Genomic DNA, 72,089 nt, shown 5'->3' on the forward strand with positions numbered 1-72,089 from the left:
GTTTTCAGGAGAAAAAAAAATAACTTAAAAAAAAAAWATATATATATATATATAGATATAGATATATCCTGCTTCCAGGGCCCCCGGGGCCCCGCAGCCCGGTGAAGGGGCTGCCCGGGACAACATGAAGTCCCGGCTCAGCCCACGCCACGCGGGTTTGCTTGGAGCTCCCTGGAAAGGGCATCCTTCAGCTGGGACGGAGCACGGATAACTTCCCAGAAAGTGGCGAAACATCTCGCCGGTGTCCTGAAATCTCTGCGTCAGCACCTGCAGAAAGCAAGCCACTCGGTCCTGTTTCATAAAATGTGGCGAGTACCTAGGGTGAAGGTAGACAATGTCTTCCCTCCTAGGTCTGCGCAGCACAGGAAATCCCGCTCAGGGAAGCAGCTCCCACTGCTGCACAGGGGGCAGCTGCAGCCCGCTCTGGCGCTGGGCGAGGCCGTCTGTGTTGCAAATGGCCATGAAGCTACCCAAAAATCAGGCTTTGCCTACACCCACACCCACCAGCTACACTAAATGCAGGAGGCCAAAGATGCAAGGTAAATGCAGTTTATTCATTAACCTGCCTACATACCCCTATGTCAGTGTATATAAAATATTTACAGCCATGACTACATGTGGTATAGAAGTGCAAAGTATTGTTTGCATATTTATGGCATGTGGTTTATGTGAGAAAATCTTGCATTAAGTGGTTAAAGTTCCTTAGCTTTCTCTGGCTGTAAGCAGCCTAACACCAACACGTGGTTAAGTCTAACCACATACCTTTAACTGATGTTATTGACTATACAATATTGAGATTCAAAAATCTGTGGGTGATATCAGAAGGCAGTATTCCTCCCAAATGATTACTATTTTAGTAGAATGATTGCTATTTTTAAATAATTCACTAGATAGGGATCCATTGTTTTAAAGAGCCTTAACTGTACATCCATTCAGTTTACGTTAAAAGCACAGTAACCTGGAGGAGTCTTTCTTACGTCCCCTGAACAAAGTCAAAATACTCTCTTTTAAGCACTTCAAAGAAAAAATACATGTTATTAGTAAAAACTTGAGATTTCAGCAGAACTATGACCACCAGGACTACCAAAAAAAGTAAACCACATGGAGTTAGGATACTTAAAACATCTGTAATTCTAAGAAGGTATTAATAAAACTGATGTTCAGCCGCCTGAAGGCTCACCATACCAAACCAAGAAAGATTCACACCATTGTCGTCAGATTTCCAACATAAGGAAACAGGCAAAGCTGGCAAGATTATTTTGTGTTGAAAGCACTAGGTGAGGGTTGAGCAACTTTGATTTCCGAGTAACCTCAGATGAATCACTTCATTTCTCTGCAGTTCAGTTCTTCCTCAATCAAAAGAGAAAGGTAACCCTCCCTTTCTCTTAGCCCTGTATGGCCAGCGTACATCAACTGCCTGCTTTTCAGGGCTAAGATCCTCCTCCTATGAGGAAGTACAGTAATAAAATGAGTCGGAATCGTAGCTGAGGCCTTTCAACACCGACACAAATGCTAATAGCTAGAAAAGGATTTAACAGTAGAAAAAAAAAGAAAAAACACCAAAAAGCGGTGGTTGGTTAGTTGTGAAAATAAGATGGGCTAGAAAGGGATGGTAGAGATTAAAGTCATTCAGTTATAAATTCAGCTATTTTTCTCTGCACTGAACATGTCTGACCTGTTTTTGAACCCTTCTCAGAAGAGTGACTCATGCATTGCTTACTTGAGCAGTGGTGTTCAAGTGAAACTCTTCACTCTATAAGCTTCACTCTGGGATTTCCCCAATGCCAGGCCTGTGCTAAGATACAGATCCTTTAACGTTCATGTCTGAAGCCAGTGAGGGAATTTTGGTCACGCCATGTTAGCGTGCCTTGGGGCGCATTCAGGCCACATGTAGCCAAGCGGGTAGCTGGGAAAGTCGTTGACAGTTTAGAACAGTGAAATTTAAACAGCAAAACTGCTGGGCAGAGCATGTCCAGAAGGCAGGTTAATCTTGGTGACATCTCTAGTTCATGCATTAATGAGATTTTGATGCATGGAAGAAATTTATGTATATTAAAGAGCAGCTGAAAACATGAATTCTGAAGGGGGCTTTCCCTCTACTCTTGCACTGAAAGACATGCATTTACTGTAATTGTTAGAGAAATCCCACAACTAATCATGTGTGTTTTCCCTTCATCAAATCAGACAGGAAACTTTGCAGCCTTCTGGTTTTGTTCCAGCTGATCTTTTTCTTTCCTTGAATTCCCTATTAATTCAAAGCCCAGGAAATTATTCTCTTACAGGCTAAAAGGCTGCTAGGAAGAAAGTCAAAATGACTGGGTGTGTCTTCATGAATAAGGTTAAAGAAATATATGTTTTTCACCATCAGTGGAGAAGGGGTGAATCTTAAAGCTGGTATCTTAAGGAGAGCTGAACAGAGAGAGGAGTGAATTGAAAATAAATAGTGATTTAATTAAGATAAAGGGAGAGAAGAGAGAATTGGAGTTAGTACATCTGATCCTTTCTGTGAGCCCCAAAAGCAAAAAATGATTAATTAACTCAGTAAACCTTTAGAACTTACAAGAGTTTAGAGACAAATATGTATATTGATTTCTTTTCTTAGAGTTTACAGAGCAAAACCCAAAGTTAATGTCAATCAGAACATAAAGGATAAATCATCTTTTCTTGCTGGTTCCCTTCCCTCACTAAAAGCTATCGGCATGAGAAAGTGAAGAGTAGCAAATGAAGATAGAAGGAAACACATTTCAGAGGAGAAATAGCTCCATCCATCACTGCAAATTACAGGCTCTTAAAAGAAAAATTACTGAGAAGTCTTACATGTAGAAAAAAAAAGAAGTCATTATGGCTTATAACAGCAATAGATTGACATATTAAGTAACTTTGGGCATATTTCATCCATGCAAACAATTTTCTACTCTAAGGTCCCAGCTTTGCAAGTTATTCTGTGTGGATGCCTGGGTCCACCCTTGTAAAACTGAAAGCACTCACCAGTAAAAAGATATTTAATCAAAATCAAGGCAGTCATTGTCCTGCAGCCAAATTTCCAGCACAGAATCTTGACCAAAAAAAAAAAGTCCACAAAAGATAAGGAATCTTTCCAAAAATAACACATTTCACTTTTACATTTGAGATACAGAGGTGAAATGCATCAATTATAAAACTCGGGGATGGCTCATGTATCAAGTAGTGAGCGGTAGGTGAACAATTTGGGGACCACAGGGGGGTAAGAGGGAAATCACACACCTTTCCCTTATTCCTTCATTAACATTCTTCTAGGGATCTAATGTAAAGAACCAGGGTTAACTCAATTAAGAAATCAAAGAAAAGAAGATAAAAAAAGAAGATACCCTCTCCCCCTGCAATGTATAAATGACTGAAAATTATTAACAAGCATTGGAATTCAGCTACAGTATTTCCTTTGCCATTGTTTAGAGTAATATGAACTTACAGCTGTTTCCAAAATATGTCATTAATGTACAAGAAACAACACAAATGTACAAGAACAGGAGACTGGAGTAAAATAGAAATAAGTAAATCCACTCCTATTCAACAATACTTCAGCAAGCCTTAAGCAAATTAATGACTTTTTGACAAATCTATCTCTTCGAACTCTTACTTCTTTCCCTATTTCTCTCACTTTCTCTTGTAAAAGGTGGGCGAGAGCAGAAGCAAAAGGTATCCAATACTGGGAAGGAGGAGCCTGGAAAGCAATGGGGAGAAAAGCATATCTAAACTGCTGCACAGACACCAGGAATCATGGGCCACTGGCAGTTAGGCTGCAGCGATCTCTGCATTCAGAAGGAAATTCAAGATAAAACAGTCTTCACCCTGCAAGGAGCTAAGAGTGCCTGTACCCTGCCCTGACCTCAGGAAGCATTAGAAATACTTAATTTTGCATGTTGCCATGCAAACTCAGTATTTATTCTGGTGACTCTAGCAATGGGGGCCTGAGAAGGACCATGCTGAGACTATGCACATGGACAGAGGTTTTCAAGGCCAGCCTCTTGTGGACCCTGAGTTCCCACCAACTCTCTCATGAGCTCAGACTCTTCAGCATCTCCCAGAAATTAGACCTTCTGTCAGTAAGATAGATGCACACTAGTTCTGGAAAATACAGTTTGGGAACTCATTAGTTTAATACCATCATTGAGAAAGAATCTGACTGAAGGGAATTCCCACAGTGTTACACAATCAGAAACATCTGAGTCTCATGTTGTGGGGTTTTAAAGATCAGCCTTCCCCTCAGAGAAAAAACATTATTATAGTCTGTTCAATACATTTCTCTAAGCTGTTCTGAGGTAAATTTAAGTGAAAGAGTGAGTTAAGGCAGTTGTGTCACACCAGTAAAGACAGAGATTTGCTTTATGACTTAGCTAGTTTCTGAGTTCTAGTTGGAAAGCTGGTTCTGTCATGCTTTGAGTTTTGATTTTATAACCACTGGCATGTGGAAGTGTTGTTTTTCCTTATAAGAGGTATCAATTAGTAGTTATCATCAGGCAAAAGGGGGGGAATCCTTTTATTTGTTTAGTATTTAAAAAAAGGGGTTACAGCAGGAGCTTGGTCTTGCTGAACTCTGCAGGTTGCCTTCTCCCCCTCGTAGGCACAGCAGCAAGCTGTACTCACATGAGGCTCAGATTGTACTGTTTGTGCCTGTGAATTACTGTCTGATGAAATAAAGCCTCCTGGAAACAGCGAGGAAGTATAATCACTTAGTTGTGACGTGCTTACCTAGAGCAGCTTTCATAAACAGCAAAAACAGGCATGTGAGGAAGTAGATAGAAAAACATGCTGTGTGTGCTATAGATAAACTTGTCTTCTAGCTATTTCTGAGACAAGATGTGAAACGAATGCCTTGATATCTGAACTGTGATCATTAATTTGTGTGGGCATATTGTTGATAGTAAATGGTTGTATTAAAAAAAAAAGATTATAGTGTCAGAAAAAGTCTTGTTCAAATCTAGATGCAGAATTGTTTGGAAGGTAGGGTTCTCAGTGTGGGAGTTTTCAAGGTGGCAGGCGCGGGAGGTTAAAACTGATGAATTCTGTAAGTCATTCTTCATTAAAGAGCCCACCCTAAAGTGGATTAGCTAATCAAATTAAATTAATTATTTCTGGGAATGGCAGGCTTGCTGGACATCTGCTTTTGCCCCTGGGAAAACAATGCCTGCAGGTGATCTTACAGAAATGGGTACATGCTTTGTTTCCTTGGGTAAAAAAAATTAAAGGAGGGAGGTTTGCAAGCCGCTGCCACTGCCACCCCCATCTTTTAAACATATCAGTCCTTAGGTGGGTCAGAGAGCAACTGAGGGAGCACATGCAATGAAAAATGTTAGCCAGCAAACCCAGCATTTTTAGTAGGAAAAAGCTTTTGGAAAAAGGAAAGCCTCCATCCCAGAGGGGCCTTTCCATTCAGGAAGGAAAGAGAGACAGCGGAACAGCCTTTGCTGCACAGAGCCCTGAGTAAGAGCCTTTCCTATGTAAAGGAAATAAAATTTCTGTGACAATGAGTTCTGTCTCACATTATATGCTAAAATGTATTGTATAGCTAAATACAAACTTGAAAAGGAAAACATAACTTTTTTTCAATATCCTAACAGCGTGAATCAGTGACTTTTCTTTTTTTGGAGAGTGCTGTAATCACTTGTATAAAATACACACTCTGATCATAACTTACAACCAACTTAAACATGTTCATCATGATCAACAGATTAAAAATTAAAGAAATTTCTTTCTTCCATAGTATCTCAAATTAAAATAAGGCACTTCATTGTCCCCATAGCCATGGGTCATAAAACCAGAAGCTTCCCATGTCCCAAATTCTGGACAGTGCTATCCCTGATGATATAGTTAAAGAAGGTATGGTTTATAGCGAAGAAAGAGCTCATTGCTGGGCCATGGCTGAGGGATCTGCAAAGAATCCTAGCTATTCTGCCACAAGTCAACATAAAGCAATACATACAATACTGAATGTAAAAAAAAAAAAATCCTTACTAAAAGTCAAAATTAAGTATAATGAGAAATTGATTGGTTAGGACTTCTCTATTACACAGATGGATTCGTTATCCGTGACTCATTTTCTTTGTAATGTAGTATATATGTAGTATGTACACTGACACTGTAGGGTTCCTACTCACAGCTGCAGGTAGCTGAAGACCTCTTTGTGTGAGTAGTACCTGTAGGAGGTTGCTCCAGGTCCCTAATAAAGTCCCAGCAGTGCAGAAGGTGCCCTTACAGTTGTCTCACCTGAGCTAGAGGAGTCTAAGAATTAGCAAACTGGGAGATGATTTACAGCAGCATTTCTAAACAACATCAAGGTCCCAAAATGGTTGCATGTAAATAACTCATCTTTCTCCTCTGAGTTCTTGTCTAACATATTGTGGGCAAATACAGAGAGTGACTACATTCAAAGCACTAGGTGAGAACCCCCAGGTTACTACCTGAATAAAAGCCTGGCTGACTGCAGTTAGTTGCACACTAAAGGGGTGGCTGAGTCCCCTCTCCCACTCCTTGCATGGCTCCGGCCCACTGACCTGGCTGATTTGGCACAACTCTTTTTTTTCAGGGTTAGTCTTCTGTCAGTTGAACCAATGCACCCTGGACCCATGTAACAATGCAAGGGCCTGGGAGATGAAACTTTGTGGCTGGGGTAGAAGAGAAGCAAGACTCACCCAGGCCAACAGCAATTAGCTGTTAAATGAACTTTTCTAGAAGGTCAAATCTCAACCCGCAGGACTGCCTTTCCCTGAGCAACATCACTGTTCGATGCCGAAACTAGACCATAATGCCTACTAAAAGCACAAGTGGAGCTCCATGATATAACCTTCTCAATCTCACCTATTGCTGCAAATTTGAATGGCTGTTGCCAGCACCCCTCGAGCTCTCAGTGAACAAAATCCTAATCAGAGCACGGGGCTCTTCTTAGCTCCCTCATAGCTTTTCATTTAACCAGCTCTCCAGGGATAAGTCCTTCCTTTTTAAATTGCTAGAGCTCTGAGCACAGAAAGGGACAGTTAAATGACCTTGTTTTGACACTATGACAAAGCATGCCTACAATAAGAGTAGGGTCAAAAATAACCTTTCATTTTTGTGAGTTTTCAGAAAAAAATACATGGACTCACTCAAATCAGATGATTAAATTCTGGCACCACCTTAGGATCCATTCAAAATTTGATCTTAAATGGTTAGTTCTTTAAACAAACAAACAAGGGCAAACAGGGGCCTAAATCCGTCCCACCCATCTAACGGAAATAACTGCTATCAAGAAGGCAGTCTTCATAAATAAAGATGGAAACAAACTGTTCATAGCTCAAAGTGTTTTCTCTTGCAGGATGTCTAAGGCCATCTGACTGCTGGTATTGTTTCTCTTACCTTTATTGTACTCTCATGATTTTGATCCTTTTTGGCCTTGTATTAAGCAACTGGAAACTGCTCACTTTTGTCAGGTTATTTTTCTTTCAGTTTGCTGAGCTGTAAGGACTGTGATGAAACTAGCGCTGGCACAAGAGAAAGGGTGGAACTGCATTTAGGGGAACCGTCACAGCCAGCACGTAGATTGGCTTAGGGTGTTGCAAAACCACAACCTATGTTTAAATCCTTTTGAGAAACTGGGTCCTTCACAGAAAAGGTCTAGTTAGGCCTTACACAAGCAGCTTATAATGGAATAAAGCAGAACAGAATGGGGAATGAAAGATCAAAGAAGCCGTCAGCTGGGCTTCTGGGCTTTACTTGATACAGAAAAATCAGAGTTTTCCAGATTCAAAAGAGCAACCCAAAGTTTGGGAAGAGAAACAAGCTTTGGAGATAGGGATATAACTGAACATTGGGCTGTGTATGTCAATGATTTTGCTGTCTGTAATACACTGATATTATGTGACATTCCCTGAATATGATGTCCTGTGATGTGGGGAAGAAATTGCTGACAAGCTTTAACTGCAGGCACACTGGTAGGAACATGATAGTCTTCCAAGATGCAGAGAGTTGAAGCACAGTCTCACAAAGTATCTTCCCAGGGAACTAGGGCAGCTATAACTGACACACTAAGGAGTGGAAGGGGATTGAAACAGAGTCCAGAACTTTCAGGATAAAGTTGAGTTTATCATCTTCTGAGGTGAGTAATCTTTTTGTGAGCCAATCTTTTTCAGCTATTCCCCTTTTGCCTGACCTGAGAAGTTACTGTGATTCCAGCTTTCTCAGAGATTTTGTGTATTGTGGAAAGACAAAGAGAGGGACATGAGTCTAAATTAGACATGGTTTGGGATCACCATGAAGCAAAGATACTTCTGATACAAGACTTGGATGAGATGTTGAAATACGCTGGAGATTTTTTTTCTAAAAACAGTAAGTCTCTAGCACTTAGAAAACAAAAACAAGAATTTGTGGCCACGGATGCCTTTGATGGACAACTAAAATTGCAATTGATCTAGCAAGCAAGTTGAAGGCACTGAGACACGTGAAAAATATTAGAACCCAACTCTCTGCCAAAGACACATCCAAGTGTTTGTCAAAAGTTTTTTGGGAAAAGTCCAGCAAGAGATGAAATCTTTTATCTGAGTAGCTTATGAATGTATCTTGCCAGCAATATGATATAGTTTGATGACAAATTGCAATGTGACTGATGAATTGGTTGTTTCAGCAAAGACATTAATGTGCTGAAATTTTGGCTTATGTCTTTTATTAGCTGCTGATAGTATCAAGGAGGAGGGAATTGACTATGTAAACTACATCTTCCAAAAACCACTCATCATCTCCAGAGACACAATATTCTGACTCTGCTACAACAGAATCGATTAATGAGTGCCATATTTTTTAGTAAATATTAGTAATAATTTTGTAAATGATTTGTAACCTTTAAGGCTGGTTCATAATGCCAAAATACCAATAACAAATGGACAGTTCAGAAGATCTCTCTAAAGAAACATTCAAAGAGATGGCCAAGTTTTTACCATTCTGGATATAATCTGCAGCAAGCAGGGAGCTGAGCATGAGACTGTAGAGGATCTGGTGGCACTGAGGGCAGATTCTTGCCTCCAGGTCTCTAGTATCTAATTTAGACTTTGTAGAGTTTCTCTGCAGTCTAAACAGGTTGATTAGTAGAAAAGCAAGAGACACTGCTCATGCATAAACAAACAGGGCATTCTTTTATGGCCTTTGACATGTAGCGACAGGGAGCATTACTTGAGCCATTTGCCCTTGCCCTTGATAAAGCATGAGGAGAGAGGAAATAACTGCTGTAGATATGACACAAAAGGACTCAGAGTTCTGAGGACCCTCTCCTGTAGTCACTGTAGGCAGAGAGACAATGGAGTAAACATGAGGAAACTATCAGAGATCTCACACTTCTGGAAAAGGTGAGATCTGTTTTTCTGATGAAGAATAATTTCTGAGGCCACCCCAGAGAATGAAGATAGTCTTCTCGCTCTTTTCTGGAGAGAGCACTATAGAAACCTATAGTCTCCACTGTTAATCTTTACCATCATCACTTACACTCTCAGCCTTTAGTTAAAAAGCAAGGCAAGTAGTACCAACAGATGCTGTATGTTCTTTGTCGAAACAATAAAGGTAACAGCAGTGACTGAGACCCTCCCACTACAAGAAGCACTTTTATAGGTAGCCAGAGATACAGAACAATCAATATACAGAATTGGTGCAGAAAAATCAGTATGAAGAGAAGCTAGGGGATGAGGAAAAACTGACCCTACCAGAGAAATAAGCTTTTAGGAGGGTAACAAAGACTCTACCAAAAAAAACCAAACCAAAACAAAAAGAACCTCCCCAATGACACAGTTTGCTAAGGCRGCAATGAATGGAATGAATGGAAGTTTGCAATGACTCAGCCAAGAAATTCAGACGAATTGAGAGGGAGTGGCATGTTGCTCTTTATACAAACACGTAAGGCACATACAGACGGGAAGGACTGTGAGGCAGCTAGGGTAAAGAATAATGTAGCCAGTAGTGCATGTATATATAGGCTGCTCAGTGTGAATGCAAATACAGATATGTATTTGAAGAATTTAGATTGTACCCCATCTGTATATTTACAACCTTAGTGCCAGGGCAGGTTAAAAAAAAAATAATAATAATAAAAACAGTCTGGAATCCTGAAGACTGAACTGAAGTGACAAAATATAGAAGCTTTCTGGAACTTCATTTGCAGGAGTAGGGCCTGCAAAGTCAAAGGACATACAGAAGTAGCAATTAACTCCTAATAACTTTTAGCAGAAGACATGCTGAAGGTTAATACAGGTACAACAAGTTTGTGTATGTATGTGCATACACTTCTATAGTTTATGAAGCTGATGGAAATATTTAAAAGTTTTGCAGTATCATCATTTTCGGGGGGGAAAGAGGCAAAACTGCTAACATCTTTTAGATTTTGCAGCTTTCCAACTATGAAGCTTCTTCTGTGCATGTTTTCTTCAACCCAAAGAGACAAGACTATACTGTGTGTTCACTGTGATCTTTATCACGTGGGGGAAGGAAGAGACGCACTACCATACAGAGCTATAAGTCCCCCTTATTTTTGCCTTCTGTCCTTTCCAAAACCTAGAAAGTTGCAGATGAACACAAGACTGGGGACACAGATTTGACAGTGGGAACGACTAGAGGGTACCACCTTAGATCCTACCAGAGCACAAATAAAAATAGTTCATCTACCATGAATCTTTCTGGCAAGTTCATGCATATGTTTTATGCATGTTCTAAAAGACCTTTTGGCACAAGATGCCAACAGGCACATTTACTTGTAATATCAAGCAGGATCAAATGGCTAAATCTTTTTCAAGATTGCTCATGTGACAACCCTTCTCAAATGTTCAGGTGTTTGGGAGCTTAATATATGTTTCCTTTGTATAACATGACATGAGTTATCTTCTCAACTGCACTGTTTTAAGAATGACTGGCTGTTGGGCTCAGGTTGAATGCCAAGATCAAAAGTTACGATATATAGCTTTTGACAGTTCTCATTTTCCGACTAATATATATATCTCAAAGATTCCATGCAACTGGATTGAAAAATCTGCTTACTAAAATTATTACAAATCCCCCTGGCCCCTGGGCCCAATCAAACAAAATGAAACCAAACTTCTGACTGCATATGATAAAAGGCATTTTCAAGGATGGGTGCTTTCTAAGCAACGCTGAAGACCAGAAAAATCTAAGCAGGTAATGGATTTAAGAAAAAAAAGAAAAACAAAAAAAACCCACCCTAGCTTCTGTGTCCAAAGTGACAACACACATTTATTTAATAAAGTATGTCATTTTTCAGAAGTTCTCAGTGTTCATTGACTTCTACCAGTGCTCAGTAGAAGAATGAGATCCATTTTCTTTTAAATATCTACCTTGACAGGTTTAAGTGGCTTATACTTCAGGAACACAGCTTCATTAACCTAATATTTTATACCAGTGTCTCACTTCACTATTATGTAACTTTACAATTACAGTTTTAAGCACCTAAAGCCACTCCATTCACTTGAAGGTGACATCAAACAATATGGAATTAAAGCCTAACAAAACCTTTATGGAGTATCTTGACTTAAGAGAGCACAGATACAGTTTTGCAGGCAGGAAAACACACACAGTTATCAAGGTGAAGTAATTTCCCCAAACAAGTCAGGAAGAACTTCAGCTGAACTTCCCCTTTCCATGCTCTAAATCCGGTAGATCTTATTACCTCCTAGCTGCAGGCTAAACAATTGTAGAACAGCACGCTTGACTCCTGTAACCATATTAACTTTTGTTTAACCAGATATTAACTGCATTTAAGCAGCATTAACTATATTTAAGCAGCATTAACTGTATTTAAGAATCATATTAAAGAATTGTAACTGTGTCATTTTCTTCTTTGGGGTGAAAGGTAAAAAAGAGACAGAAACTGGCAAAGCTAATGGTGAACTACACACATGAAAATTTTTGCGTTATTAATGAATACAGAAATTTAATCTCCCTTTGTCATACTCCTTGATGCACACTGCAAATCATTTCACAAACAATAATGGAAAGCCTTTTTGGAACTGGACCTCTTTCTGAAGTTTCTTACTGCATTACTAGAACACAATTCTTTTATCCTGGGTTTTCTGTGGAAATGCTGATTAGAAGAAAAAAAAGGAGGGGTTTTAAAACAATGACAGAAAAATACTGATAGGTTGTTTTTCTTTCCAAGACTTCTTAGAAATCTATAAATAAAATACAAATAAAGCTGGAACACACTGAAAAAGTTCACTCTCTTTGTAGATCTTAGAAGGGTCTTTTTATGACAAAGAAATTACTTCCAAATGTCAATGGCTTAGTCATTGAATGCTTTTCTTCCACCTTTTCCTGCTCCCAAAAACTAATTCCAGAATTCCTCCAATACACGTAAATAGTCTGAAAACTATCTGGATTACTGACATCAAAAAATAGATACCCTTCAGGAAAAAATTACATTTTCAGTTAGACAGTCGTTCCTGCTAAAATAGAAAGCAGCAGTCCTCCCCTAACATTGAGGACATACTGTCCTACTTCACAGGCCCAAGAAAATGGGACAAATACAACAACAATTAAATTCCCCATTAAGATGGTGGTCAGAAATTACATTGGAAGGAGGTTGGAATCCCTCTAAATGCCAAATAATATATAGGAAAAACAATATTCTTGGTGGAAGTAATAGTTGTAAGAAGTGTTGCCTTCAAAGAGATGCAACCCCAGACTGGTCACTAGGAGTTCATGAAGTGAACTTGTGAGGGTTCTCAGCACTACACCAAAATTTCAGTGTAGCACAGGGTCCTTGGAGGGGGGAACACTTTAAGCGGTCCTTTGAGGATTAAAAGCTGTGGGAAGAGAGAGGACCATTCAGCTCTAGGTGGATGCACCAGTGTTAATAACCTGCCCCAGCCAGAGACAAAGACCCAGACTCCTTTGGCTTCCCCATGCAACATGTGGGAAAGGCAACACCCCTGTTCCCCAAGAATCTGGCTCTCCCAGCTAGATTCTTAATACTGAGGGGTCCTAATAGGGGAGCAGGACAGCATTAACAAGAGTCTGTTAGCTTGTAGTCTACAGGATGGCTGGGACCATGGAAGGTCTGATCCAGATAAATGAAACCCTCTGGTAAGATCTAAGCATGTGTCTCTTGAGAGCTGATAAGATAGCTGATAAGATAAAATAGGAAATACCTGTGAAGAGACATGAGAAATTATGCCTAGGGACAAATGAGCTGAGAAAAATAATTTTTTCGGTGAAGGAAAGAATTTAAAGATCTAGTCATGAGGTAGGATATGCTACAAGGTTTTGGTTGGTTCTGAAATTACTAGCTTGATGGGGAAAAAAAAACAAAACAAAACAACCCACCCCTCCCCCCCCGCCCCAGAAAGGAACTCCACATGCATTTCAAACAGGTATCGTGATAGGAGGGTCTTCCCATATAAGTCTTAACGTATGGATTATTCAGAGCTAGAAGATACATTTCACAGAAGCCAGTGGTGGTGGGGATAATAAAGGAAATCACAATGCTGAGACAAGAGGGTAAGAAGTCTTTATAAATATAAAATATATAAATATAATATCATATAATATGGATACACACATATACTAGAGTCCTAAGTGGATATCCTCAAATAAACAATGCTGAAAGAACTGTTAATGAGTCAAAAGTCTTCATTTTCAGTATGTAAACTGGCAATACAGGCCTAAGGAGCCACAAAAATCTTCAAATAATAGATAAACAGCCATGGCTGTCTCTCCATTTGTTATTATAAATTAAAGAATATCCTTTACATTATTGCTAATTATATGCAGAGCACAGAGACAAATAGTGCAGGCTTCTTTTGGAAGCTGTTAGCTCAAAAGTGTTTATAATGTAATTACACATGTAGACACTGACCATAAATCTCAATTGAAAATAGAAAAGATTCAGAAAAAAAAAATCAGTATTTTAATATACTTTAAAATCACAAGCTTTGCATTATTATACAATAATCACAGAATAACCATTGGTTGTCAGCCTGAGGTTGGAAGGGACCTCTGGAGATCATCTAGTCCAACCACCCTGCTCAAGCAGGGTCACCTAGAGCATGTTACACAGGACCCTATCCAGATGGCTTTTGAACATCACTAAGGATGGAGACTCCACAACCTCTCTGGACAACCTGTGCCAGTGCTTGGTCACCCTCACAGTAAAGAAGTTTTTCCTCATGTTCAGACAGAACTTCCTGTGTTTCAGTTTGTGCCTGTTGCCTCTCATCCTATTGCTGGGTACCGCTGAAAAGTCTGGCGCCGTGCTCTTTACACCCTCCCCTCAGATACTTATACACATTGACCAGATCCCCCCTCAGCCTTCTCTTCTCCAGGATGAACAGGCCCACCTCTCTCAGCCTTTCCTCATAGGAAAGATGCTCCAGTCCCTTCATCATCTTAGCAGCCCTTCGCTGGACTCGCTTTTGTATGTCCATGTCTCTCTTGTACTGGGGAGCCCAGAACTGGACACAGCACTCCAGGCATGGCCTCACCAGGGCTGAGTAGAGGGGGAGGATCACCTCCCTCGACCTGCTGGCAAAGCTCTTTCTAATGCAGCCACCCCAGGATACCACTGGCCTTCTTGGCCACAAGGGCCACATATTGCTGGCTCGTGGTTAATTTGGTGTTCACCAGCACTCCCAGGTCCTCCTCTGCAGTGGTGCTCTCCAGCAGGTCAGCCCCCAACCTGTGCTGGTGCCGGGGGTTATTCCTCCCCAGGTGCAGGGCCCTGCACTTGCTTTTGTTGAACTTCATGAGGTTCCTCTCCGCCCACCTCTCCAGCCTGTCCAGGTCTCTCTGAATGGCAGCACAGCCCTCTGGCGTATCTGCCACTCCTCCCAGTTTTGTATCGTCAGCAAACTTGCTGAGGGTGCACTCTGTCCCTTCATCCAGGTCATTGATGAAGAAGTTGAACAAGACTGGACCCAGTCCTGACCCCTGGGGGACACCGCTAGCTAGCTACAGGCCTCCAACTAGACTTTACACCACTGAGCACAAACCTCTGAGCTCTGCCATTCAGCCAGTTCTCAATACACTTCACTGTCCACTCATCTATCCCGCACTTCCTGAGCTTCCCTATGAGGATGTTATGGGAGACAGTGTTGAAAGCCTTGCTGAAGTCAAGGTAGACAACATCCACTGCTCTCCCCTCATCTACCCAGCCAGTCATTCCATCAGAGAAGGCTATCAGATTGGTTAAGCATGATTTCCCCTTGGTGAAGCCATGCTGACTACTCCTGATCACTTTCTTGTCCTCCACATGCTTGGAGATGGCCTCCAGGATGAGCTGCTCCATCACCTTTCCAGGGATGCAGGTGAGGCTGACTGGCCTGTAGTTCCCTGGGTCCTCCTTCTTGCCCTTTTTGCAGACTGGGGTGACATTGGCTTTCTTCCAGTCTTCAGGCACCTCTCCTGTCCTCCATGTCCTTTCAAAGATGATCGAGAATGGCCTAGCAATGATCACATTTTCCCTAGTCTTCCTTTTGTTACTGTTGTATTTAAAGAAGCCTTTCTTGCTGTCCTTGATATCCCTTGCCAAGTTCAATTCCAAATGGGCCTTGGCCTTCCTAGTCACATACCTGCATACTTGGACAGCATTCCTATATTCCTTCCAGGTTATCTGTCCCTGCTTCCGCCTTCTTTAGTACACATACTTCCTCTGTTTGAGTTTTGCCAGGAGCTCCTTGTTCATCCATGCAGGTCTCCTGTCCCCTTTGCTCAAATTCTTGCTCATTGGGATGCACTGTTCTTGAGCTTGGAGGACGTGATCCTTGAATATTAACCAGCTCTCTTGGACCCCTCTTCTTTCTAGGGTCCCATCCCATGGGATTCTTTCAAGAAGGTCCCTGAAGAGGCCAAAGTTTGCTCTCCTGAAGTCTGGGTTGTGATCATACCTTTTGCCCTGCTTCCTCTTTGCAGGATCCTGTACTCCACCATCTCATGGTCACTGCAGCCAAGGCTGTTCCCAGCCTTCACATATCCAACCAGTCCTTCCTTGTTTGTTAGTACAAGGTCCAGCAACACACCTATCCTCGCTGGCTCCTCCATCACCTGTGTCAGAAAGTTATCAGTGCTCTCCAGGAACCTCCTGGATTGCTTGTGCCTTACTGTGTTGTTCCTCCAGCAGGTATCAGGGTGGTTGAAGTCCCCCATGAGAACCAGGGCCTGGSATYRTGAGGCTACTTCCAGMTGTCTGTAGAAGGCCTCATCGACTTCCTCTTCCTGATCAGGTGGCCTGTAGTAAACACCCACAACAGTGTCACCCATGTTAGCCTGCCCTTTAATGCTTACCCATAAGATCTTGACCTACTCATCATCCAGCCCTAGGCAGAGCTCGATACATTCTAGTTGCTCCTTCACATAAAGGGCAACTCCCCCTCCTCGCCTTCCTGGCTTGTCCTTCCTAAAGAGCCTGTAGCCATTCATGACAGCATTCCAGTCATGCGAGCTATCCCACCATGTCTCTGTAACTGCAATGAGATCATGGCCCTGCGACTGCACACAGAGCTCTAGTTCTTCCTGTTTATTCCCCATGCTGCGTGCATTTGTGTACAGGTATTTCGGAGAGGTGATTGAGCATGCTCATTTCCCAGAAGGGGTGCAAGAGGATTCCCCACAGTCTTGTCTTGTAGGTACTTCCTTGGCTGCATGCAGTTGCTGGAGGTATCCTCACTTAAGCCCTGTTTTGCTGACTGCATGGTCTCTATAACTCTCCCCTTCCCTCCTCTTTCCCAGTTTAAGCCAATAATGAGCCATATTAAAAATATATAGAGATTATGGTATGGATCTAAGGATAAGGTTCTTGCAGGAAAAAAAGGCTAAATATTGTAGAATATTTTGATTTGAGATTTTGACCATTAAGAGCCTATTTAATTAATCTGGAAAAATAAATGTATTTTGGTCAGACTGTTTGAATTTTGCACCTGCCCTTGTCTCACCTTTTGGGTGAGGATTTTTAATTTGCTGTTACAAGACCGGCAGAGGGTGCTCAAAACACTGTGTCCCAGCACTGCTTATAAACACTATGCCCCCCCCCCCAAAAAAAAAAAAAAAAAAAATCTGCTGTGTGGCTGAATGCTAAAAGCTCTCAGGTCTAATTGAAGGACACTGATAAAAGAAAGGCAATATAGTTATATAGTTACTGGAAGCTGAGAAAAGCTGCCACTGACATCATTTTCTTTTTGAAAATGCTTTGCCTTTGCTGTCCTAGGGATATGCAAGAAAGGATCAGCAAGGAGACAGATTATTTGTCTCCAAGACAGAAACTTTTGTGCCAGAAACTACACCCCCCAAAAAGTTAAAAGCATTGTCTTTTTTCCCCAGGTTTTGAGTCTCCATGACAAAATGTTGGTAGATGGTCAAGCAGAAATTTGATTCTATGCAATTCCCTGTCAGATTACATCAAATGTGACTTTATAGGGTGATAACTTTCACTAGTACAATTTTCCAATTACTAACTGATGTTTAGATAGCCATTTTGGCACCATTAATTCAGCATCACTGAATAAATTCTCACAGTCTGTACATAATAGGCATAGAGTACATGTATAATAAACGATTTCCTAGTATTACAGATGCTGTTCCCTCTACAAAGAAAAGAGGAAGACAGTTGCTGTTCAGTGATTCATGATCTTTTGGATTCTGTTGTGAAATCAAGATACTTTAGCAATATGAGTTTTGTCAAAATATTTTCTAAGAAGCTAAATAAAAGCGAGTATCCTGACTGCACTCAATGTTGTTGATTTTTTTTCCTTTAACAACATGTTATTTCAAACACAATGACAGTTTTGATTTTTTTTTTTTTTTGCTTCAGTAGGAAAGAAGATACCTAGGAAATATAATCTGTGATGAAAACATGAATTTTCTAAGACCACCATTGCCCCAGTTTAATTTGTTAATTAGTTAATTTGGATACCTAACTCACTGAGATCCACGTGAACTTTCCAGCTGGCCACAGTATTAGACATGCAGGCAATGTCAAAAGGAAAAAACTCTATGAAGTCTAACTATGATTACTATTGGTTTGCTCTGTATTTATTATATGCCACATGCATATCCTCAACTTTTCAATCCAAATACCTTGGATACCTTGGAGTTAATAAAGGGTTGATGCCCTAGGCAAAGATCTGTTAGAAAATGAGCAAACTATCTTATATTTATAGAAAGTTACTTATGTGAAAACATTGAGTACATGAACAACCATTAAAACAAATCTTTAAAAGTTACAGTTACCTGACGCAGACAATGGCAAATAATCTATTGTCAAAAAACAGCACTTCTGATGCTTTGTGATTTTAAAGCCTATCGCTGCACTTCAAGTTGGATCCTAGGGATATGGAAATTTGGGGGAAGAACAGATGGATGGTTAACAAATGCAAGTTAGGCGTCATAGGATTTTCATTTTATTCTGATGACTGTCAATGTGCAAGCATAAATACCTTTTTTTCTTAAAATTTTAGTCAAGCTATCTGTCTCTCAGTGTCACGAGCTTAAGAGAGAAATTTTCCAGACTTACCCAAAACACTAGCAGACTGTGCTTTTCGGGAAGACTACACCAAATCTGGCATCCCTCCTATTTAAAGGGTAACTGGTCAGCACTGAGGCTGATTATTTTCATGTGATTGTTTACAAACAACATTATGGTTTGAAATGCACCTGCGCTTTTAATGAGGCCTTGACAAGAGCCACTGGGAAAACAGAACAGGACAAAAAAAGTCTTAGTTCACTTCTTCAGTATTTTACAATATTATACAAGACCACAGAGGGATCGATCATTAAAGTGATCAATTCCAAAGAAAGGCATATGTGTCCCAAAACTTACCTACATTTCTTCAGACACATCAAAYGGTCCAATAACAGGTACTACTTTACCTACAAACCTCATCTTACCTGAAAATCATCACTAGCCTGTATTCAAAAATAAACAAACAAAAACACATCAAACCCTCCCCCCCAAAACCCCCAAGTTCCACTGAAGTGAACAATGTAACGTAGACATCTACAGCAACTCCTCCTCTGCAGATCTCCTCTGCTTCTCCCTCCCAAAAAGCAACTGAAATTCCCAATAGTGTGAGGGATAATTCTACACTGTCCTGCATCTTCTGATTTTTTTCTTTGAAATAAAGTCCCAAGGTGAAATAGCAGTACATGACATATTTATAAATATGTGAAGTACTCCAGTACAAAGGACAGTCAAGTGCTAATGGCACYGCACAGGAAACAATTATCATTCAGTAAAGCATTCATGACAAAGATGATCCAATAAAGATTTACCACTAAAGGGGTAAATGACCCCTCTGACCATATCTATATACCTACATACTTACCTGGGTTTCAACATCAAACATATGATTGTGAAATTAAAACCAAATTAAAACAACAACCACCACCACCACCCAAGAGGAAACTCCATTCCACAAGCAGAAAGCATGGGAAAGTCGTAGAATATGTGATACAATATGCAAAGTCATAACCAGATGCTAGCTTCCTTTCAACTAACAGTCTCATGACAGGAAACACCTGCCTCATCACTCCTCCCCACACCATGCCTTAAAAGTAGATTATATTCCAAGTATTCCACAGTATCAACACTGACAAATCCAACCCTATGTTGCCCAGTTGAAAATACTCAATTATTAATAGGGCTGTGTCTGATCCCACTGAGATTAATGCGAGTGTCAAATATAGTTCCTCCTCAGACTTCTTCCATACGAAATAAAGATTTTCTATTGTTAAAAATATTTTGGGCAAGGAAAAAAGAAAAACATTTTCAGGGTCTTAATCTTTGGAAAGACTTTAGAAACTGAAAAACAAACAAACAAACAAACCCACCCCACAGCATTTAAACAAAGTTCCTTTATGCATTGTAATGACCAGATCTTAGAAGGTGAACTGTGAAAGTTTTGTCAAATTATTTTTCTAATATCATGTCTGGATACATCTGTAGCATACATCAGAATGAGATGGCAGGAAGTATTTAGGAACTTATTTTTCTTGCTTAAGTGGTAGACATTATACACACAGAATGATTATTTGCATCTTAAGATCCTGTTTTGGCTTCTTCTGGCAAACCTAAAAACAGCTGATACAAGGTTTGCTGTAACCCATCTTACAAGCAAGCTTTTAAAAAAATATTTATTTGCTCAAACCCTGTTGCAGAAGTAGGTCACAACTAAGAAAAATAATCTGAAATTGAAGTTGTCAGGAAAAAAAATCCCAGAAGTCCAGCTACCACATAAAGCAGTAAGAGGAACAGTTGCATAAACAGATCTCATTGCTCCAGTGGAACAGAGAACATGGATTATATTGACGAGACCACATAAATGCAGTAGACTTCGTACTGTCTTTCCTAAGTATCTTGCAACAGTTCATGAACTATTTACCAAAGACCACAACGACTGGAATGCTCACATTCAGTATTCTCATTGTAAGGCCTAGTTCAGAATATGAATCAACGCTTCTTTCCGATTTCTAAATCATGCAACAATCCCATGTAAACCCTAATTAAATTTATATGCGATATTCTTCACAGTGCTTTTCCAGAAGGACAATAACTGAAGACACATGGAGACTTCCTAAATACCTGTAACATAGCTTTGGTGTCGCTTTATCAAAAAAATATGGAATCAAGAAAGGGATAAAGAAGTAAATGTGCAAAATTTATTATGTTCTCCAATGAACACAAGGATATTAAATTTATAAAATTATATCACGTCTTTGAAAGTAAAAAAAATTTAAACATCAACAAAAATTAACAGTTGCTTGTTACAATTAAGAAAACCATATGAAGCTCAAAAAACCCAGCTTACTCTAAATCAATTTCTTAATAAAAAATAAACCAGTTTTTAAAATTAGGATAAAAAAGAAAGTGATATGCAAATTGAAAAAAGTCATTGCAGCATATCCTTGTATTTTGTATAAAGAAGAGTCTGTTAACAAAATGAGACTAAGTTGAGAAAGTTTTGAATGACAAACGTCCTCACCACTGTTAAGAAAATGTCTTTTAATGCAACCTGAGTCCTTCTTCTAATTACAGAAATAAGTTCCTTCTTTGTTAAGAGATTCACATTTCTAAATACAACTCATTTAGAAGTAAATATTTTACACTTCTGGTTATTTAACCACAAAACAAAAAAGAAACAAAATCAAGAATATGCCTCTTAACATGCTTTGTCATTAAACTAATAATACGTGTTTTCTTCTTGCAGCGTACACCTGGCTTGGACATTCATTGTTTGTTGTCCTGCATGTGGTGCAAAACAATTTGACCAAATCTCTCTTTACAAAGAGCTTCCACTGTTAAATTTTTCTTCGTAGTTAAGCAGAGTGAACCTCCTTCCTCCCACTCCCACACTCGCCCAGATCACTAAGTGCTGTGGGAGAAGAGCACCCTGATGCAGGGACACAGCTGTATGAACTGGAGAGCAGGCACCAGGAGCACCCCGCAGCAATGGCCACAAGGAGTTCCACAAGGAGGCTCGGAGGAGGAACCTCGCTGAGGCTATTGCTGTCTTTGCATCCTTTGCTCTGGACCTGCCAAGCCAAAAAACACTGCCCCAAGGGGGCTGGGAGAGGATGTCAGAGGAGTTCCTAAAATTGTATCAGGCATCAATTTCCTCCTGCCTGTGTAAATACACAAAGATTCAACACTGGATTTTAAGGCTTCTGTCACAGTACACACTGGCATTCAAAACAAATCTCCTAAATAGCGAGAAACTCTTTTTGCAGAACATCAGTAGACTTTCACTGATGTTATCAAGTTCAAGTATATGAAGTGTACAGATCTACTCCTCTTTGTTCAGATGGCATTCTTTTTTCATAAGCAGAAAATTCAGTCAAAATGGCACAAGTTAGTAGAAGTCAATTGTGTTTTGACTTGAGTTCACTTGCAGCAGAGAAGGAATGTATCTTTCCACTAGCAAATTTCATGTTTGGGAGCTTCAGCACTCAGAACCCAAAGTCATCCTGTCTTCATTAGGTTGAGACTTTCATAATAAAAAAGTTTAAGTGCTTGTTATGCTGCTAGTCCCATATTTGAGTTTTATTTTCTTAAGTTATACTATTTCCTTTTCTAGCACTTCTTCTGAAACTTTGCTCCCTGAAGTATCATCATCATTAGAATAATTTCCTGAATCTCGACAGCTCTGTTTAGAATGTTTGTAGTCTTTAAAATCAATTTGATTTGTTTCTTCTGTGATGATACTTTCAATTATACAAAAGTTTTCTGTTGGCTCTTCTGCAGTTAACAGATAGGGACTGCTGAAAGGCTGTCCTCCAAGATCCTGCAAAAAGAGAAGCAGAGGAGAAAAAGAGAGGAATAATCACATATTATACCTAAATAATGGCTCCATTCTACACAGCAGCTGTGCAAATCTGGTTTCTTGTATTCTGTAGCATTACTGGGTTTCCTACCTATAATACACAATTTGTTTCCCTAACAAACTGAAAGTTAGGATGAAGTTTAGTTGCATTAATATAGTCAAGAACTAAAAAATGACTAAAATGACTAAAATTTTAACATTTTTGCTATGTTTGTAGTTGTCAATCATCTATATAATTACAATATTTCATTTATTCTAGCCTTAAGAAGCTAGACTCAAGAACTGAAGAAAAATCCCAATTTAGAGCATTCTCAAAGAACACGGGGTAGCAAGTGGGTGACGGGTGCATGTTTGCGAAGTCTACAAATGATGAGTTGAAAAGCAAAGTTTGAAGGAAGCAAGAGGAAGTGAGCTGCTGGGTGCAGCAGGATACCAAGCCTTTTAAGACTCTCTAATTTATTCAGAAAGCACTGTATCTTATACATCCTAAGAGCTTCAGTGAGAAGGAGATACATGTTAGGAAGGCCGTACACTGCTCAAGTCAATATTCAGAGAGACAACAAAGAAAGCACAGGGAAGAGCAGCTCTTGCTACATTTCAAAATATACCACACTTGTGTGTTGCCCTGTTCATTCCAGAATGGGATCACTAGTGAGTAGTACACTGTGCCAAGCAGAGCTGGAAACAGAACATCTGCCCTTCTCAACAGATTTGAACCATCCAGACCACTAGTTCAGGTAACAGTGGATGCATTTGCTGCCTGCTACAGCAAAACTTCCTCTAAAGATTGGGCTTGCATTTTTGCCTCCCCTGAGCTTTAAAGGACAGGCAACAAAAACATTTCTTGGAACATGTGGCCCCTCAGACAATGCAATACATGGAAGGAGGGTCAGAGATACAATATAAACTTCACAGATAACACAAGGATGGAAGTACACTCCCAGCTTCCAATTCTTCAGCTTCCTGAGTCAAATGCAGATTCTTTTTAATCAGTGACCCTTCATGGGATTCTCTTCCATGAACATGCCATTGACCCAAATAACTTTTTGCACTCACACCTTTTTTTGGCTAAGAGATCCACTGGTCCCACTGTCTGAAGAGGCTCTTGTTTTGAATCTAGCGCCTAATAAACCGATTTGATGCTCTCTAATTCTAATAATGGAAGAGTCAGAAAACAACATATCAATCCCTATATACCTCTCCACACTATTCATGACTTCCCTTTAAGGAAGCCTTCAAAGAAACACTGAGATCTAATTGACTCATAGCGTGACACTAATGCAGCAAGTGAAAAAACAAAACAGAAAGGAAAAAAAAAAAATCAAGTGCTAAGTGGCAAGAAAAAATTATCAAGCTGGCAGTCCAGAAGAAATGAGTAGGACACAGCTCCCCTTTAGTGCCATGCACTAAGAGGGAAAAGGCAAATGGCTGGAGCCTGCTCTCCCAGATAACACACCAGGAAAACATTTCTGGTCTGATATAGCCGGGCAGAAGTACATTCTCACATTGGGTAAATGCATGTACTCTCTGGAATGAAGTATCTTTAGCAATAGTTTTGCATAGACAAAAGAAAAAAAAACAAAAATAAAGTCTTTGCTTATCATAGAATTTCAGAAGTTAATACCATCCGTTTTTTTTTTTTTTTTATAGGAAATCCTGCACTTTATTGTTAAAACCTGTAAAGTTAATCTTGGTAAATATCCATAATGTCACAGGATATACAGAGAAACACCTTTTCATAATATTTTCAGTTTATTTTTCTAAAAATACATCTGCTCAATGAATGAGAAAAACAAATCTCATCTTACCTCTATGTTTGAAGGAGGATGGCACGATGGAAAGAACACATACTTGATCTGATTATACGCTTGGTACAGGACAAAAATGATGAGCATTGCCACAACCAAGACAGCAATCAGGGCACTTACGAATGTTGCCAAAATGATCAAAGGTAACATTTTATCTAAAAAAAAAAAAAAGAATTAGAAATATTAAATTTAGGCATTCATAAACTGGAAAGATTAAAGAATAGATGATCTCCAAATCTGTTAAAGTATTTATCATAAAATTTCATGTTTCTATAGTGCTATACCCAGGCATGCTAATCATTACCAACATGATACTGTTCTAATACCTTAGATCATTGTATTAAAAACACAGGAAAAGATACTTATCAGATATAAGAACACAGGCATTCGTATATTGGAGCAGAACCAAGATCCATCTGTTTGACAGCAGGACAAAATGGCTGCACCTACATAGTTACCATGGAGCACCTGATGTATGGAAATCTATTACCATACTGCTTGCGTACAGGTTCTTATCCTAAGGAATGTAATGTGTAATTTGAGGGTGCTTGCTCCTTTGAAAAGGCAGAGATAGAGGAGTAAGAATTCCTATGGGCTATGGAACAAGAATAAGCAATGAACCCACAGTGAAGCTAGCCCATGGTTATTTGGCGGGGAAATGATGAGACTGCCCAGACTTGCAGGGTCTTCAGGAGCACAAAGGCACTCAAACAGTTTCTCGGAGAGGTGAGGAACTCCAGTTGCAAACTTTAGATGACTACAGCACAGCCAGTGGTGAGAAAAAAGAACCTTCTAGTGAGCAACTCATCTACCCTTTTTAGATGCTTATCAAGGATAAAATCAATCCTACAGATATTCCACCTATTCTCTATATTGGTGGTCTACCTCAGCACAAGTTTTTGCATTGAAGGTGCACAAAGGTGAGAGACATTTCCCTTTAGTGCTCAGATAGGGTCCTGCCCTCCTGAATTAACCCAGGAGCTGTGGAAAGCCTTCTAATAGGCTTGGTTCAATTCCAGGACTTAAGTCTGAGACCTTGTGGTAGACTGAGTATACGTAACAGAATCCAGCTTTTGACAGCAAAATATTTTAGTAATCAAAGAAAACTTTCATTTGAACAGTCCTAAGTTGTTCAGTGCTTAAGCTACAGAATCTTGCAAGTTTTTCTCCCCTCCCCTATTCTACTTTGCAACATATTCTCTGGCATTATCTTTAAAAAATTACTACACCCATAATGAGTCTGATTTGTCTTCTCACATTTCAGCACAGGATTTTTTTAAAACTCAATTCATTCACAGAAAAATTAAGACAACAAAATAATCTTGAAAACATAGCATTTAGTGATTCCTTGCACCCTCCTAAAAATATCATAAAAACAATGAAATTAAAGCTTGCCCGTTAAAAACTCCCTGTACAGAACTAGGTTTAATTCATAGTCATTACTTTGAACTTTTTAACTACATGGAGCACATCTTTCTGATATCTGTGCGTTTATAGTTATTAATCTGAGATAACAGATTCTAAACTAAGGTGTAACAGGTCCCAAATTCTTCCTACCTCCTGGTGTTCTGATGCATTCGTCCTTGCTGAAATGACTGCTTTTGTTGTAAGCTTCTGAGAATGCCTGTACTTTTAAGCAATACAACGTCGAGCGTGTAAGATCGGAAACTGTTCCTATCGTCTGTTTTATCACTTTCATTTTCATTTCCTCCTGAAAAAGAAAGCAAGCAAAAAAGAAGGAAAAAAAGATGCACATAAATAATACAAGAAGCACTCAGCTAGATTCGAGTTCTGGCCTCTGCTGAACTGAAGAAGTAATTCTGTAAGAAGTTAGACACCATTCCGCACTTGGATTAAATAAGAGAAACCACACAACCCTCTCCAAAGCAAGCGCATTCAGAAAATATTTATCAGCAAGAACGAACTGCTTACACCATACTGAAATTTCAGCTTTGAAACTTCTTCCTGTTTCACATAGTCTGTGTTCTTATTTTCTCAGATACGTTTACGTATACACGTGCTTACCGATTACTATAAAAATATTTTGCTACAAGAAGAGTTTAAAGGATAAGGAAAGATGCATTAAAATGTGAACTAAAGCATGCAAGACTTCATTAATGCATCTCTCTGAACACATATAGTTATAAAACTGCAAATATAAAAAGAAAAGAATTAGCTGGGCCTGAAACCACAGTAATTAAGACAGCATACACAATCATACCCTAAGACAGACAGCACCACAAGAACCCTACAGCCACTACTCAAAAGCGAGCCATCTGTATGCTTGTCCACAGGACTCAGAGTGCAATTCTGCAAAATCATTACATATAGTCACAGCAACAGAAAAAGATTAAAATCTCCGACTACTTTGTGATAAGTCTTCTTGACCAGATTTTAAAAAAAAACTTTTAGAAAAATACCCAGATGAATTGCACGATTGATACACCATGTATCTGCCTCTTTTGAAAGTAAACATCTTAAGGAGAACTTAAATGCAGTATTTAAATCATAACAAATTTCATACATGTTTTTAAGTATTTAGACAGTTCATACCTCATTATTTGACGAATTCTTCCAATACAGAACCCGGTAAGATAAGTCATAATGGTCCCTCAAGGCTTTATTCTCAGATCCTCCCGGAGGAGAAATCTGGATATGGAGCAAAACATCACTGATGTCCACTTTTACAATGGGAGGGCCGATTTCATCTTAAGACATTTTTTAAAAAGGTAAAAAATTAGACTGAAAGAATACAAGCAAAAAGGTCTTCCACCATCACATAAAATACTGCAATTTAAATTTACAACAATTTTTAAAAGGTTGTAGCCTGACTTTACTAATAGCTTTATTTAGAATGCCAAGTGCTGAGAAAATAATGGTTTTAATTCTTTTCTTTTTCCACATTCATATTTTGCTTGCGCAGGTTTCAGTAATGTGAAATACACTTAATGGTTGGATTGTATCTGTGCAAGTCAAACTGAAACTACTGAATACTTCACCTAACACTGTACTATTTTGTTGATATTCTAATTTAAGAGAACCAACAAAAAAAAGAAAAATAGAATTGATATTTTCAAGATATAATTTATATTATGGTAATAATCACTCAGTAGTGCCATTAAACAGCTTTCTTCATTAATGAAAATGCACTCTCCATTCTCTGAAGAAACATTATGTGTTTGTATCGCCTGTTTTGCAAGAGTTGCAAACAGGATGTTGCTCTCTGTTATTCTCTGTAATTGAAGGTAAGCCTTAGGGAGGTGGTGCTTCCTTAGAAGCAGGCATTGATTTTTAAGCTACATTTCTTGAAAGGGGACTTGCCTGCTTGATGTTTGCAATTGTTTTTGTTTAATCTTAATGTCTCAAGTAATTCATATTCCATTTCACTGAGTTCTTCCCCCAATACAAACTTGCAGTACATGCTTGGGCCTTACAACTCAATGCAGAGGGGGTGGAGATAAGAGACAAATTACAAGGGTTAAGATAGTCTCACACAGTTATAATTAAAGTGAGAATCATTAAGGTTTTTGCTCTCATTTCCAAAATTGCTTACCTAGGTCACTGTTCATCTTACTAAAGGATTATCTAGTTTTCAAGAGCTTCGATGACAAGGGAAAACTGACATAGAAAATAGCTATTGATTCAGTCCTCAATGTAGAAGGAAACGGAATACCACTCTACACATTAGATAAATGTTTCTCAACCTTTGCAAATTGGTAACTCATTTGAGGTCAAACATTTTAGTAAGCTTTTACATTTCTCACAAAATTAAAAGTGCAGCAGTGATAAAAATGACTAATTTCACTTTGGAGGGTGTGATGTTTTTGACTTAGAAGATAGATGTCTAAGACACTGCTTTTTCACGAAGGTCTTCAGGGTTGCAACTCAGTGTTTGTATAATACTGATTCAGCACAAACATCAGGGTTACCCTGGGGCAGGACAGAGAGAAAGGAGGAGACAAGGGTAGAAGCAAGGAAAATGGAGGCAGTAATTTCCAACATTATTTGATTTTTGCATTGTTCTTCTGAGATATCAAGAGCTGCTCCCTGTTAAYGGCAAAAGTCAAATTAGGTTTACTTACAGTACAGTCTCACAAGATGATTAATGCAGTAGACAGATTATAAAATGCCATATAGTGCTTTGTCTTAATTTAGTAAAGCAAATGATATATTTCTAAATAGTGAAATATTGCTTGTGCTGAATTAGAAAAAAACACTGAAAAACTCCCACTGATCTTGATGAGGCCATGATTCCCACCAGAGTTTCTGTACTGGAATTATGTATTCAATTTCATTAATCTGACAAGTTTATTTTTGCAAATACTAGCATTACCAACAAGTTGGTTGAGAAACAAAAATATTTAAGAAAACACATCTGCTTACTTGTTATCAGAGGATCTACTTTCACTTCATCAGACAAGCATGATCTATTATAGTCACTCATTGCCTGTACACGGAGATAATAAAATCCAATAGTAGTAGTGATAATAGATGAGAAGTTGCATTTTGTATTAGTGATGTTTTCACATCCAGGTACACGGAGCCACTTTGCTGAATAATCGCCATGAAGTTTCTTTAAATACCCCCTAGAAGAGATACGTTTTAACATTTTTTGATATGAGGTCCATGGACTCTAGAGAAAACAAGCTGACACGTGCCTCATACTTTTCTTCCTTTTTGGAAGAATGGCCTTAAAAAATTTACTTATATAGATAAATAAAAAATAGTATCATTTAATAGTTATAATTGAAACAATGAAGCTATCTAGAGCAGGATATCGAAATTAGTGCTTTAGTTGCCTCTTAATAGAAAAATTATATGTTGGTTTTAAATATTATGAAAGTCCAAATTAAGATTTTTCATACAGTTCTACTAAGTTGATTATTTGTCTGACATGCCCTAGAAATTCCAAAAGGATTCTACATTTTGAGGTATCTCTCCTCTATTAGTATAAAGCACAGAAAAACTACATGCAAGTCAAGAAATTAGAAAACATCCAGATGATGGCCACAATATTTGTGCTACAACTAGACATTAAGATACAGGTTTGCAGACATATTTATTTTATTATTTTTTTAAACTATCTGAGCAGAAGTAATCAAATAGGTTGACATTTGAAACCTTTAACACTTGTATTTTGTTCACAACTTCTAGTTGTCTAATTTCTTCATATCTAAAAAAAAAATCTAAGCAATGCAAACTTTACATCTTACAGAAATGCTATTTAGTATATATTTAGAAGTCCATTCCATCAAACATTTAACACTCTCAAAAGAAACCAAGTATCCTGAAACTCTAGGTTATTTGCAATCCCTTTAGGGGTCACACCGTGCCCAGATGAGGTATCAAATGGTTCAATTAATGTGTTAAGCCACTTTTGCAAGTATTGCACTTTAATTTCTAGTAACAGTTTCTAAAATACAATAAACTGTTTAAAACAACAGAACTTGTTTACACAAACATATAGAAACTGTTTAACTCACAGGAGATACTGTACAGTATAGCTCACACGTTGTTTGTACTGACTATTCCAGTGAAGATGAAATATCATGTTCAAAGCAAGAACTCTCACGTTCGTTGGACAAAGTAGGTCTTTTGCTGCACAAAACGACAAGAAAGCCCACAGTCACTAAAAAGCTTTCCATTATGTACACCAGTTTCTCACTGTATTAAATAAATGGGCATGGTATATTTTCAATAACTAAGAAATTTATGATAGTCTTTTCATTATTAAGATGGCAAATTCAAGTCCATGATATATGAAGCTTATTAAATCATTGCTAAAAAAGGTATCGGTTAAAAATCAGTACTGGAAAAAAATAAGCACGGACATATTAAAATGAGTAGAAATAAAGAACTGGCATTAGCAATGACTTGACTGAAAAAACATGTAAAATATACTTGTCAACATAAAGTTATTTTCCTGATGATCGTATTTATTAGTCATAAGAATACCACAATAAATTTAAGTTCTCTCCCTAGCTTTATCTCCAGTTTATTTAGGATTTCGCAACATTTAAAGCTTGAACTGCAGCATCTCTCTGACAATATACAAAATAAATATTGAAAACAAGGTCAGCAATAAAAATACACATTTGACATTTGAGAAGAGTAAGTTTATGAATTTCTTAACTATCACATGTCATAACCCATCACACAAGTACACTTTAAATGATCAAAATTTTAATTGCCACACAGATTGCCTACACTAGCAACTTGGCTTAGACAAATAAGAATTTTTTGAATGCAGTCATCTCCAATTGCCTTATACCATTTCAGATCCTTATGTGGTTTTGGCATACATGAACTGATTTCTCTCAGAGGAAAGTGACCTGAAAGCCTGTGGAGACATATGGATCTTCAATCTATCTGCATACAGGGTCTACCACAACAGATTATTCCATCAGGTCTCTGGTGTCATGCCACACCCTCAGAGGCTCTAGAACAACCAAGAGCTGCTGGGACCCTTCAAACGGCTTGCATGCTACATAAGGCCCAAGTAGCAGCCTTGTCTTTTTATGTCTTTGACTGCTAGCCTCCCACAAGCCTTTTTTATTTTTAAGCTTATCTCCTGCCCTTACATATGCTTGTCCTCTGTCCGCTCCTGCTTATCCTACCTTCTTTACTCTAGATCCTCCAAAGCCTTCCTTCTTTTCCTTATTTCCTTTCTTCCTCAACATCTGTGAGCCCCATTTTTCCTTGTGGTTTTGGACAGCATCAAGCTCCATCTCAGAAATACCAGGGATGCACACCCTGGGGCCCCAAAGAAACAGCCAAACTGACATACTCCTGGAGTCAAAATCACTCTATTTTCCATCAAAGCCAGTGTCCATATCCTTATCTGTTCCACCATTCGTTAGCACTCCTAATTTCAGTGCATGAAAGGACACTGCTTGCAAGGTATGGCTCCAGGCAGAGACAGGCAAGTACTTCTGGCACAGAAACAGAGCAGAACCCCTAATTTTGGGGAACTGATGTATAATAGAACCTCTACTTGGAGGTTCTGAAAGTCAAGACAGCACAGAACCACCTGCCACGTCCCCAGCCTTTTAGAGTACCTAGCTCAGGCTCGGCTGTTAAGAGAGCCAGTCCACGCTCACGAGGCCCCCTTCCTGCCACTCCTCAGCGCGGATGGGCAGCAGCACAGCATGCAGCTTATTTGCAGCAAACACTGATGAAACTCCTGCACTCAGAGGCCTTGTACAGTAGCCATAGAGTATCTGAAGCAACAAGATGTTCTTGACCCACCCTCTGCTCAGTGCAGGCACATAGTAAGGGATCTAAGGCAAAAGATACAAGTAAACATTTTACTTGAAAATTCCGAATCAGTGAAAAATGTTTTAAAAACTAAAACCCACTTGTTACTGGAGGTAGGAGGAAAGTCTCCTTAGGAGCAAGTAACCTCTTACTGCCCCATAAGAGGAGAGAGCAGAAGCTTTCTTAAGTACTGCATACTGATGGAGGAAAAAAAACACTAGAGTTGATGTACCACCTGTTCAAACTAATGCCTGACTTTCTACATTCCCACTGTATAWTTTTTTCCTAAAATAAACATTTAAAATTCTTTATGCACTGCTCAGGCTTAATAACTTTTCATGTACACATGCAAAACAAGCCATTAGTTGCAAGCAAACTTCCACTAAGCCATTCTTCAGAATCTGCAAGAATAAAGAGTCAAGGCCCATAAAAAAACAATTTTTAAAGCTTGGCTCAACTTTATATGCATTCATATTTTAAATAGGAAATCTAAATAAGTATTAAGATTGCTGTTATATTAAAATGAGTAAGAATTTGGTACTTCTGCACATTTCTATTGTTTTAGAACAATTCACCTTCCAATAGTTCCAGCCTGAGTAACCATATTTTAAAATAAAACAATCTTTCTCTGTACCTTTACGGGTAGTTTTTATGCAATGAATGGGACTGAATAAGCCCTCTTGAGAATCCAAAGGACGGGTTGCTTGAACTTTCAAACAATAGGTAGTCTCTGGTGCAAGATCATTTATTGTGTCAGTAGGAAATACACTTTGTTTTCTGAACTGCAAGAAACAATTGTGAGCAGCATATGAAGATAATTGTTCTTCCAGATTAGCTTGTTTTAAAAAAAATTTTTTTTTTTCAGATTTCAGCTCATTTATATAATATACCCTCAAAAATGCTAAAATAGGTCATGAAGCATAATAGATGAGCTGAAGGCAATTTTCCAGCTTAGCCACGTGAACGAGTGGGAGGAAGATGCCACACACTTTTACACATGTAAGTGGAAAGGGCCTGCAGCACCCCTCTATATGAAGCTTAACTCACAGCACATATTCAGACACATACTTAGAGGAGCAATAGTGCACTTGCATCCCTCAGTTCATTCAATAAACATTCTCTCCCCTCCCCACTGCTCCCACCCCACTCGGCTGACCAGACGTCTCAGTGACCAGTACACACAGCTTGCACTTAGCTTCACGCTTTTTTCCCTTTAATATCTGAGACTAGGTCTTCCAAATGAACGTAGGTATCTCTTCAATTGCTACCCTAATCTAACCATCAAGTCCCCTAACATGGAAAAGAAGACAGAGACTTTCTACCTTGATCTCTAGAGAACAGTTACACTCTGTTGCATGAGACATACATGAAGGCTAGAAAACTAATTTACTGCTCTGTTCTACGACCTTTAAAGAATCCCTAAAAACACCCCAACTTACAGTATAAAAACAAAGTATTTGCTTAATGACACAGGATAGAGTATTGAGAGCTGCAGTCAAGCTATATGGACTCATCAAGAGCAAGTAAGCATCTTATCTCCCCCCTCCCTATGCCTTATTATAAATGTTTCTTCCTACTGCCTTGACCTCTTACCCCCTTGCCGTTCCTACTGGCCAAGTCTGGCTCCTGTCCCAATTTATCTGAAATGGCTTTACCTCCTTCCTCATGCATTGGCACCTGGTTCCAGTATTTCTATTTACAGAAATAAAAAGCTCACTCATAAAATATCTAATAAAATTCTCTAATTAAAAAAAAAATTTCAAGTGCAGATCAACAGTTATACACAGTTACATAACAAAACAATTATATTTTAGAGCATTAAGTAATTGAAGTATATTTCTGGCAGTTATTTTAAGATTAAAAAATAAAAACCAAAGCATGATCATACCTCTGCATTTGATGAGTTTTCCCAGATAACTAAGTTATATTTAAAACTCAGATCATCTATCCACATTTTTTGGACCTGATTTGCTTCTGGAGGAGAAACCTTAATTTTTATTACTCCATTTGTGGACTGCAACTCTATTTCTGGGGGACCAATCTGAGCTGTAAATATTAAAAGAAAAAAAAAAGGCAGTCAAGCAAAACTCTTTAAAGAAAAATCACCCAAAAGTCATTCACATTAATAAAATGGTAATTGCATATAGTATATTATTTTTAATTCTTCTCTGGCAGTAACTAATAGAAACCTAACCTAATAAACTACCGGTGTTATGTGGTTCTGAAAAGAGTGAAGTTAAAATGCAGTATTACTAATTAATGTTCTCCAAACTCTGTAATGAAAATCAGTATAAATTTCTTTTAAAATGAGTAAGGAAGGAAGACTGGCCCAAACAAACCAAAGGAATATTGAGGGAAGGCTTCAGTATTATACAAATTCTAGCTAACAAGAAGTTGCAAGGTCAGAAGAAGACTTCCAGAAGAGTCCATTTTCAGGAAGATTTTCCCCAATTCCAGAGAAATACAGAGTGACAGAAAATCCTGTCTGAAAAACAGAATTATTTTTAATACTTTCCCCTCACCAGAAGAAAGAGGAAATTGTAGCATTCCGTGACCTGAAAATACCTTATACTACTTCAAGGTTGGGAAAGTCACTAGCTCATGTTATTATGAGCTATGGAAATCACGCAACTTTTCCACAATAATGTGCTGAAGGACATTTAACTAAAAACATTACACTATATATGGAGCTCATACCTATATAATATGGAATCATTTCAAAAATACTGGACCATGGAGACCTGTCTTTCCTTGTTTCAGCCCTTAAACGCACATCATGTTTAACATAATATTCAGTTATTGCTGAGGAAAAGTCACATTCAGTGCGAGTGACATTTTGACACCCAGGCAACTCTTTCCATTCTGTTTCATTTGTCTCAAAGTCTTCAAACCTGTAAGAAAGAAAAACAAAACAAACAAACAGAAAAAAGAACACCACATCTAAGTTTTTATTTTCTTTTTACTTTTCTTCTTAATGCTAATAAAACAAATACTAAGCAATTTCTGGCATTTATCGCCAGCACCAGTGTAAGCCATGTTATCTATTTAGTTAGCCTGGAATTCATAGATCAACTATTTAATTTATATTACTTTATTAGCCAAAGTTAACCATAATCTACAAAGTCTGATACCAATTAGCTTTATTCACCATGTAAACACAAAATGTCAGAAAAGAGCACCGAAGAACTGTCAAAATCCAGAATTAAATCCTGAGTGCACGATCCCAGTCTGGCATTTATTTTATAATCCCTTGGAAGAAATTTAAAAATATTGATTGCAAGAAACACTTAGAGAGCATACACAAAATAAAGAAAACAACGTTAGCAAGGGATGTAGACTAGGGGAACACAAAAACACAAAGGTGAAAACTGGAGTTCACCAATAAGAGAAAACATTGGAATAGAGTAATTAGCTTCCCAGAAGCTGTTTCCTGTGAGTTAACAGACAACCATACCTGACTTCAAAAAAACATCTCAGACATTATAAAGTGATGATCTGACCAAAAAGAGGCACAGACCTGAAGAAGTAATTTTATCTTCCATTCCTATCTTTATCTTTTCTTTGACAGACCAGTATTATGTTTTTGAAATAAGCCTGTATTTTCAGGGCAACAGTTTGTCATCTACACATTAAGGAAGTAGCCCAGCTTTTTTTTAATCCAAAAATCATAAACTAAGAAATCATAAAATAAAGAACTCCTTAAGTGATTTTATCTCAGAAATGTTTTTGTACATTTACTTGTCAGGAAAGTTCTACAAAATGCCAGATGTCCTGGTATACATATGTATTGGTATATAAAACAGTTGAAGAAAAACAATTAAACATTTAAGAACAAAAATTACATTCTTTCATCTGGTGACTACAATTTGCAGATCAGAAATCTGGGTCCACAAACACTGACAAAATTTTCAAAATCTACACTGCAAATTCTCTCAAACTCTTTATGTACTCGTTGGGGGAGGGGTTGACAAAACACAGCTCAATTAAAAAAATTAAAAAAAAGACACACACACACGAATACAGGAATCTAAACACTAGTTTCAAGTGTAGCAGTGTGTCTTCTCCAAGAACCATTTCAATATTGAGCATTACTACTAAACGTGCTCTGCATTTATAACATATCACTATCAGCAAACAATCCAATTTCACATATAAATTAGACAGGTGATCCCTGCAGGATCYTACCTCAGTTCAAGATTTGATTTTCTGGCCTCTACTTCCTGGATTTCAGAAAGCCTACACGGTAGCACCAAGAACCGTAGTAATTAATCAATCAATTTGCTCTTCTAACACAAATAAGTGGAAGACTTATCTGGCTCAGCAGAAAGCCGCTACTTACCAGCGGTATTGAGCTGAAAACATCACGTGGCTATCATCCTCAGTGTAGTTCCACCTTAGAGTGAAGTTTGTATTTACAACGTAGACCTGAATATCTTGAGGACTCTTCAGATTAGTTTGACCTACAAGAAAGTTATGCTAAGTTATGTAAAAATTGGGATAAGTGATATGTAAACAATTTAAGGGTAACCTACTTCTTTGGAAAAGAAGTAGAGGGTTAGAGTGAAACTAAATAACAATAAACATAAGAGTTAACTCTCCCCCCCCCACGCTATTCAAATGGCACTTCAATGTATAGTCTAAGGAGATGTGCATCAGGTACTCCTTTGCCTGTCTTGACTAGGCAGCTCTCTCCTCAGTACACAAAATCCTCCTTTAAAATATAAGCAGTTGTAAGATTCAATGCCTGTAGTTCACCAGTACAGACAGATTATAAGCAGTCTGAATGCATTTAAGCCAGTATGTTTCTTCCTGAATCCAACATCTGTATCTCAGCAACAAACTCCTAGAGACCGACCTAATGCTGTTATTTCACAGTTGCAGAACAGATCTGGCATATCAGACTTGTTTCATGTCACATGCTACTGCCATAAATTCAATGTATAGCCTAGAACATAATACAAATCCCTTTCAACAAGGCCTCCCCATACAGTAGGTTCTTGTAACTCACTTATGGTAAACACATGTTTTCTTTTACACAAAGAACAGTGCATAAAATGACTTATGGAAGGCAAGGGTTAAGTCTCAGGACATGTATAAGAATGACCAAAATATCAAAGGAAAGACCAGACCAGGAAGAATGCATGCTAGACTCATCTGCTGGATAGCTCTCTCCCCTCTTTTTATTTTCCACCTTTGAAAAATAATTATTAAAAAAAACAAACTGCATCATAGATGATCTTATATTCTGTTTTCTGAAGAATATGTATTTACCATCAAACTTGATTTGAGACATGCAGAATTCTAGGTGTTCAATTTGGTATACAATTTAGCTACTATAGGACCAAGGGGAGTAACAATGCTACGGGAAAAGGAATTACTTTCTGATACTTACAATAACTGAAATTTATCTGGCTACCTGTAAGGTACCTTTTGCTTTGAATTGTTTGACACCACTCTATGGCAATGCTTGAAGGCAGTAAGGCTACATAATTACAATAGCAATAACACTTGGTCTGAAAGTTTTCTGGTAATATAAACTAAAAAAACAAAACAAAAACCCCTGCAGCTCACAGAGTAAATGGAAAAAAAAAAAAAGGTGAAGAGACAGGGCGTACATGTAAACCAAGGAAAGCTGAGGGGGGGGTCACTAAAACCATAATAAAGATGCCAGTTAAGCAGTTATAACAGATTTACAGAGCTTAAATTTCACCTAAGGCATTCTGCCTAGTACCTCATATTGGACATCCTTGAAAACCCAGGATATGTAGAACTTAGACAGTGGATACCTGTGCCCCCCTCACTAAAAATAAAACTTCATAGACCTTACTGTGGAATTTCCACCAGGCATGAATTTGTTATTCCTATCAACTGACAGACTAAGATATGCCCAAAGAATTAAAACTACATTGAATCATCAGAAAGCAAGCAAAGGAAATAACCTGCTTTGTTAGATATTCATCTAACAGATGGCTGCATTATCAGCCACAGAGCAGTTATAATAATGACAAAGAAAGCCAGAAAGCATGGAATATTCTAAAGGACAGAAAGGAAAGGTTTGAAAAAGAAACGTATTGCAGATTTTAGTAAAAAACAGTAATTTTGAATATTTCTGTCCCTTCACAAAGAAAATACTTGTTTCATGGGAAGATGTCATTTCCCCTTTATTTGACTGAGAATGTTTTTATTAGTTTAAAAAACCAAAACATCTGTATATAAACTGTACTATTTTAAAGCAGATCACAAGACGATTTAGAAAAAAATTCAACATTCCAACAGTATTCTAAATCCTAAAGCATCTAAATTTTAATATATATTGTCTTTAAAAATGTTTTTATATGATGCTGTTTGTAAAAAACACTTTAAAGAGTTTCTTTTGTTAATATTCATGAGACTTTCTTTGTGAGGTTGAATAAAACTTCAAACAAAAAATCCTCTGTATACACATACTAGTTTTATTCATACATTTTAGTTGTGCTAGAATGTATACAAGTAGTCCTACTGACTATTTCTGAAAAGAAATAGGTATATATCATGCTGTCAAATAAACTGATACATTTATTGGTGAGGGGAAAAGTTCTATTAGCTTTTATTAAAGAAAAGAATTCTGTTATTATTATAGAGAGTACAAACTTGTCAGAGATGCACACTTGGAAAAAAGCAAGAGTAACAGTTTATTGGAAGGATACTACTACTCACTATATGATGGAGGGAGAGAGCACGAGTGAGAGGGAGGGAGGGAAAGAGAAAGTGCAAGCAAAGAGGGAGGGAGGGAGAGCGTGCAAGCGAGACGGAAGGAGGAAGAAGAAAGAAAGAAAGTGTGCGAGCAAGACAGGAGGAGGGAGAATGTATGGGAGAGGGAGCCTGTGCGTTAGAGAGTGAGAACACACGTGCACAGAAATAACCAAATCAGGCTCTTAAATTCATAGAGTATTCCCCAGAATAATTTCATGGTAAGTATTACAAGGTCTCCTTACTGGAAAATATTACAGCCACATTAACATCATGAAAAAGACACTGCAGACAACTGAATTATGTTTTGTTTAGGATATGACAACAGTTTTCATATGCTTGCTTTACATCTCCCCTCCAAGTTCACAGCCAATTATCCTAGGGGAAAAAAAAAAAAAAGCATCTTCTTCATAAAAGAAAATACAAAGCATAACATGTCTGATATGCGTGTGCCACTAAATTCAGAGAGAATTCCTTCTCATAAGCCCTCTCGGTGTATGATGATGTATGTATGCTACTTCATAAATGCCTACCCTTTCAATAATCCCGAGAGAACTTCCATTTCCTTTCTTCTCAGTGACATAGCAATACATCTAAGTAGTAGTCCTATTCTCATATTAAAAAAAAAAAAAAAGAAAAGAAAAAAGCTAATACATATTTAAGTAGATTGTCAGGAATTGCTTCTCAACTCAAGAAGGTACTTTATTATCTTGCTTAGTAATGTTCATTGCTCTATGATCCAGTGGAAGACTATTTTAATGTCGTAATTCAGAATAATATTTTTTCAATGTTAGCCCTACTGAAACATTAACAGATTGACGTCTTTCACATCAAATGCAGGGTAGTGCTTTTCCCTGTAAATATATGTATTCATGTATTTGCAGAGATTAAAAAAAAAATTCATGCACTCAATCTCTGTTCAAATATTTATTTGTAATAAAGATCTTATTAGACAGCATTACTGAAAACCTGTTTCAAACCATCTCTTTTTGGAACATAATTCAACTACTGTCTTTTAAAATGCTTCCTAAGGCAGACAGAAAACTGACAGAGTTTCCTATGTTCTCTAGCAGCATGCATACATACCAGGTTTAGAAACCTGATGTTGCAGTACTGAAGAGAAGTCTTTATAACAGGAGAGTCCTGAGGTAGACTCTTTACACTGAACAACATCAAATCTTGAAGTAAACTGTAAGAAGATAGGATTAGTTACTGTGATATTAGCTGAGACCCACACTGCACCTACAGAGCTCTAAAACTAATAAAAAAGAAAAAGCTACTTTCTGTTAAGACTATTGGTTTTGTTTGCCTTAGGTATAAAAAAATATTTCCATAGTACTTCCATAGTATCTTTCCCATGCTTTCAAATCCTTATCTCATACATAGTATCAAGCTCTACAGTAAGAATTATTAGACCATTTTCCATTAGAGGATAGATAGGGAAGGGCAAGTCTGGAAACAGAATTGTTTCAAGATTTATATTTAACTAGTAAATACACTCTCCCCAAGTCACACACACACAAAAAAATACTGATGTCAGACTTCCAAGTAATGTTTTAAGCTAGGCCAGCTTTTTCAAAAGCTGGCAAATATCACAGCGAATGATCATATCCTGTCTTTGAATACAAACAATATTGTAAAGACATAGCTCTGGATTCTGACGTTTTCTCTTGCTTTTCTAAATGAATTTGTAACACCTTGGGGTATTTAAGTAGGAATTAAAGTGCTCAAATTAAAATCAGGAAACTTCATGGAATATGGATTTCAAATCAATCATTAAAGCCAATGTTTCAAAGGTATTGGTGGGCAGGGGTAGGGGGGAAAAAAAAAAATCACCTCCCACCCACTAATCCTACTTTGAAAGGCTTCAGACAGATGATGTTTATAATGAAATTGAGTTTTCTGTCCAAGCATACCTGAGAAAAGAAGCCAACACAGATACCTCTGAAAACCACACAAAACATTACAGCCACCAAGATACTTCTTAAATACTCTTATAAAACAACCAGTCAAAACTCGTATACTTATTTCTCCTCAATTTATTTATAAAATGAAAACCTTTAAATTTGACTACTACTGGGGGGGGAGGCACAAATGAGTGAGGAAGGAAACAGCTGTAAACTTGATATTTACAATTTAATAGGCACTATGCCTACACCCATGTACACCATCTTTATATTAATCTACTGAGTAGTATATTTTTACTCTATCTAAACATTAAATATAAGAGCACTGAACATATTCAGCAGTTCTGTAAGACATCAGAATTTATTTTCGCTCTCAGCTAGACAAAAGGGTATCAAAAGTATCTCTTTCACCAGCAGCAAAGAGAAGAAGGAAACCACTAGCAATCTCACCAGAATGAAGACAAAAGGTTGCTTATGAAGATAGATTTTTCCGTAGGTTTTATTGTAAAGGAAATGAAGTTCATCCAACACTATTCCAGCCATAACACAGACTATTTTTGCAATGAAGTCTAATGCTAGTTGCCATGGGAAAGCATGAAACTTTTCAGGAAATTAACTGAAGACTATTACAGGAGATGTCAGGACATTAGTAATAGTTCCATACTATTTGTGGGAATGTACACTTCAAGGGTTTTCTGGATAACAATTTAGTTAGCAGTAGAGTAATACAAAAATAAGAGCCATTCTTGTATAAATCCTCTAAATCCAGATTAGAAGTACCTTACAATGAATTTTACCACAACCATTTTGGATGAAGAGGTAGTATTTCAGTGCTGGAATAAAAACACTCACAGCAAATTAGGAGGCATTTATTTCAGAACAGCTTTAATAATAGGACCAAAAGATGACTATCAAAAGTTTCAGATACGACTACTTCTTTCTCTGACTACTTCCTCAGGCAAGTTTAAATGAGTTTGGACACCAGCTTGACATTTACACATTTTTAATCCTCCTTACAAATTGTTAGAACCAAGCATTAACAGCTGTTTTTGGTGGCACAAGATAGCCTTTACAGAATACTGATAAACAGAAATATGCTAGTCAGAGATACCACCTGTTAAGTTATCTCAAAATCCATTACAGGGTTAAAAGTAACTTGTACCAACCATTCAAGGAAGACCTTATAGCTTTAATAGAATTTTCAGAAAGTACAATTTCCATGCTTAGCAGCAATTAAAAAAAGCAGGAAAAAAAAAGAAAGAAATTGATATGGAATTAAGAGGGAAAAGAAACATGGAAAGATTAATGTCATTACATAAATTTATGATGCGCTTTTACCTTCAACACTGTGTGCAGCTTTAGAGCCCCCACCTCCCATAAAAAGACAGATGATAGAATGGGAAAAGGCAGAGAAGGGTGACAAGGACAATCCAAGGTACAGAACAGCTTCTGTCCCAGGAACAATCACACTATGATTCTCCAGCCTGAAAAGCAAACTAAAGAAAGGATAGGACAGCCTACAGACACCTAATGAGTGGCCTCAGAAAGGCAAACGGGAAAAGATTGTTTGCGGTCTCTTTAACATAAAGCAGGAAGCATCAGAACAAGCATCACTAACTCTCAAACAAATGAACTGCTACTTCATTCAATGCATAGTTAAGCTGTGGAACTCTTTCCCTTAGGACTCTGAGAGTGCTAAATGCTCTACCTGACTTTGCTCAGAAGAAAAATCCAGAGTGCTATTAAACACAGTCTCGAAGCTGTAGATCCTGTAACAGAACGCTGTGAAGTGCCACTTTATGTTTGCTTGTGTATTCCTTCTCACTCCACTACTAGCCACTGTAGACCACACACTGGACAAGATAGTCTTTTGGCTCGATCAGGTATAAAACATTAAATAAAACAAATAAGTAAATAAATAAAAACACTGAAAAACCACAACACACTCTTTACAGATCTGTCCTGAACTTGAGTAGGTACTTTCCTCCTTGCCTTGTCAGGAAAACAGATGATTACTTCAAAAAGATCTCCCAGTCCTGACTGACAATCCTGATAACTCAAACAGCTACCTTCACTAGGAAATCAAATTTCTTCTCCAAATCCAAATAACTATTTATTGAAGGTTCCAGGTCCCAGTTATGCTGCTTTCACCTGTTCACTCCACCTCCTGTTGCAGGTGAGGATGACGGATATGATCAGAGAGCTAACTATAAATTTATATTCTGAGGAATCTCTTTGGCTAACTTCTATTAAAAGGTAACAATTAACAATTCACATTTTAACAGTTTCTAATAGTCTATTCATATAGTGGAGGCACAGAAACTGGACTGAAAGAAACCTTGAAAGATCACTTACATTTCACATTGGAGAAAGTAGTTGGCCAATTCTACCCACATCATCAGATGTTTATGTAGAGAAGTTTTGCGGTCTCTATCACTGCATCATGTATTTTTACAGGCCTCCAATCTACTGAACATATTTCACTATCCTCATCATTAGAGATTAGGAAAAGCTTTCTGCAAATAAAAAAGCAAAGCGCTCCCAAATCAGATTTCACAGTATTGTCTATTGGAGGTCTGGATCTCTGCAGAACAGATATAAGTTTCCTTACGAGGATGCTTGCTTAGTTATCTTTCATGGTCCATGGACAACAAAGGGTCTACAGACTGGTAAACCAGAAGCCTAACCTAGATCTCCTCTAGACACATTAAGTCCATGTATTTTTTGTCTATGACAATAAAACATATGTATTTGAAGACCAGGTTAAACATAAGAAAAGAAAGATGAGAAAACTGAATGGGAGCAACAATTCCTTTAGTTTTCCTTTGTAAGTCATATTTTCTAGCTCTCTGAATGATTTTCATTTCTCTCTTTTTGCATTCTCTCCAAATGGTTGAACTCTCTTGAAACAGAATACTCCAAAAAGTCACAATGCTCCAGATGCAATTTATAAATGGAAGTCCAGCTTAAAGACACATGACCCAACCTTTTCATTCTAATTAGCACTACTGTGTCCCAGTACTTTTTGGGTTTTCTACAGCATGGCACTAGAGCTTTTGAATAGAAGTTACAAGGCACTGTAGCTCTGGATCTTTGCTTGGCAGAACTACTATTTAGATCATCACTCTCATTCTTTTTTTTGCCTAAATACAGAGCCTTGCACATGTCCTTATTCAAGATCACTGTACTTTTTCCAGAATGTTTCTCCAGTTTGTCAAGATACTTCCCAATTCTATTCCAGCTTTTCAAAACAATTGTAAGCTCCTCCCACTCAGTTATATGCAAATTTAATAAGCATTCACTATTGTATCACATAGATCATTAACAGATCCCCACTTAATATATCTTTCCATTCTGACAGTGAACTGCAACAAGTTTTAATGAGCTGAAAACTGAAATAGTTTAATTTAGATAAATTTGCCCATTTGCTTATGAGATTAGTACATAATACAGATTCAAAAGTATTACTATGACAAAATATATGTGGCTCTATCCACATAGCCTTTTATTTCAGAATAGCCAAAATTCAAGTAGGTTTAACATGACACTTGTTCTCAATAATGCAGACACATGTAGGCAATCCACATCYATCCTTCCACATGTTACTCCCTATTTTCAGTAAATGCTTGTGTTTGCTTCCCTAAATTAATCCCCTGAATCCTAATAAGCTGCAATACAGGACTGAAGGAGTAAACTCAGTAATATTTAATTCTCAGAGGAGTTCCATGATTTAGCTAGAAACCAGTAAAAAGTTGTATGTATTCTGATTTATTTCAGGCTCAACTGCATTGAATGGATTCAACCACAATTAAAATTAAAATGCAGCCCCCTCCCCACAACCTCCAATTGCTTATTTACCAAGTCAAAGCAGTTGAAATTAAATTCCCATCTCAGGGAGAGTAAACCAAAGAAAGAAGTATCAAAAAAACCCCTTTCAAAATCTACTATTTAATATTTCATTTATTTTAATTTTCTGATGTTTTCAAAGAATAGTCAATTTGAATATAGGAAATAACATCATCTAGTATGGCTGGTACAGGTGAAGAGAGAGAATTCATTGGAGACAGGAAGACTCAATCCACTGCCTTGACTTGCACATACCCTCATGGAGAGCTTTGCAATGCTGACTAACTTAGGATTTGCTGTCTTAGAAAAAGCAGCTGCCTTATAAGCTAATCTTGAATCTTTAAACACTGTTTAAAATGAAAACAATTTCTTAGATCAAAATTTGTTTGAAATTATACATCACTTCACTCAAAATGGAAATGTTCAAACAAAAACGATTTTTTAAATCTATATGAATTATGAAGAGCATGAAAGTATACTCCTACAGTACCTATTTCATGACTTATAGTTCATTAACTATAGTTATAACACTATTTAATAGCAGCCTTCATAACAGAGGAGAAAAAGCAATGATTTATTTTTTTCCTCAACCCCCCCCCCATCTTTTTCAGATGTAGAAATCATGACAAGCCTGTCTTTAAACCTAAAAGTTTTTGAATAACTTCAGCAGTTTGACAATGATTCAGCATCTGGGACCACAATTTGCTGTAGTGACAAAATCACTTTTGATATCAGTATGTTTTATTTAAGTTTATCCAAACAATTCTGTATAAGAGACAGTCAAAGGCTGAGAAACAGATTAGCAAATAAAAAAAGCTGGAAAGCTTGTTTTCTTCTTCTTCACCAGAAGGAGGAGATGAAAAGATCTCATCATTCTAAAATCCTGATAAATCAGCTGCTTATGGTGAATTCTCTCATTAAAGGGAATTCTTCCATTGCTTAATAAATCAATATTAGAGATATGTATCTTATACACTCACACTGGTTTTATCTGAGAAATCTAAAACTTCACTTAAAAATAATTTGCCCATGAATTTTAACTGAATTTTAGTTTCCATTCCAAATAGTGCCTGATAGAAGTCATAAGTATATAAAAAAATTTACATGTACAATGAATCACCATTTTCTCCATGTGTAAAGTATTAAAAACATAAATGCCTATTATAACCGTAGCTGCTTATGTAGATGTGTGAAGCATAATCTTATGATAAGCAAAAAGGATAGCCAAGATTCAGATAATCCCCATATTTTAGATATTTAGATAATTAGAATCAAACTTTTCATAAATGAACAAATGAAAACCAGATTAAAGTTGCTCACTAAAATCAAGACTTCTTGCTGGCTTATTTTACTCTTGATTAAAGGCAGTCACATTTAAGATCAATTCATGCTTCTTGATGTAAAGTACCACAACACTTTGGTAGTGAAGACAATATTATAAGAGATTAGATTAGAATAGAAAGAGATTAAAGACAAAAAAAATATTAGCAAAATTTCCTGTCTTCCCTTCCTTGTCATATTTTTATAAACTCAAGTAAATAAAATTCTGTTCTAATATTATTAGTTAGTGATATTCAAAGAATAAATGACAATTTATTAATTCTAGTGAATATTTTCAATAAGTGATGGTTGAAAATAATAAAGATTACATAACATGGCAGCATAACAAAAAGCCATCTAACAACAGAAGAAACTAGTTTTAGCCAGACACAAATATACCCCTTCAGGAGAGAGCAAAGTAGAGCATCATGTTAAGTATGTGGGTGGAACCAATGGAAACTTTAACTCAACCTTTAGCATAGGAAGGAGACATATTACATGTGATACTAAAACAAAACAAAAACAACAACAAAACCCACAACCAAACCCATACCAGAGACAACCAAACTGTTCTTGGCTTCATGGACAGAAAGGTTCTCTACAAAACCAAAACTACTGCAAAAACTTTTAACCAGGAGTGGCAGAAAGGAACGCCTGTTTTTGGAAAGGCAGAAGGTGAGAGGTCTCTGTGGCAGGACAGTTTCTTCTAACCCTTGTGGTATGTGGCATGTTACTCATTTTTTATAAATGTGTGGGTTAATCAAAGTAGCTGCATGTTTCACAATACTTCCAATTTGGGACTGGAATTTTGAGGTGATGCACTAAGTGTTCATTTACAAACCAGAAGATATCAAAAAGCTGAAAGGAAGAAAGAGAAGAGGTCCCAAAACTGTTTATTTACTTGAATCCTACCACAAACACAAAGTCTGGACCCCAGAAAATGGCCTCTAGCCTTCTTTTAGGTATGCTAAACTGGAGCTACGCAATCTTATATTGAGATACCAGAACTCGGCCTAGCTTAGTTTCAGAAGCGCATACGCACACTAGTCCACAGCTATAACATTTCCGTTATTCAAACTAGCTTAGCCCAAATATCCTCTGCTGCATTTTGCTGTGTACTGTAAGTATGCAGGAAGCTAATTTACAGGTTATCTGGGATGCTTGACACCTCTCTCTCAAAAAAGCAGGTTTTGAGCAACATGTGGTTTCCTTCTGCTTAAAAATGTAACAACAGGCACACGTTGCTATCACATGAGGTCAAATCCTGCAATCTTACTTCTCTCATTTCTCTATTTATACTTTATGCTCTACCAAGCTAAGCAGACATGCCTTTCAAGCAAAACAATATGATTCAAAAACCTGTTTGCAACACACTTAAACTACAGCCACTATTTTTCATATATAGCAGGTACACCCAATGCAAACTGGATAATGACAGCTACCTAAATGCATTATCCACAGTAAAACCCAAGACACCGGGTGGCTAATTTATACTGAGCCCTGCTCACTCAAGAAGATACACTCAATCCAGATCCACGGCCCCGAGCTGCTTTTATACCCTCTGAGCTGTGCCTACACCACAGCCCCCGCGTTGCCAGCAGGCTCTAGGACCACATCTCACCACAAAGGCTACTGAATGCAACCGAGAGCCGAGCCGGGAATAGCAGGTACAAGTGCGCGTCTCGGCGGCGGGGCACGGGTGGACAGCAGCGCAGAGCCCAGGCACAAAGCACGACCCGCGGCTACCGGCAGCGGGGGCTTCCGCGGCGCCGCCAGAGGCCACACGGCTGAGAGAGGACTGGGCACGCGCCCCCTCCCCCCCCACTAACGGCCGCCGCGGGCCAGGGGCGGCAGAGCCCCCCGACCCCGCTTGGCTAACGGGCGCGGCGCCAGCCTCGAGCCCCCCCGTCCCGACCCCGTCTGGCTAACGGACGCGGCGCGAGACCCGAGCCGCTCCCCCCGCCTCGACCCCGCTTGGCTAACTAACGGACGCGGCGCGAGACTCGAGCCGCCCCGACCCCGCCTGGCTAACGGACGCGGCGGGCGCCCCGAGCCGCCTCCGCGCGCCCCGCCGCCAAGGCGCAGCGCCCTGCCCTCCCGGGCCCACCTGCCCAGCGGGGAGCCAGCGCGACCAGGAGGCACGAGACCAGCCCGGCCGTGGCCACGTCCATGGCGCCACGCCGGCCGCCGCCGCCGCCGCCGCCGTCCCTCCGGCTGTCGGCACCACAGGCGCCCGCGCCGCTCCCGGAAGCCTCGGGCGGCTGCGCATGCGCAGGCAGCCTTCCCCGCCGCTGCGGGGGCGGGGTGAAGTGGCGGCGGCGAGCCTGGCGGGCGCTGGGGGGATGTTAACGGGCGTATCGTGCTAAGACGGCGAGAAATGTCGTCCTCAGGGCGACTAACGGTCTGCTAGGGGGTTTGCCTCCAGCAGTGGTAGTAGGAGATGTCATTTAAGGAGAACAAGTGGGCTTGGACGCTCTGTGGTGCTTTTCCGGAGAAAACCCGAATAACTGTGTGTCTTCTGGCGGGGAGGAGCTTGGGTTTGCCGTAAATTCCTCCTTCTCAGCTGCCTTCCTGGCACTCAGGTTTCCTTTCCGTGTGCTGCCTGTGTTGTCTGGTAGCTCTTTGTTCCCCAAGTCTGTAGATGCCGACAGAACCCATTCACACAGCTCTCGGGGAAAGGGGCCTTTCTGACAGTGTGCCCCGTTATACTCAGCCAAAAAAATAAAATCAACAAACCCCAAGATCCACTGAGTCACAGAGGAGGGAACATAATCTCTTAAGTTCAGTAGTTAGGGCCCTTGTTTGGAGAGGGGGAGATCTGTGTTCTGGTCTAGTCTACTGTGCTCCTTGAACGCCTGATGAATGCCACAGTGAGTGTTGAATGCAGCGTGCGTACTGCTGCCCGTGGAGTGGAGTTTGGACCACAGCTCACTCTTTTCACAGGCCAGAGTCCTAGTTTCTTGGCTATGGAGTTCACCTTCCCTCTTTCTGTTTCATATTTTTCACAAGGTTGTCCAGCTGCAATGGGGGGAGAAGTGAGAGGTTACATTTCACTTCCTACCCTCTGAAAACAACCTAGTCCTAAGTGGACATAACAATGTATTCAGGGATGAGGGATTTGAAACTCTGGCAGGCAGGCCTGTGTTTTCTACATCCTAGGTGCTATGAACATTAAATTATTTGTTSCATAAGGAAGCAATAATGCTTCCAGGCATGCTTCTGGATAAAAATGGTACTAGCTGCTGCCACCACCTTTTCTGCTATGGGTTGTTCAACATGCTTAGAGCATGTCTACTAAGCCTACACCCTCCAGGAACACAGGCAGGGGACGCACAAGATATGCATAATTTGAGCCTAAATTCTTTTGGTCTGTAAATCTTATGAAATACTTGAGAACTACTCAAGCAAGATACAAAAATCAACAAAATCAGTTTTATTTTGAGATATAGGTGTAGGGGTCCTGCTCTGTCCATGAAGCAGTTAAGTCACCAGTACCATCTGAGATGGCAAAATTTGAGCCAGACAAATCATTTTTATGGTTTGTATCATCTTTTTTCACGTGATAACCTTTCTATGAGTTGCTTTTCTAAGGTGGTCATCAACATGGGAACAGGTAACCGTGATGTCAGTTCTGTTTGTACATCTGTTACTGCTGCTCTTATTTACCTGACATTGATGATTGCCTTTTTTAAAAAAATCTGCAGTTAGAAAGGATTTGTATTGTAATTAGAACTGTAAGTGTCATATTCTTAGGGACCAAGAAGAGAAATGCTAGTGTGCACCCTTCTGCTCAGTCGCTAAAGACGTGAATCAGTCACAAAACTTCAGAAGGTCCTAGTGCCAATGTAGTCCCACTTGAAGTCAGTCATTAAATATGCTTCAGAGAGCTGTCTGTATCTCAGTCATATTTCATTTCTAGATGTTCCCAAAAATGTGAATGAAGGTGAAATACTATGGATTCAGTATTGTCAGAAATATCACAATTATGTTCATAATAAAAAGCGCATACTATTAATATCAAACTGGGCTTGTGAAATGTAGATGCTATTAGTTCCTGCAAATGAGTGAATGCATATACAGCCTTAGCCCACTCAGGGAGGCAAAAGCTGCAAACATGTACTATCAAAAAGACTGATGATTAAGAGGAGGCTAATACCATTTTGTTGAAGATTTAAAAGAGGTTGTGGATAATTATGTCCTTCAAAACACCCAGTGTCTAATGTTATCTAGGATGTTACAGGTGTTTGTACTTAGCACAATTTCTTTAAGGAAAAAGTAGTTTATGGAATTTTTAAACAATGAATATAATTTTACATTCTGATTTCTATTATTAATCTATTTTGATCAATAAATATGCAATGCAATAAATTTATAATACAGAGGTTTATTATTGTGTAATAGAATTGAATAGGTGAATAATAGAATTGTTACACTATTGAGTACCAGTCATTTTGGGCTATCATGTCAATCAGGATCATCATATGATGTAGTCAACAGACAATTGGTGAGGAAGAGCAGTGTTGTGATGAAAGCAAAAACAAGTAGGGCATAATCTGTTTGTGAAATGTTGTCAGCTTCACCACAACTTCCTGTGGTTTTTTTTTTGTGTGTGTGTGTGTAAGCCAGTTGTTCTTTAAAACAAAGGCAGTTATTTATCTTCTTTATGAAGCTGTAAAAAAGAAGTTCGTATATTAGTATCATTGAAGCATCTTTGAAATCTTAACATGACGATTTCAAAGCAGCGTTCAACGTAGCTATTGTACTGCCGCAGGCAGTACACATCTAACCTTTTAGCAATAAATGAAGTGAAATGATAACCTTTTATCAGCTCTATGGTATTAAGAATGCCATTTTCAAGAGACAAACTTTTCAGTGGCAGCCAGTTTTCTGAGAGTCCTTTGTGAATAATTCTTTGGTAACTTTCTAATATTGACATTGACTGGCCACACTCCTGACACCTATAGGACTCTCCAGTTTGGTGGTGTCCCTAATAAGGAACTCAAATGGCATATTGTTTCGTCAAGGGCTACCACAAAACAGGCCTTCACATTGTGTGTCGGTGATGCCACAGTCCTCCATCTGAGGAAGACGCATACTGTCCTTTAGGGTCAAACCAGGCCTGTACTACACAGCTCTTTGCCATCATAAGATGGATCATATTGCACATGAAGAGTAGACTTGTCCCCAAGGGTTGCTCCACCCCTTCCCAGGAGTGTTAGGTTCGCTGTGCATGCATGAAACGTGTATGTGGCAAATGCACACAAGGTACAGTATTTCTTGGAAGTGCTATCTTTTCTGACACACATGAAAAGAAACATGCATATTTTGCACCTGCAGCCTGTTGCTGCACAGATCTAACGACCACYCAGGAAGACGGCCATGTAGGAGGAGGTGGCTGCTGTCAGAGCAATTCATATGGCCTCGCTCAGCTCCTCACACACCCAAGTGCTCCTGAAACCGAGCTGGGGAACAAGCTATGGGCTTTGGTGGCAGCACTTGCTACACGATCAGAGGAGGGCTTTGGACAACTGAAAATGCTGGTGGCTGAGAGTGTGACTGCCATGTCTTGGCTAGTGTTTCCATCTTGCAGGTCACTTTCAAGAGGCTCCTCGGAAAAGGCTGCTGAGAAGGAGCTGCAGACTGGATGAATTGTTCTACACAGCTGTAGGCTTGACAGCCCATTATAGACAGTCATGAAGTGCTAAAAGTCAAGAGATGTACTTAGCACATTTCTTTCAAGTCTGGTGGGAGGAAAACTAAGCCCTTTAAATTTAGGAGTTGGCTGCAAGAATTATGCAGGATTTATGATTGCAGGATGGAGGGTACTCTGATACTAAAAAGATGAGGTTGGTTAAAAGCATATTATAAGGTCGAGTTGCTCAGCCATGAAAGCATTGCCAGAAAAAAATGTTTATTCCGCACTTCAAGAGTGGACTGTTACTGAAGTAAGTGATGCATTATGATGGAGCCTGTAGAAGATAAATGACTGGCTATAACATATCTCTGAGGAGGATGTATTGTTGCAGGGCATTTCTCACCTTGAGCCAAATTTATTCTATGATAATTTATTATCTCGTGCTCAAACACTGTTCAGGAAAACATTTTTACAGCAAGTTATTTATGTAAATCACATTTCACAGCAACCATTTTGCAATCTAGATCATGAAATGAACTCCACCTAATTTGCTAGTTTATTACTGGTAGAAATAATTAAAAGTCTCGTAAATATACCGCGATGTTTACAGTTCATATTCCTGTAAATCTGAATGCAAATTCCTCACTGGTATTATAGAAGAAAGAGACAGAAACTGGAGTCAGTATAAACTGTTAGAAGAGAGGCTCTATCTACAGTACACAGGCAACCCAACGCAGGGGAAGACAGTGTGTTCTCCTGTGATTATCACTGCCAATACTAAAACATCTGTGTAATGGCGGCAGCTAAGCCATGCAGGCTCCACTGGATTTATTTCACTTGGCTCACAGACAAAGGAGAAACCTTTTGCTTGTTTCTTCTCCTGTGAACTCTGGAGCACAATACAAGAAGCAAATATAGTATTTCATCTTGTTAGAAAAACAGAACAGTCGTGCCAGAAAGGAAGGACCTTAGGAGGTCCAGTAGTTCACTGTACAGCCCCAAGGCAGGATCTGTTGTTTTTGTCTCTTTTCTAATGGACATTTGTTTTTAGTTTTTTATGCCACCTCCTAGGCAGTATCTTCCATATCTTTTCTGTCGTCATCATTAGAAAGCTTTTCCTAATAAGACTGCTTGTTGCAGTCTTATAACCTCTTTCCTGCCTATCACGGACATATAAAATAGATTATTCATTTCCTGTTTTCAACAGCCTTTTACATATTTGAAGGCTATTATATCCCCATCAGACTTCTCATTGTCAGGCTACATAATACCAGTTCTTTTAATTTTCCTTCACAGAGCATATTTTGTTGCCCTCCTCCAGACTTTTCCAGGAGTGGATATAGTCTTCCACATGGCCTTACTAGTGCTGAGTAGTGGGAAGGATTATTTTACATGTCTCACAGATTGTACTGTGATTTGTGTCCTCTGTATAGTATTTGCCTCTTTCACAACAGTGAAATGTTGACTCATTTATGTTTTAAGACTAACTACAGACCCCACATCTGTCTTCTGTCATCTAGACCAATTTCCCTTAGCTTATTTGTGACAGTACCCTGTAAGATATTATGGAAAGTCTTACTAAAGTCAAAGTATAACCTAACATTTCTGCCTTATCCACAAAGTTATTGAGGTTCACTGAAAGAAATTAGACCAATTTTTTTTTGTTAATAAGTAGATATTCTGCAGCTGAGTGATATCTTACCTACATAGTTTTGGAAGCTGAAAACATTGCAAATAAAGTATACGTTCAAAAAAAAGCCTGCTTCCTTCCCAGCATTGTGTCACATGAAACCCCACTGACTTTCTCACAAATGGAGATTTTTCCCCTCCCCCTTCCAAAGAGAGTGGCATGAACTATAATATGGTTATAGTTTAGGGATTTTCCACATAAATGTTACAACAGAGAAAACTTTTGTCAATGTAAACAGATCTGTATCTGTATCCTCCTAACATCACGTTACAAGCAATTTGCTTCTGAGATTTTACTGTTGTAGGAACCTGTGTATTTCACACCAGGGCAGGCTACATAATAGCAATGCAAGTTTTCCAAAATATTTCAATCTTCCTTCTCATACTATTTTGCACTTCAGTCTGATCAGCTGCTCGGTGGCTTTTATTGTTGCAGATCCCCTGCTGGGATGTTACATCCCTGTTTTCTGATTCTAGTTTCTGAATCATTGTAGATTTGTCCCCTAGTGGGAATTTCACCCTGACTTTTGCAGGTATTGTCCAGGACACAGCTATAATTTGAGATAAAAACTGGTCAGCTTCCTTAAGCCTTCCAGGTAGTGCTTGTCTTCTACCTTGCAATCCCTACTGCTTTTTCTCCTGCTGCTGCTGCATAAGGGGTAGAGAGGGCCAAGTGTCTGGTAAAGGCTTCAGCCACTAAGGTAGTATAGGATCATGTGAGTCTTCTAAGGTAAGGGGAGAAGGCCAGACATCAGTCATAATCTTATAAGTTGCTCTAGCAAACTGCCCTTTTTCTTTAGGGGAAAAGGTGGACAGGGTCATGTTTCCAGGAGGGGCTCCCAGGGTTGGGAGAGCAGCTCTTGCTGCATGGGAGTCAGAAGGCCCCATCCCTGCCTCTGCAGAAGGCTCCAATGCAGTCGAAGCCGAGAGCTGAAGTCGCCTGTTTCACGCAGCTGCTCCCACGCTTGTGCTGAGATGGCACACCTTGTACCTGCTCCACGTGCCCTTCTTGCCTGGTCTTTGCTTTGAGCCTGATTAGTGTAGCTTTAATATCAGTCAGAGGCACTTGGAGACAGGTTCCTGATTTCCCTCACATTTAATGACGATCAGCTCCACCAAATTCTCCCTGAACATGTAACGTCACACTTCTTTAAAAGCCCTTGAGGCTTTTCTGATTAAAATCAGTGATGTCTCATTGAGTAAAACTGTGTCTTTTTGACTGCTATTACCCTTCTTGTAGATCACATACAATGGTGGCGCCCACACAGATCTTGGTCTTCATTTTGTCTTCTACTGGACATCCTGCACTGCAGGCACCGGTGCTGACTGTTAACCATTCTGCAGAAAGGAGCAGGGAGCAGTGCCCAAGGACAGGCTTAGAGCTGGAGGGATAAATGTGGTAGGGGATTCCCTAGTGTTACACTACAGGACTTTATTATTAGGTGCATTTCAAAGGATATTTCCTGCACCAGTGTTGCGTTCTCACACATATGGAGCTCTGCAAGGACTCTCAGGGTCAGTTCTTGTCCTCCTCCCCTTTTGACCCTCCTCACACACTAAAGTTTATGAGTTATTTTTGGGACACATATCTTTCTGAATATCGGAAATATTTTTAGCCCTGAGAGGGCTGAATATTTTCAGCACATAAGAAATCACAGGTGAATAAAACACAGATATCTGGTCAGAATGGCGCATTAGGCTTTGAAGGATAGAAGAATTAGAATTTACTCAAATTTAATGTAACTTGCAGGCTTAAAGAATGTGGAAAGTCTGCTGACAACCTCTGTCTTTTTACAGCTTGATAAGACCCATCTGGTATCTTCAAAATACCTAACTGTAATTCCTCTACCATGTTTGTCTTCATAGATATCTCATTATCTTGTTACGATCAGGAAGTTCTGCTCGGTTTGGGTGTGTTTCAGAGCCTCATGGTACCAGCTGTTATGTCAGCATGTCTGACAATGTCACCTGCACAGCTATGACTTCCATACATTACTCGCATAGTCTGGTAAAGAATAAACAATCTGAAATTCTGGTGCCAGGTACCTGCCTGGCAAAACTGACATGGATTTCACTGGGACCAGGATTGCAGCCAGGGCTTATAGGGCTGAAAGTCTCTCAGGGACTTTGCAATCCGCTTTTTAAAAGTACGATATAAACAACAGAAGCTGAAAGAAGGGAGCAGAAATGAGTGGCAGTATATCAGTTATATGATGTCAAAGTCAATGGCAAAATGGAAGAGCTGAAAGTTGTTAAACAGATTCTTTGGTCTGGTGCTTTCTCCAGGATGAAATCCTAGCATTAGTGAACTCACATTAATGTAGCTGGAGCCAGGATCTCCTCTATGGTATTTCCCCAGTGGTATCTCATTTGTCTTTTTGATATCGTTCCATGCCTTCGCTCTTTTACAGTAATTGCTTGAAAGCATGCAAAGGTTACTTAAGGAAATCCAATTTGTGAGCAAGAAATAAGAGAGAACTCTGTATTAGGAAGTACAAATGAGCAATTTCCAGTATATTGCATGCAGGCAGCCAGCTGAGCCTGTTGATTATTCACAGTACTTTTTATAAATTAAAAATAACTAATTTCACCTTCCTTTTTCATGACAGTGCAGTATCAAGGAAGAGAGCATGGCCTTGCACAGACACTCTATAACCACTCATTCAATAGCAGATAACTATTGGAAAACTGCATTTTGCTAAGTAATGATGATATTTCCCAACCTGCTTCCGAAAAATTTGAGGAACTTAAACCCAGAAATTCTTACACTGTATTTCTCATGAAGAGACTACTTACAAGCTTTTTCTACAGTTTGTCATGGATGTAGAGTTTCTGAAAGCCGTTTGTGCCTTTCCAGACTATTTTGTTCAGCAGGACTCTTTCTGGCCAGCCCACAGATGAGGACTTGCACTGCGGAGCCAGACAACCTTCCCTGATGTCTCTGGGCCATGCAGGGGAGGGAAGTCTCTGAAGATCCCAGCATGGAGAGGGAAGAGGAAAACCTGGAGCTGACGGGTGATCTCATCTCTAGTACCTTGCTTGGCTGTGGGCTCCAATGTCTCCCTTCTCCCTAAAAGCCTCACTCCACTTCCTTGGACCCTCTAAACTCCTGCTCCTTCTCTTACTGTCTTACCTTAGTGCCCTCTTCTACGATCCTTCTTGTTCACCACAGGCCTAGGCTGTTCCCCCTCTTTTCTCTCCACTTCACTGTGCCTTAATCCTCCTGCTCTTGCTAGCATTTCACGTGTAAAATAGTTTTCCAGTGACACCCAGGCCTTCAGGGTAGTCTGTTTTACTCAGATTACTTCACCAAAAACCCTGGCAGACTGTGCCAGAATTAGTAACACACTCCTGTACTTTGCATTTTTAAGTCATAACACATAGGTTAGAGGTTTGGCTATTTTATTCATTCATTTTCACCATATTCTCCACCAGCTTAGTTCAAGGTCAACTCTTCTCTAAATTATTGTTTCTCCAAAGGGGCAGTGGGTGCCATGTACTGCCTGGGCAGTACACGGAGAGCTACGGCTTGCCCCCCAGGCCTGTGGGCAAGCTTGACACATCCCAAGGGATCCTGTAGCTTCTCTTTTTTGGCGGAGGCAGGAAGGCTCTCCCCTGTGAATGCCCCCCTGTGAGGACTCAGTTTGAAATAGGAAGGCTCAGCTCCTGATGCAAACTGAACTGCAAGTCAGTCTGAAAAAAAAATCTGGTTTTAAGAGCCCTTAGAAAAGGCTGACCTCTAAAAAGAAAAAGTCAGCCTTAATTACTCCCAAGCACCACTGCTATACCTAGCTGTAGCCATGCCTGGCCTCAGTGCCAGTCACAACCYGCCGCCTAACATCCTTGCAGAGAAAGAAGGAGTTCAAGCTGTCTGAGAGGTATCGGTATGGGCTAGCCTTGCCGAAGAGGAAAAATCACCTAGTTTCCTGCATAGTCAGCAAGGAAAGAGAGGCTCTTCCAGAGAAGGGTCCCAGGCAGCTGCCTTCTGCAGGATACAATTTGGGGGAGCCATGGGGATTGGCGTGATGAGGCCAGAATTAGAGCTTCTGCCTGTATCACCTCACGTGTCACGTGGCCCTTTTGTCTCACTGGAGCTCATTTAGCAGGCCTTAGCCCATCAAATAACAAAACACTGGAAAAAAATTGATATCCCCAGGAACAGCTGCTTAGCAAAGCATGAGTAAAAGCCGCAGGCAGTAAAGGCCTAGCTTGGTTTAGTCAGTTTAGTAAGAAACGAGATAAACAAAAAACGTCCCAGGTGAAGAATCAGAAGTGAAAAGCGAGCCAGGGCTTTTCCTGGATGAAGGTCAGCACTCCAGCTTGATCACAAATGGTTTATATTTGCTGCCTTTATAGGCAAGAGGTAACGGTGTGTTCCTAATAGATGTACTTGTTGATCTTGTGTAGATGAGCATAATTGGTATTGGTAATATCCTTGTTTAGATTAGGACAATTTTATACTGGTGATATGATAAAAACAGAACAGGTCTCCTGTGAGTTAGTGTTCCTTTGACACTGAAATTGTCTTCATGTGAAAGTTTCCCATCTGCAGATTTCCTAGGATCTTCTTTAAAACTTAGTGTCTAAACATAGGTAAGATTTTCCTCTCCGCTAATGTGACTACTCATTAGAGAATTCCAAGGTTAAGTGTAATACTTGTTTTTTTTTCTCATTGTCCATGTAATCATAATTTCATAGTGCTGTGAATTCTTCCTATCTTTATTGCAGTACTTTGTATTTGCTCTTCATGTTGTGTGTCTGAAATTTTACATAATGTTCTTTTTGTGCGTACAGGAAGAACCTGGTTTGTTTATGGCAGGTTCTCTGCGATATCGTGGATCATGCCTGGAGACCAACACCCTCCACATTTACTGCAAGACAAAGTCTTCAAGGAGCGTTACATGCAGGAGCTCTGAAATTCAGTTTATTATAGTCTTTCTAGTCACAAACCACACTCTGGTGTCAGAAGAGCCAAATTTCATATACAGCAAAGAAAATAGGAGTCATCCAAGAAATACCTTGCCTGCCTGAGCAAGCTAAATTTATCTTTTAACAGTCATTAAAAATACACAGCCCTCCCTATTCTTTTCACTCTATGTTGAACAGCCTTGTTGAAATTTCTCAGGTACTATATGCACTAGCTTCAGGCCTTACCCCTCTTTTGCTTCCTCTGTCAGTACATGCATTATGTCAGCCTCTTTACTTAGGGGGCTTCTATCTCCTGTCCCTGCAGTATCTGCATACCATAATCTTCATTTAAGAGACACGTGAATGATAGTATAATGATAATGCAGCTGAGTGATTTAACCAGAAGTGAGACATCAGCAATGAAGCGTTAATCATAGTCCTCCACAAGGTCAAATCATTATTTAACATTACTTCAGAACTCCTTTATAAACAGGAATACAAACGCTGCTTTGCTACACTGCACAAACTCAAATGCTGGATGTTTATAAGAGGAAACAGAGAGCAGACAAGCGAGCAGCCATCAGTGTTAGAAGCTACCCTGACTACAGGATTGGCCCTAGATGAAATAAGACTTCAGGCACCAGATAACCTAATCAGAATTTCACAGAACGTCTCTCCAACCTTTCAGAATGATCTTTATTAATATATTCTGTACTGGAACCCTCATTTCTGTTCTGCATGGCATACAACCGCCTTCCTTTATTTACCAAGTTATCTGTATTAGAACAACACTAGCAATGTTATGGTCCAACAGTTGTGTCAGTTTACCATTCTCAGACAACTGGAACACGCTAAGATTATGGTTATACATTCGTCAGGATTATACGGGTTTCTGGACTTTCTGGAAACTTTGATGACCTATTGAGAAGCAGAGTTGGGGAATTCATTCTTATTTCATGCTAGTTGTGGTACAGCTGGAATATCGTGGTATAATTTTAATTTTGGAATTCACTAGATAAAGATTTTTGATGGTGATATAGCCAGTAAGTTAAAGATGGGCTCACATGAACTTAAACCAGCTATGTTTCTTTAGAGATAGTACGTCCCTATCAAAGAAAAGTTAGAGTAGAACAAACTTGTCAGCACAAATCCTTTCTTTTCCCACATCTGAAGATATTGAAAGATGAAGTAATATTCTGAGAAACAGTCTTTCCCTCTCCCCCACATGATACTGCAACAACCAGTATCAGCAAAGACATGAAGGGAAACAGTTCCTCTTTTTACATGGRGAAGCCAGCATCTTAAAATATCAGAGATGTACACATTCCTCCTGCTTTGGTCTAAAGACTGTATCCCCGCATTGCCAAGGGTATAATGACTAATGTTACTTTTTTTTTTTCCAGTTTGGCTTACTAATGAATCTGTAATAAAGTGGCATAGCACATGGGACTGCCTTATCTGTGCCCTCATCAAAACCTTTGAACTTATTGACAAATTTCAGTCACATTTGATAGAGAATAAATTCCTACTCTTCCATGAAAATTAGCAGCCAAGTAGACAAAAGCAGCTCTATTAAAAGAGTGAGGAAAAGAGGCAGGGAAATCTCARTCCTCATCTCTTCTGCCTGACAGCAGCTGACCAGCCAACTAGCACATGCATAGGCCATACTAGCTATGCTATGTGTTTTTTGTCTTCCTTCAGGCCAAAAAAAAAAAGAAAAAATATAGAGACGAAGCTGCTAATATGGAAGAAGGAATAGGGAACACACTGAGATGAATTTTTGCAGTGGAGAGGTGTACCAGGCATAGGACATCAATCTTCATTTGTACCAGTGCTCACAGAACAACTTTTGTAAGGAGTGGACAAAAGCATCAGTGAAACATAATGCCTTAAAAAACAAAATGAAAATGCTTCTGCATATTTCCATATCCCAAATGATTAATTGAAACAAAAGATGATCAAAATTAAAAAGTGCAGAATTTTTTTTTGCATATTACATATAGTTGGGTGGTGCAATGAATCAGTGCCTATTTTCCTCATGTTTTCTTCCTGTGATAGTTCTCAAAAAAGTGAATATTTATAATTAAAGCCCCTCAAATCTATAGCTATAAATTTTATAATGCACATACCAAGTTGTTTTACACATAATTTCACTTGTAGCAAGTCACTTTGGCTGACAGAATTTAATCTGTCACTGTCACTTTAATATAATGGGATATACAAAAAAAATTGCAGCACTCAAAGGATTAGAGCACAGTGCAAAGGTCATACGATATGCCCTGATACTGGTGTGGACATAGCCTTGATATGAATGAGCAGGACTATGCAGGTGTGCATTATGTAGCATGAGTCACACCTGCCTGTGTTCACTTTTCTTGAATTGAGACTGTACATCAATAGATAAATGAAATGATCCTGCCTTTTAACTCCTGCTTTAGCTACAAATTTTTCCACAGACTTCAGTCGATTAGGCAAGATTTAATTAGTCACAGAAATAACAGGGCAGATGCTCAGGGGACTGTACCAGAACGCAGAGGACTACCTGGCAGTGTACTGCTTATTATCCTTGGTGATGAAGTATGAATAACACCTTGCAATGCAAAACATTGAATATTTGCGTTTGGTTTATTAAGATGGTGCACAACTTGTTGTGAATAACTTTATAATTTAGCATCAGGTAAAAATCCAATAGAAAGATTATGCCAATAGAGATATCTTAAGAAATACAGGCAATTTCTCATTAAAAAAATATAAGATCAGCTCTTTCCTTGCAAAATATGATCTTTTACAAATCTTATACAGTAGGCCATTTTGATTAGCTTTTGCAATAAATAGGACATCAAAATTAAATTAACTAGTATTATATATTATGATATTAATTTAAAAAGCAAACAGAGTTGTAGGTATGAGGCAGTAAAAATGGTGGCAAAAATTTACATATCATTTAATTCTTCATGTATAGCCAAGTTTCTTGTACTTTAAAAATTAGTATGATTCTGTGAAAAGTCTATGTACAAAACCTTGCATATGAATTTTTACTCAAGTATGCAGTATGCAGAAGATAAACATAATAGCCTATTTGCTTTTCTTTCAGTCTGAGTGAAGTATGAGGAGTGCATTTAGTCCCCTTCCGAAGCTGGTACTATTTTTAAGTCAGAAAATTCTTGTTCGGAGTCCTGAAGCTGCTCTGTTGTATTGCTGGCCTCATCCGTAATCTCCTCACTTTGATTTTTGGATTCTTCTGAAATAACCGTTAACTTGTCACAAAGATGCTGCTCTTCTTGGGGGACTGGAGAAAATAACTGCGAACCATTAGAAGGCTTGCTCAAAAACTGTGAAAGAAAGAGGAAATGAGAATTAGGCTGCACCAGCTATACCATATCTGCTTAGAAATATCTTTTCTAATGTTTTCTACCCATCAGTTGGGTTTCCCAATCCTTGGAAATTTTGGATTAGTGACAATGTGACAATTTCTCTGCTCACTTTAACATGTTATGCAAAGCCTGGAATCAATTCAGAAGTGCCTGTATTTGTAAGAATATATCCCTGAGATTACTGCTCTCTTTGGAATATAAACTTTACTTTTAAAAAATAAAGTACCTAGGTTTTGTTTTGAAAGAAAGACTAAAAATGGTGAATTGACTGTAGGTGAAGGAGGAGTCTACTGAGAGATTTGTAGAACAGCTCCGAGACATGTGAATTGTTCCTGCCCTCTCAGAAAGTTGTTAGCTTAGACATCAAGTGGCTTTAAATGTCAACATAAACCATGACTGTTAAAGCAAGTAAAGGAGATGGAGCGAGATTTGCAGAGCTATGTAGTTCAGTGAGAAAGATGACTTAATTTTGGTACTAAAATGTCACAACTTCCTCCCACTCCCTTTTCTCTTATTAAGATGGAACCAGACTCAAGAATCTCCATGGACTTCACAGGATGTCACGACTGCATTTTGAACACCAACACAAAAGCAGCACACCTACTTAACACAGCAGTAATAGGGCAACCACTCATTTTGGCAGCTCACGTGGGAGTTCATTTTATTTGGTGGCAGCTGGATGAGTGCAGGTGGATTTTCTTCCTATGACCTGACCCTTCAGTTTTAATACATTGTACATAAGAAAGTAAGCTGCTCTATCAACAGTTCTGTTCATTGTAATTAAAAAAATAAATACTAGTATTATTACTAGTAGCCTCAGTCTATTAAACTGTGATTTGAAATGTTCTGTCAGTAATCAGCAATCTCAAATGTAGTGAAACTATTGCCTTTGATAATGTCAATTTAGTTAAGCATGACTGACCTTTATTAGTCAATTTGTTTTGATTAACCAGTTCCACCCAGTAGCACAAAATGAAGATGTTTTCCCTTCTTGCGAGAAACCTGAGAGTAAAATGAAGTTCTGCCTTATCCTGTATTAATCAAAACAGTTTTGGCTTCTCAACAGCTGAGTTCCAGGTTCAGCAAATTACTGCTGTGTGTGCTCAACTTAAAGCACAAGATTTGTGCTAAATCAGTTATAAAGCTTGAGTCTGCTAAACTCTAAATGAGTCAAAAAGAAAGACCCAAGAGGAAGCGCACAAAACTTAGACTAGTATAGAATGATAACCTTACCATACATAGCATTCTGTATAGCCCTATTTCTTGGAGGAGATTCTGATACAGCATTTAAGTTGCTAGTTGGGTAACAAAGGGTCAGTGGTATTCCCCAACAGCTAACATTCATTGCTCTTGTTTTATCTTGAATTTTCAGACATTGCTAAACTCTTTGCTTAAGTTGAGTTTTATTATATTTGTGAAAGAACTTTGTTTCAGGAGAGGAATGTGCAATTGTAAGTCTAAAACGAGATAGTGGAGACAGATCTCAGTTGTTCACTATCTAAAAAGAGGAACTGCATGCTAACACCTGTTATTCTCCCACTTTAAAATGAAAGAAAACATCCTGTTTCCAAGTCACATAAGGCTTCATATTACAAATTATGCAATTGTTTTAGGTATAAAACTCTATGCCAATTTTTTAATTGTTCAGCTTTTTAATATTTTGGAGTGCTCTGTGCATAAGAATTCAGAAAGACAGTATTTTAGAGTTTATTGTACATCAGTATGCTTAAAAAAGAAGTCTGAATTCTCAACTCTTTCCTTGTGTCTAGGTAGTGCCACAGAACTTGATGAAAACAGGGAAATCGAGGTAACATTAATGCAAAGTTTATGACCTTGTAATGCCAGAAATTAACCATTAAATGAACTAACTTCCACCAGCCTTCTCACATTGAAAAGTACCTTGCTCACTCACCTTTTTACACCAAAGTTCATGACATTATCATTTCTACTTATTTGAATGACTTTTCTGTTTAGTCCAAATTGCTTGACAGAAGAGCAAATTTTATCACACACAATATTTACTATATAAAAACAGACAACAGAATGGGTTCCTCTAGCCTGCATACCAATAACCAGCATTGCTCCATATACTCTTAAAACCCCCTCAGAATAGTCTGCATTTCACATATGACTAACAATCAGGTGCATATGCAAGAAAGTGAAATGAAAGAAGCTGTAAAAGTTTTGGCACAGAGAGCCTTTGGGAGGCAGGCAGTTCTATTGAAAAAGTTGATTTTAACTATGTTAGGTAGAATACAAATAAACAAACCTCTTTCAAGTGTTGTGGGAAATAATATGAAGGGCAGAAAACATGTTTGGTCAGTCGATACAGAAACAAAAAGGAAAAGAAGCAAACAGGAAGAAATATTATAACAGTCAACATGGATCCAAAAAGAATAGTGACAATTATCCATGCAGGCGTTACACCTGCAAGAAACAGAAGAAAAATATTAAAACTGTGGTTATTAATTTCTGAACATATTTGTGGCGGATGAATGGCACGGACTCAGGGGGGTTTGCGTCCTGAGACATTTATTATTTATTTCTGAGCATATTTAAAAAGTTAGCTGCTTCAGTGGTTTCACAGACACACTTTGCTAGGCCAATCAYCRTGCAGATTATGTCACAGGGAGCCAGTCATTGCACCGATCACGCACGCAGCGGTCACGCCTTGTACTCTGCTACTTGTTTGGAAAGGCTGTCTTGCCCTTAACCTTGGTTCCCACTGGCTTCTGCTAGTTTATCTGTACTTTCTCAGGATGTATCATTCCCAGCTGCACTGGTGTCCTTGGGTACGTTTGTCTGAGGCTCCTGTTGCTTGCTGCTTGCAACTTTCCACCAGTTTAACCCTGTCATGACCCTCCACACATATTATTTTCAAAACATGACTTTTCCTAGAGAATTAAAAAACCTTTTATTAAGCCTACAAAATTTTAACTGCAAACATAAGTCATTTTGTTTCCAGACACAAAAAAAACCAGAGTAACAGAATCACAGAATAGCTGAGGTTGGAAGGCACCTCTGGGGATCATCTGGTGCAACTTCCCTGCTCAAGCAGGTTCACCTACAGCAGGTTGCCCAGGACAGTGCCCAGTTGGGTTCTGAGTATCTCCAAGGAGGGAGACTCCACAGCCTCTCTGGGCAACCTGTTCCAATGCTTGGCCACCCTCACAGTAAAAAAGTGTTTTCTTGTGCTGAAGTGGAATTTCCCGTGTTTCCATTTGTGCCTGTTGCCTCTCGTCCTGTCACTGGGCACCACTGAGAAGAGTCTGGCCCTGCCTTCTTTGCAGATATTTATACACATTGACCAGATCCCCCCTCAGCCTTCTCTTCTCCAGGATGAACAGTCCCACCTCTCTCAGCCTTTCCTCATATGAGAGATGCTCCAGTCCCTTCATCATCTTTGTGGCCCTTCACTGGACTCGCTCCAGTAGCTCCATGTCTCTCTTGTACTGGGGAGCCCAGAACTGGACACAGCACTCCAGGTGTGGCCTCACCAGGGCTGAGTAGAGGAGAAGGATCACCTCCCTCGACCTGCTGGTAATGCTCTTCCTAATGCAACCCAGGATACCATTGGCCCTCTTGGCCACAAGGACACATTGCTGGCTCATGGTCAACTTGTCTCTGCCTCTGCCTTAGCTCTTCATGTGTCCTAGCTCTTAAGTTTTCAGTCTGAGCAGGCTGAGGTGGCTTTCAATAAAATGAACTTGTAACCATCATATTTAGACACTTACAGTAACACATACTAGTGATTCTACATGCAATATTAGGCATATGATTAAAGAAAAAAGACCAACACAACCACCCACAAGGTGGTGTCATGTGAAGAGCTAATACATACACTCTTTGGTGTTTCTGGAGTATAGGAACTAAAAGATAACACTACCAGGAGTATAGGCTTCCATTTTCTCTTTAAAAAAGTGTAAAAATGGCAAGAAAGTGAAGACAGCAGAGAACAAAAATCTGTAAACTTCTAAACTATTGAGCCTTTTAAAAATTCTTGTCATGCATGAGGATTTTGCAATAGGTAATGAGAATATAGATGTATCAATAAATCACTGTATAAATGTTTTACACCAGCTTACAGTTGCTAAACACTGGCCTAGCCATAAATTAACAAGAAATACCACCACCAAAACCCACTGGCAATTCAACCGCACTACCTGCAGATAATATATGTGTAGGAAAAGTACATGAGGAAAAATACACAAGGAAAAGTTTAGCCCTATAGCTTCCCCAGGCTTCGCACGGATGGCTTCCTCTCCATAATAACTTGTATAAACTCAGAGGCAGAGACACAAGTTGTCTGAGGGTGTAAGTTACATGAAAAACATATTACGCATGTGAAAAAGACAGTGGCTAGGGCTTCATCCTTTCTTTTAAACAGGGACATCAAGGTCCATGCTAAGATGACAGGATCTGACCATGGCTGTGGCTATTGCTGTATTCCATAGAGAGTGGCAAAGGTGGTACGGCTGGAAATGGAAGTGCTTCTCCAGTTGTCAAGAGAGGAAAAATCTAAAAGCTACAATTTTGATTAGGCCTAGCAAAAATTGGACTGAGGAGTGTTTGGTACTTACTGGCACAGCTGCCTTAGATATAAAAAGGAAAGCATCTAAACAAAACAATTGTTTATATTACTAACTAACAACTGCTGTGTATCACACAGAGCAAAAGCATCATGGGTAATGTCCTAGCCCCATAAGAGACGATGGCAAAGTCACCACAAAATGAACCAGGCTGCAACACAGGGTCCAATTCCTCTCTCAGTTATAAATATATGGTACAAAGGCATTCATATGATAGTGAATACAGCTTAGGGTAAATGAAATTCAGACCCATACAATGGAATCAGCAAAAAGCCTACGCTCTGTTTAACTCTTGGTTTCAGAAGAGGAAGAATTCAGAGGCTTCTGCYGAAGTAAACTATCATGTGATAGGTGCCATATTGCTTGTAGCTTTCATTCAGTTTCTAAAAACTCCTCTATTTTTTAAAGACGCGTGTGCATAGACCACCGAACAATCCTGGAGTAAGAAACACAACCTTTTCCTAAAGGTTTACACATTACACTGATGTTCCTTTTGAATGCCTTGTTTCCTAATTCACCACAGCGTTTATAACATTCTGCTGCATCAGATATTACTTGCCGTTGTGGGTTGTCTGGTCACAAACCTCTTGACTCAGTTGCCCAGTTTTGTTCCACTCGGGAATAACTGCTTGTACTTGAATACAATATACTGTCCATGGCTCCAGCTGAGATAATATTTCAGAGTTATGTTCAGTATCTATGAGAATTACCTAGCAACACAGAAGAACACAAAAAATTTGGAAATCATGAGTCCAGTGAATTGACTAGCTAAATAATTAATATTCCATTCAGTGGTACAAACCTTAGCAGTTATAGCTGCAATGTGGATAAGGTTTTTAAAGACAGAATGAAATACCCTATCTATGTAAAATAATTGCTAACTAAATATTCATTTCACCTTTAGCTAGTATGCGAGACCATTCATACCACTGACTTACGGGATGATTCTAGATGCATTAATGAAGTATTAGGCTAAAGAGCATGACAGAGACGTGATTAATGAGATCTGCTTGCAGACAGAAACAATTATCCAGCCAAATGAGATCAACTAAGAGTGCTGTTACAGACAAAGATAATTTAATTTGAGGCAGAGCACGTAGGACAGAAGATCTAGACAAAGAAAAAAGAAAAAAGAAAAAGGATTGCGGAAGCTGTTAGGTGGACTGAGAGCAAATGCAGCTTGCTGTTTAGACGCAGGATTGGTTATGTGCCTGTACTTATATGGTGGCTGCACACTACAGCAATCCCTACAACGTGCCCCATTAGGTAGTAACAGGCTCTTTCTCAGGTGTGAGAAGGCTCTATAGCTGGTGATGTTTCAACATCTTGAGCAACCATCCACTTTAAAAAACAACCTGCAGAAGTTCTGTTGTCTAGCCCTTTTGACTTTTTCCATTTTTGGGAAATTAGGATCCCTTATCTCCTGGAGTTGAATGTCAAGGATTTTTTCAGGATAACAAATACATATCAGAATAATATGCACTAAAGCCCTGCTGTATGAAAATTGTACTGATGTACAAAGCACTAATTATACTGTGATTGATATCTACAGCTGAAATGCTTCTTTTTTTTCATGCAATAAACCTTACGACCCTATAATTAATATATTCTTTATGATCTTTCTCCATGCATTCTATATGGAGAAGTCTGTTGAGCTGAGGAACACATCTGTCAGGGGAAAAGGAAGAAAGTGAATTACAAACAATAGAAAATGAAGAGGTGAAAAGCTGGAGGAAGGTGACCACAGGTAATACAAGGCACCAACCATGGTAATATTCAGAGCCCAGAGTTCCACAAAGACTGCTGTAGCACAAATACCTAAATGATACGAGATTTGGATTTAGGTCAGCTTATTGCCGTATTCTTAGACACTGCTGATGTCACAGCTTCTAAGTTTACCCTTGCTTTTGTGTGTGAAGTACACAGATTTGGTGGGGAAAATGGCATTGTGTACTCCTGCAAAAATAAATGCACTGCTAAACTGAGAGAGGAAACTCTCATAACATAGCAATTATTTTTGATTATGGAAAAAGTAAATTATATCCATGCTACTGTTTAACTACACGACCATCTGCCATTCTGCTCTGAATACCAGTTGTAATGACTTTATTTCATTGTAATTTGTAGAGATATGTATTTTATTTCACCATTGTTAGCTTTCAGAAACTYGTCAGTACAGCATTTTACCAAGAAGACCATATATATCAAAGTCATGCCTGGAAGGTGTAGTCAGAACATCAAGTGAGCAGAAGTTACCTCCTTATTGCTGCCTTTCTTCCAGTATAGTATTCTGTAATTCCACGAGCCATAGTATTGTTTTAAAGACCACTTGTCAGGTTCATGTTCAGCAATAGGGCCTATGAAATCCACATGCAAAGACCCAGATTCTGACTTCACTTTTAAATCAGGTGGCCCAATGATTGCTATATATGAGAATAGTGGGGAAAAAAGAAACACCAGAAGTCAGTCTCACATAGTTCTCAATTTGACATTTTTATGCAACTTAAGACACTTCATGTTTTATGCTTCAAAACATTTTATGTAGTTGAAGAAAGTAATCTCCTCTCACAGGTGAAAGATAAATAAACCCTTTCCTTACAGAACTGGTCAAAGGAATTTATTTTTACAGTTAAATAACAGATATTTTTACAGACTACATTTCCCATATACTAAGTTTACCCAATTCTCCTTTGCCAGCTGTTGTCACTCCTGGAGGAAGTGATACCATTTGCATAGGTTGTTATTGCTCACTTCCCCTTCTGAGCTGAACAGTTGCAACACCAGTCTTTTCTGAGGAAACCCTCTGGTGAAGTGCGTTTTAAGGCTTCTTTCATTGTGATTGCTTTGAAAAAGTGAAACATTTGAATTATTTCTGCATGTCTTACTGGTCTTACTGATTGAGGTGCTTAGACTGAATATTATATTTTCATATTTTGAAAATGGCTTTTCTCTCTTACGCTTTTGTGCCACTACCTGAATTATTGCATGAGTAGCTGGGTCACCAACTAAGTTGCGTCTGCAATGAACTCTCCATTAAAGTCTCCTATTATTCCAACAGAACAACTCTGCCTTAGATGCCTCTAATAAAGTTCTACCTCACTAGAGCCACACTAAAAGGTGTTTAAGGAAGCAAGAGCTCACTATACAGGCAATTTGCATTCCTCCAGAAATATGTGCTTCTTAATTTAAGAAAATCTGCTTGTTGGATCATACACTTCAGTATGTTTTTGAACTTGTGAAAAATAATGTAAAGGTCTCAGTTACTCTGGTTTTCTTATGCTGTTCTGACAACACTACAGTGTGGGATTTCTTAAAAAAAAACAAAACACACTGGCAGAAACGATTACAAAGAAAGGAATACTAGATATTTTTATCATGATGCCCTACTCAGATAAGCTCTCTACGACAACATTAAAAATCCTCAGGTCCTCCTCAGAGATTCAGCCAGTACTACCAGATCTTTCTTTCCAGTTAGTTTTATATCCAGCTTTTCTCAGCTCATGAATCGGCTGCCTTTTCAAAGCCAAGCCTGATCAGAAGGCTACATYCTCTTTCAAATGTTTGTCAAACTACAACTCTGTTAATGATCTACAAGTTTGCTTGTTCTGGAAATCCACACTTTGTATTACACTTTCTTTTGGCTTAACCTTACACTGGCAATGTGATAATTTTTTTCTTCATTTTCAATGTTGCGCTTCAAAGCTTCTGTTCTAGCCAGATTAAACTATTTCAACACCCTGCTTTGGGAGAGGGATAACCAATAAAAGTATTTTGAAAAATGAGGCTGTAAATTGTAAAATTACACTCTGAAATCCAAGGAACTGAATGATGAAATTCAAGCAAATGAAGGCTGAGAGAGAAAGAAAAAATTCTAGGAAGTGTTTCTGAAAGACGAGGTGCAACAGAAGCCTCCTGTATGGTTTCCTATTAAAAGCTGTGAGGAGAAAAAAACCTTGGATAACGTTAATTACATAAGCAAAATCAAATTATTTTAGACTATGAACAGAATAAGAATGAACAAAGTAAAGGATGTTCATTGGCAAAGACCACTCTCCCATTCCCAAGCTCAGATGACAACAACATGGCTAACATCTCTGTTGTGGACACTAATACAGGGCAATGCCAGGATCTAAATCATTCCTCACACAATGCTGCAAAGCTTCACTAAGAGAATAGCAGTATTGTGCACTGAAGATTATTTATTGACTAAAACCTAAACTTTCCCTGTGAAATTGTTGTATTTTTTAAATAAAAAASAGGAATATAAAGCCTTTTGCCTAACACAGCAATGAAGAAGAAAGTAATTGAACTCATTTAAATATCCAGGAAGTCAGAATCCTTGAAGGAAAACTCTCCTTGGTCGAAAAATATAAATGATCATTATCTTAAGGGAAAATATACATCTTTTAAAACCTTCTCAGAGARGTTTCAGATATCAATACTATCATCTAGCTATAACAGTGAACCTACCATGCTTTCTGATAGCTACTTCTACCATCGAAGAAGAAAAGCGTTCCAACTAAAATTTTATAGTTCAGTGTAAGTAAATTTACAATGATCTGCACATTACAGCTTTTTGTATGGAGCTGAATTGTAAAGGTGCATTAATAGCAGACAATATTTTAATGGAAGATTAGAAAAACACTTACTGTCATCCATTGGCTTAAATCTGACGATCACCCAGTCTGACTGCTTATTTTCTGACTCTGCTCTGACTCGTAAAATATAGTCTCCATATGCAGACAGAGAAGAGACATCGCACTCTGTGAGTCCCGTGTTTGTGCTCAAGTTTTCAAATGTGCCTTTAGGGAAATTGATGCTGTATGGAAGAGTGGCGTAGAAGTATCTGATGCATAAATTATAAATGATGAAATATCTTTCCTCTCAATTAACTGGAAAAGTGGCAGATCTATTTGTTAACACAGCCAATTACGACTTATGAACGTGAAAGATCAGATCAAATATATATGAAACATTAGTAGTAGTACGTACATGCACATTATGCATTTTATACTTATCTATATTATTTTGTGAAGTTAGTGATTAAGACTATGATTCAGAAAACAAATGCCCTTTTCTTGACAGTGATTACAAAACTTGATTCAACAAGACAGTAGATATTAGACGAGGTTGTAAATATTAGACAATACTGCTATGCTTGGCTTTGCTGTCTAATTCTGACTTTCTTCAAAACCGCCCCTAGCCTTTCCTTATATGCATGAGAGCTGACTGRGAACCATGCGATACAAGATAATGCTCTTTTCGTTTTGCATCACATGTCTACCCAGGAATGTGGTGGTCAATATGTAATTGCTACCAGCACTCAGAAAAACCTCCTTTCAACTACAGTGGCCTGCACCCATTTCAACTGTAATCAGTTTGGAGATTTCTCCTCAGCAGACCCCTACCTGTGGGTGCTATCTTCTCAACTTTACTTCCTGTCCCTTTTTTCCCCAAAGAATTCAACCTTTTGCAGGACTGTGAGACCTTTGACTCAACACGCGGGGTTTTTTTTCCAAGCACTGAAGCAGGTAGGGACTCTAACTCTGGGCTAGGGAATTTGCAGCACATCTGCACATAACCCTTTTCCTGATAGGAAAAGACCAACTCAGAGGGACGCAGTGGCAAAACCAAGTCAAAATTAAACCAACCCACCAAACCGGACAGAAGGAGACCTCAGAAAACGTGTCCTAAGTTTAGAGGCACTCAACTGAAAAGCCGCCCGGCTGCAGTTCATCAGAAATTTCTACTAAGGGCACAGACAAGCAGCCTGCCCTGGTGGCAAAGGACAAAATGCTGGTGTCGGTAAAGGACTAGGTAACGTAGACATGCTCAGCAGGACTAAGTCTGCTGAACAGCGGATAACAACTCCATGACAGAGAAAAACATACACATAGTTAATAACAGTCAACATTAAAATGCGTTTCCAGCTCCAAGAAAGTATGTACAAAACAGCTCTGGATGTAAAACGTGTAGAACATGCCTCTGCCCTGTTATTTAGCTCGGAAAAGAAGCCTTTCAAAGGTAAAAAGAAAGAGACAGCTCCTGATCTTCTTGCAAAGGAGGGAACACATCACAAATACATGCAGCTGTAAAATGTGAATTTCTGAGACAGCTTACAAATAAACACATAAATTAAAAAAAAAAAGTACAGCTCCCCCAGCCTTACCTCTTAAACTGCACAGTGTAAGTTATATTTCCTTTGTGAAACCTAGGTGGATCCCACTGTAAAATGCTATGAAGGTTAACCGAAATAATTCTTGCATTTTGGGGCTTTGACACTATTCCAAATACTATAGAAGCAATCAAAAAACAAACAAACATTTTAGTATGCGTTCCTCCCGTGACTTCTCAGTAATCSAAAACATAAACAGAGCCTTCTTCCCTTCCTGCCTCACCCTCTCCCTGTTTTTACAGAATTTAATATGGACTAGGTGCAATCTGGCAATTAAGTCAAACCCTCAATACCTATCGTTCATCCTGAGCTTACGCAACGAAAAAAATTAGCTAACACCGATCATTTCCAGTAAGTACTTTCTTTATGATATCATCATTTATTATGAACGACTTGTTATTGCCCAAGACTTAGTGACTATCAGGGTATGCACATGAACTTTCACTGAGTTGCCAAAATAGCATTTTTGTAAGCAGTGCTCCAGTAGTACTACTGAAACAACACGGATGTGCGGATTGATTATTCGCTGAAGATGACCGCGAACG

General features: G+C 38.9%; 2 protein-coding genes across 3 annotated transcripts in view; both read right to left on the reverse strand.

The window, feature by feature from the left end:
• Positions 1–20,624: 20,624 nt before the first annotated feature.
• On the reverse strand, positions 20,625–47,404 carry IFNAR1 (interferon alpha and beta receptor subunit 1). Of its 2 annotated transcripts, XM_026077612.1 has the most exons (12): positions 47,282–47,404; positions 35,712–35,832; positions 35,558–35,608; positions 34,070–34,263; positions 33,261–33,418; positions 32,007–32,154; positions 29,599–29,713; positions 28,499–28,701; positions 26,669–26,823; positions 25,673–25,826; positions 24,116–24,270; positions 20,625–22,268 (listed from the first exon to the last, which is right to left on the reverse strand). In XM_026077612.1, the coding sequence occupies exons 1-12, from the start codon at positions 47,343–47,345 to the stop codon at positions 22,041–22,043; spliced, it is 1,746 nt and encodes a 581-aa protein (XP_025933397.1). In that variant the 5' UTR covers positions 47,346–47,404; the 3' UTR covers positions 20,625–22,040. The 2 variants fall into 2 exon arrangements, with proteins under 2 accessions (XP_025933397.1, XP_025933398.1); XM_026077613.1 differs by lacking the exon at positions 35,558–35,608 and having other exon boundaries at positions 47,282–47,402.
• A 12,608-nt stretch (positions 47,405–60,012) lies between these two features.
• Positions 60,013–72,089, reverse strand: part of IL10RB (interleukin 10 receptor subunit beta) — a 12,328-nt gene continuing 251 nt past the window's right edge. The window contains exons 1-6 of the mRNA XM_026077624.1: positions 71,539–72,089; positions 70,019–70,215; positions 67,626–67,792; positions 65,929–66,079; positions 63,050–63,207; positions 60,013–60,738 (exon numbers count right to left, since the gene is read on the reverse strand). The exon at positions 71,539–72,089 is cut by the window's right edge and continues 251 nt beyond it. Coding sequence (XP_025933409.1) covers positions 60,526–60,738; positions 63,050–63,207; positions 65,929–66,079; positions 67,626–67,792; positions 70,019–70,215; positions 71,539–71,693 — 1,041 coding nt within the window. The 5' untranslated portion in view covers positions 71,694–72,089 and the 3' untranslated portion in view covers positions 60,013–60,525. The remainder of the gene's footprint in view (positions 60,739–63,049; positions 63,208–65,928; positions 66,080–67,625; positions 67,793–70,018; positions 70,216–71,538) is intronic.

The sequence above is a fragment of the Apteryx rowi genome, unplaced genomic scaffold (genome assembly GCF_003343035.1).
Source record: "Apteryx rowi isolate R43461 unplaced genomic scaffold, aptRow1 scaffold_46, whole genome shotgun sequence".
NCBI classification, from domain to species: Eukaryota; Metazoa; Chordata; class Aves; order Apterygiformes; family Apterygidae; genus Apteryx; species Apteryx rowi.

Coding starts and splice junctions, on each gene's coding strand:
- IFNAR1 (XM_026077612.1), bottom strand. CDS start 47,345: ATGGACGTGGCCACGGCCGGGCTGGTCTCGTGCCTCCTGGTCGCGCTG. Junction 35,833..47,281: donor GCTGGCTCCCCGCTGGGCAG/GTGGGCCCGGGA, acceptor ACTTTCTTGTAG/GTCAAACTAATCTGAAGAGT. Junction 29,714..32,006: donor CATAAAAACTACCCGTAAAG/GTACAGAGAAAG, acceptor CGTTTTGTGCAG/CAAAAGACCTACTTTGTCCA.